Source organism: Cajanus cajan, chromosome 5 (genome assembly GCF_000230855.2).
Source record: "Cajanus cajan strain Asha chromosome 5, NIPB_CcT2T_4, whole genome shotgun sequence".
Taxonomy (NCBI): Eukaryota; Viridiplantae; Streptophyta; class Magnoliopsida; order Fabales; family Fabaceae; genus Cajanus; species Cajanus cajan.
The window spans coordinates 52,672,812-52,744,900 of NC_138521.1; the positions used below are offsets into that span (position 1 = coordinate 52,672,812).

Here is a 72,089-nt window from a genome sequence, read left to right on the forward strand (position 1 = left end):
TGATTTATTTTATAAAAGTACGTTAACTAAAAAAATAATTCTAAATTTTAAAAAGTTTATTTGTAAAGGATTAAAAATAAGCCTTAAAAATGTAATGGTAACTTATAGTTGAAAGTCCTGCTCATAAAGGACTTTGTTTAGGATCACTCAAAATAAATTTTGGACACTTAGAACAAGTTTTAGTTAAGTGTTGGTTCACTGCATATTTTTGGAGTTGATTAGTTATATGTTGTGTGATGAGAAATTAAGGTAGTTTTATTGTATGTAAATTGATGAGCATAAATAAAGTAGATAGATTTATTGTATAGGTTGAGATAAAATTGTTGCTCATGTTATACGTGTTGATATATGAAAATGATGATTAGGTGTATATGATGCTAGATGAAAGTGAAGTTAAATTGTATGAAGTATAATTGTGTAGTTATGTTGAAGATGTACGATGTATGTTGTGAGTTGTGGATTGATTGTGTAGATGTGATGAAATTGCATGATGATGTTATTGTGTTGCTAAAATGATGAATGTTGAGAATGCTTTAAGTATTTAGGCATAATATTGTTGAGCTGTGTTGATCAACCTAAGACTACATGAAAGGTTGTTTTAAAGCTACATATATATCTCATTGTGTGAATATTGTATTGTGATGCTCTTAAAGTCCAACTTTGTTTAAAATCCTTCTTGAAAAGTTGATCCTTGAAAAGGATAGTTGAGTCTTTTTTACATCCTTAGTTGGTACCCTGTGAGGGTTAGGTTAAACCATACATGTATAGATTGACCAATTGAGTAAAGTATGAAGTCAGAAAACTTAGTAAGGCATAGTATTTGGGAGGGAGCCAGTAGAAAAATCTCATAGAAGGCTTAGTTAAGTTATCTAATGTCATGATAAGCTTATACCTAATTTTTCTATCCTAACAACGGTAGTAGACTTTTTTGTTTAAGTGACGGCATCCGAGAAATTAAGTTTCTATATATGTTGTGAATTGATATACAATTTGTTGTTAATCTAACAAGTCAAAAAGATCACCTTGTGTTGTTGGTTTGATAAGGTCAAGCTACTTAAAGTATTTATCCTGTGTTATAGAAGATCTGCTCCTAGTTGAAATGCATGACAAGACAAGTAATTGCTATGTTTTATATACTATGTTGTTATGATGAACAATTTGAGTTGTTGGTATAAGGATGTTCAAGTTGATAATAAGTTGTAATGGACTAAATTATTTATGTTGATTGTGTTATGATGTTATATGATGATAGTGTTGAAGGTGCAGAGAAGATGTGTTGATATGCTAATGTTGTTGATGTTTTGTGTTGTATATATGTTATTTTCTTTAAATTTTAGTTTACTCTTATGTATTTCTATATGGATGAATTACGATGATCATACTTGATATTAGAACAAGTTAAAGATAGATTTTCAATAAAGTTGTTTTGGGAGTCAGTTTGAGATTTGCAATGTTGATGTTTTGTGTTAAGTTTGGAGTAGTTATAGTTGGTAGTAGAAGTTGATTAAATGTTAACTTAGGTTGTACATTTTACTTTTATTAGATTATATTGTATTAATTTCATATATTTTTACATAGTTGTTTCAATTTCATATGTGTGATATATAATACATCTTCAAATATCAGTAGACTTATAATTTTAAGTAATTAATTATTATTTGTTGTTAATAATTATATTACTTAATGTAGAGATCAAAGTGAATTGTTACAAAATAAATATATATATATATATATATATATATATATATATATTATTTTAACCGGTCTAAATGATTTATGTTTAAACTATTGTTTTAAAAATTACACTACACTAGTCAATTTGACAAAAAATTAGTAGTCTTTATCGGTCTTTTAATTTAAAAAAAATATAATTAATTTCAGTCTAATAACAGAGTTGAAATAATATGCGTATAATATTATATTCAATTTATATTATAATTATTATAATTCATACTAATAAAAAAAAATCTATTATCGTTGACAAGAATCAACTTAAATCAATCCTAATTTATTAAAAAAATTTATAGCAAAAAATTGGTTTGAAATGATATTTTTCATTTTTTATAATTTTAAATTTAATCCAAAATGTTTTAAAATAATAAAAAAAATATTTAAATATTATATAAATACAAATTATTTATTTAATAATTATTAACTTTTTTCTTTATAAATATATATTTAGTATACTAATTATTTTGACAACACTAATTTAATATTTTTTGATAGCTAGTATTAATTTAATATTTTTAGACCCTGATTTCTCTTAATTTTAATTATTTTATTACTTAAAATATTATTAATGTTAAAATTTTAAATTTAAATTACTACCAGTTTGAACATACAGTAATCTTTAAGTCAATATTTTTTATCGATAGAATCATCCATATGATGATTTTAAAAACATTTTAAACAACCTACTACATTTTGGGTTAAGATTTTCTATTCAATTCAAAAAAAAAAAATCAAATTCAACTAAACCTATTTTTTTAAAGCACGTTACAATAATTTAACTCATTTTTATATCCATATTAATTTGTTGGTGTTGCAATTTTGGGAAGTATTAGTTTAGTATATGAATGAAAGTTATACTGTATATAAATTGCATCTATATTTATTATTAAGTAATCAATAATAGATTATAAAACTAAAAATATATATATAACTTATGCTTTTGAAAACAAGTTTCTTTGTTTTTTTTTTTTAACTATCATATTAGATATTTTAATTATAACTTTATCACACTCTACCAACAAGTCATTGATTTAAATGAATACTTCATATTAATAATGTAGTTTCAAAACAAAATCACTATATTTTAAAAAAAAAAATACATAATTGCTTCTAATCGATGTCTAGCTAGCATCTATCTCTCCTCAGTCTTCCTCCCATAATTTCTCTCTCTCTCTCTCTTCAAGATACAACGTTTCTATCACTCACTTTATTATGGAAGACAACATATATATATATATATATATATATATATAGTACCAAATTGATGAGCGGGTTAATTAAGTAAAAGGTGCTTCAGGGGTAGCCATGTGAATGATGCAAAGCGCAATACCACACAACTGAAAGAGATTATAATTCTCCTGCGTCAAAGGAGAAACCTCAGCCCTCTCACTAAAACCTTGCTGGCACGTGGACGCTGCTTCCATGACCGAACTCATCCACGTCCTAGTTACTTCATAGTTCCCAGACAAGAAAACCCCTACGGAGTTCACTATCGTCCATGCAGCATCAGAGTATAGTTCCAAGCAATCCGCTAAGCACCCCAAAGCAAAGTTATCCAAGCTCGTACTATCCAACAGCTTCTCTATCGTCGCAAGCGTGCTAGTCACGTTCTCTAGGGCTAGCTCCATTGCAACCAAAGCCAACCCTTCCAGATTGGCCGAGTGGCTCACTGGAATTTCTGGGAGAGAAGTCGAGCATAGGCCGTAGCTCAAGATGATGGATTGGTTGGCACATTTTTGGCAGGTCTCGTTGATTATGTCCTTGGGTGTAGTCAAGGAGGTGGACCTTGTTCCGAGAGGGAGTGAGGTGACAAAGGAGAAAACAAGGTAGAAAGAGAAGCAGGAGAAAGAGGGGTGTAACGTCATTTATTTGGTGTAAAATCTGAGTATGGTGTGAGTTTTGGTGCATGCATGGATGCTTAATATACGTGAAGGAGTTGAAGGAGCGGCAAGTACTACCATGAAGGAAGCTTCGTTAACGGATTTCTCTTTCTTGTTTAATTATCCATAACAAGACAGTACTGTAATAATTGCTTCAATACTAGGCTTCGTTTGTAATTTCGTGGACAAGATTTTAACTGTCGAAGCTTCCTAAGGTCACTACGGACGAAAGGATACGGAGAATGGGCTTGTTTTCCTAATTGGTCTCTACATTATAAATAATTAAGTATATTAATTTTTTTTCTAACAGATTAAAAACTTTAAATTCATATTATTTAGTAATTAATTAAAACAATAAATATTTAGTGACGCTAGATTACTTAATAACATTTCCTAAAATACAAACAAAGTAACTGTGATTTAACCCAATCAATGTTTAGAAGTGTTAGGAGCCCAAATGTAATGGGAGGCTCCAAGTGGGCTTTTATGTTATGACAACAACAGCTACCCAGGCCCAATATGAGTTAGACAGGGCTAAGTGGGAATGAGAGAGAAGGGTAAACCCTAAACTTTAAATCCTAAACTAGTTAGAGTGAGAGACTGATAGGTAGGAGCTGAGAGCATATGTTCTTTGATGAAGGAATTTTGCTCTGTTTAATACAGGGCAGTCTTAATATTTGATAAGTTCGAGGCGAACGATTATGTCTTATATAAAAATTAAAAATATAAATTTTTATAACATAAAAATAAATACATAATTAAATTAAAAATAATATATTTTATTACATTAATTAAATAAAATAATGTTAACAGATTTTTAAAAAAATATTTTTTATTCAATTTACTTATTATATTATCATTTCTTATAAAATATTATATGAATAAATTTAAGAATTAAAAGTGATGCATCTGTAAATAAAAAAAAAATAAAATGTGACAAAAAAATATAAGAAAATAAAATTAAACTTGAAAGTTTTAAAAAGACAGAAAATATATATAATTTTTTTAATGAAAGGCAAAGATATTACGTTGAGTTGAAAGCAGTGACGATTCTCCTTTGTTAAAGGAGACTTTTCACCTTTCTTATCCTTGAACTGATCTTCACATGTGCAGCAGTGTCTAAATCCTTGGACTTGAAAGCAGCCACAGCATCATCTAAATCCTTGTAAAGATCAACACAATCTCTTAGGCAACCCTTTACGTATAGATCAAAAATTTTGCTCTTTAAGAGTTCCAAAATGATGGGAAGCACGTTGGTTGCGTTGGATTTGGTAAGCCCACGACCTCACATTTGGGCTATTCTTGGAGGCCTCCATGCAAGATTGAGGGATAAGATTGGAGCCATTTGAACACTCAAAGACAAAGATAAAGAAAATCATTAGATTGGAAGCGGATTTCATATTCTTGACTTTTTGTTTTCTTATCGTGTATGTTTGTAAGAAATTCTAAAGCCAATGAGTGACAATTGAGCAGTAACTTCGAACCATTTATAGCGAGGTAATAAAATACAGAACTGGTAATATTAATTAAAACAGGTAATAATGTTAATTAAAATAAAATATCAATGTAAATAAAAGTTTATTTGTTTTAAAAATATTATTAATTATATTTTTATATATCTTATAAATTTTAAAAGACTTAAATATGTTAAGTCTTTGTAAATATCACTATGTCTTGTTTTAGTCCTTGTAAATTATTTTTTCTATTATTTTTAGATCCTTGACAATTTGGCCTTGCATAAAACACGATAAAATGTGATCGAATTCGGCTTCCCTTGTTCTTATATCCTTTCACATAAACTTGTGTTGAAAAAGGGGTAGATGATGGATAATTCCATTAAAAATCTATAAAGAGATTGGTAATTGGTTCTCATGAGATCATGTCTTATTCTCATATAAAATTTTGTAACAAAAAAAAAATCCTTGACATTTTTGTAGTACTTTTTTTTAATCTTTATTGGCAACACAAATTAATTTAATGCTAAAACTAGTAACAAAATATATATAAGGCAACAAATAATAATTTAAATTAAGTAATAGATTATTATTTTATATAAATGAGGTTAATTATTATATACAATTTTCTTTTATATATTTTTTCAATATGTAATATTTTATGAATAGTGATTTTATTACATTTAATTTTATTCTAACATTTCAATTTGTTAACTTTTATTATAAAAATGTTATAATTTACTTAAATGTTTATAAAATATTTTGAATATCATACTTTTAATGTTGAATTTATTGATTTTAATTGATTGTAAAATTATATATATATATATATATATATATATATATATATAAATGTAGTCTCAAACAATTTTAGGTTAACATGAATATATATATATATATATATATATATATATATATATATTAATTATGTCAATTTTACATTATGTGGATTTATATATATATATTTATTTAAAATATATTAAAATATAAACAATTTAATTGTATTTAATTTTCACAAAATTTGACACACATATTTAAAGTAATATATAAAATTGTAATTCAACAATTATATTTATAAAATTCATTTTTTATAAAGTTATTGAACGGTATAACTTTTAATCATCATTACACTATTTAATAATTTTATATAAAAATAATAATTTGGTCAATCCATTCGCTGAATTGAACAAGCTTTCTTTATTATATCATACATACAAAATTTTATATTAATCTAAAATTATTTGATACGACATTTATATATATATATATATATAGACATAATTATACACTTAAAAATATATTAAAAAAATGAAAATTTGATTATCTCCTTACATTTGTTCAATTTTAACAAAAGTTAACACACATATTCAAGATAAATAAAATAAAGTTGTAACTCATGAATAGTTGGATCGGTAAAATTTATTTTTATACAAAATTATTAAACAATGTAATAATTGATAAAAGTTAAATATCTAAAAAAAAATGTGAAAACCAAATAGAGATATCTCTTTATTTATACTAGTGGAGTCGAGACATTTCGTGCCTCTATTAAAAATAAAATAAAAATTAAATAATAAAAATATATTGATCTAATTAGTATTATGATTAATCTATTAGTTTCAAGTTCTTAAATTTGATTAAAAAATATTTTTTTAATTTTTTAAAATAAAAGGATATAATGATAAAAAAAAAATAGAGACCAATGTGGTTACTAAAAAAGGTATCCCCTTTATATATTAGTATAGATTATAGATGTATATATAACATTTTTGTTGTATTCTGTCAATTGGCCTTGACATATAAAGGTTTTTGAATATGTAATATTTATTTTATAAGTTTTGCTAATAAGCACTTTTTCTTTTATAATTCTGGTGCATGCCTAATATATTTTCTACGTAAGACTGAGAGATTAATTACTTTTATTTTTCATATATATACACATCAAAAATCAAATTTTGTTCGATATATTTTTAACAAACTTAATTATTTATCAATATACCAGGATTGGTTAAAAATTAATGAATAATCACTTTGAGTATATTTACTTCGAAATAAAAAATATTTTAAATAGAAAAGCACTCATAATATTATAAAAATATATATTTTTTACTCCTCAAATATAACTGTTATGTGATTTGGTCTCATAAAACTTCAATTAAGCAATTTTAATTCTCAAGTATTCTAAAAAAAAAAAATAAGAAAAAAAATGTGAAATTGTTAAAGCAGATATTTAAACCTTTTACCCTCAATTACCTTCAACAACAATATTAAACCACTAACTAATGATTTCTTTTTTATATGTACGTGTGACAGAAAGTTATAATAAATATATGATTGTACAAATATTGTGAGGATTTTCTACCTGCAGAGCATAATTTGACTTGACTTGGACTAATTCCATCAAACACTTGTACAGTGTTAATTAATGCCACGAAGAGACAGAAGTTACCTAATTAGATATGAAGTAATGCAGTTAAGGGTGAAGATAACTGCCAACCCACGTTAGAAATGGGTATGGATCGATCGTGTGGACCTGGGAAAGAGCATGTTCTAAGTCTCAATCATATCCTCCATGTCCCACACATCAGTCAAATCAACCTTAACTGTAATTTAGCCTCACACCTATTCCGTGAGTCACCATCCAAAAACACAAAACCCTTGTTACCAATTGTGATCATCACGCATCAACCTAACCAAAACCAACAAACTAAAAAACAGAAAGAATAAAATAAACTTTTTGTTGTAACCCAAGAACTTCACTAGTTCATTCAAACTGGCCCATTCCACACCATATGAAGGGCTTTTACACTTTATAATTTCAATCTCAATACATCATCATAGCCAATAAAGAATTAATGTTGCAACTAAGCTTCAATTAATATACATGTGTATATATATAAGGCTTTTATAAAGTTCATGATATTGATTTCATGACTTGCACACACATGTATAATTGTATATGATATGGTTTTCCTCAATAATGATGACGAAACATTTGGATGAAAGCCAGAGATATTACATTGAGTTGAAAGTAGACATGATTCTCCTTTGTTAAAGGAGACTTTTCACCTTTCTTATCTTTGAACTGATCTTCACATGTAACCGAGCTATCCAAGGTTGCGCTGAGTTTTATAGCAGCAGTGTCCAAATCCTTGGACTTGAAAGCAGCCACAACATCATCTAAATCTGAAAGGGAATCCTTGTAAAGATCAAAGCAATCTCTTAGGCAACCCTTCGCGTATGGATCATAACCTTTGTTCTTCAAGAGCTCCGAAATGATGGAAACCATGTTGGTTGCATTGGATTTGCTTAGCTGAATTGATATGCCCACAAGATCTTCGAGTTTGGTGGGTGGTGGTTGCCACTTTGAAGAAGCATCTTCAAGGGATGCAACACAAAAATCATACCTCACATTTGGACTAATCTCGGAGGCCTCCATGCAAGATTGAGTTATAACAAGATTGGAGCCATTTGAGCATCGAAAGAAAATGGTAAAGAAAATCACTAGGTATGAGGAGAATTTCATGATCATAGCTTTTTGTTTGAGCATATGTTTGTGATGAGAAATGGGGTTTAATTTGGACCGTACGTATAATAATGTGGTAGACACATTATATATATTTTATTGAGTTTGGTGTTATGGCAGGAATCTGATACTGCACGCTGATTAATGAAGGAAAACCTTGTCAAAGCTAAATCCAAATTAGAATTATGTTGCTTTCTGTTGGCATCTCTGTTCTGATTTGGTTCTTTTTGGTAATCTTTCTATAAACCAAGAAGCCGCTGGAAATTTTATCACGCAACGCATGCACAATTTTGTGGCTCTTATCCGTAGAATATCGAAGACACGTTCAATATTATATTAAAATAATCAGAAGTAACGTAAAAGTTAAAATTACGAGTCTGAAAGCAAAAGACCACGTTCTTTTGAAGAAAAATGAGTTACGCTCCACTTGGTTGTTTTCAGCAAAAGAAGGATAACATTGGGAAATGGGAAGTGATCAGATGGATTCAACTTTCAAGTGTGATGTGACTTGCCCTAGTGTAGTAGTGTGATGTATTATTAAGTATGTAAAAGCATAAAAATTATTAGATAGACTATCATTTCTATGTAACTTCACTCCATCACTATGCCACATACATTTTAAAATTTTTATTTTATAAGAAGAAATGAATAATATTTATTATCCTTAATAAAAAAATTATATAATTTAAGACTATCTAATAATTTTTTTATTAAAATAATAAGATATCAAATGTAAAAATAGAAGTTGACTATATTTATAAAATAGTTTAATTAAATCATAATAAATATATAACTATTTACCTTTTCATTATACATATCTCTCTTCACTCTAAAAAAGTTTATCTGTGATATCATATATATATATATATATATATATATATATATATATATATATATATATATATATATATATATATATATATATATATATATATATGTAATATCCAATGTTGTTATTAAATTTCTCGAATAATTTTGGATTAGAGTAAGTTATGTTATTTTCTTTTATTTTTTATCAGCACCATAATATATAACACGTTCGTATTGTTTTATAGTTTTTTACAAATAAAAAATGCGTTAAAAATTATTTTTTTAATTATTAAAAATGGACGTACGAAAATGTATGTATAAGTAAACTTTCAAAAAAAAAATTAAAATCACACAGGCTGTGGTGGTATACTATATAGTATATATCATAGTGAATATATTAAAATATATATTTTTGTTTTCAATGGAAAGTTGTTTTTGATAGGAAATTTGATTTTAACTGAGTAAAATTAATTTTAAATATATATATATATATATATATTAAAATTTTAAATTAAATTTTATAAAATTAAATATTATCAATTTTAAACATTTAATAATTTGAAAATAATTTTAAATATTTAATAATTATTTTATTAAAATGTTCCATCCAAAAATACTTTTAAAGTGTGTGAGGTACCTATTAGGATGAATTTTCATCCCCATAATATCGATTCAAGGCATTGATCTTCACTCTAATTATAGTCACTACAGAACTCCATGCATTTACTAAAAAGAAATTGGTTGGAGTATTTTTTAATTTTACATTGAAATATTTTTAATTTTAAAATTGAAATGATTTTTCTTATACATTTTTTAAAAATTAATTATGCTTTTAATGTTTTTAAACACTATTTATGCTTATTTAAATTCTACTATAAATTAATTGAATACATTTTTTTATAATTAAGAAAAGCTCTTTAACATAACAGGTTGCATGACTTTGGCAAAATCTGTAATAAATTCTATACCAATCTACTCAATGTAGAATCTTTGGCTCCCTAAGGAATGTGTGAGCAAATCAATAAGTCCGTAAGGGAATTTATTTGAGACTCATCGACCACTTGTTAGGTTAATTGGGACACTATAGTTCACCATAAGTCGCATGAAAGTCTTAGCATTCGACTAGCTTGTGACATGAATGTGGCCATGCTTGGCAAGCATTTATGCACTATTCTAACGAAGCTCAACAAGCTATAGGTTCATTTCCTAATAAATACCTTGAGAGGAGATATCTATTCTCCACCCACAACTTGTATTTGGTAGCTCATATGCTTGGTCCTCCGTTTGCAAAGCCATTGATTTTATCTAACAAGGATTCAAGTTTAATAAAGGTGAGGTAATTTATCTGTCTAGTTTGATAGATGGACCCCTTATGGGACCCTTTGTGATCATATGGCTGACCCATGTTATAAAAGGCCATGAAGTCTTCTTTCATTTGTACTGCTGGATTGTATACTTCATTAAGAAATATAATTCTGTTTCTGCTCCTCCCGTGGACGTAGCCCAATTCCCTGGGTGAACCACGTAAACCATTATATTCTTCCCACTTCCTTTCGCATTTTATTTCTCTGTCACGGTGTATATTACTTTTTGTGTTTGTTTGTCCTCTTTCAAATTTACAACAAACTGGTATCAAGAGCTCAAGTTGCGATCAAGGGAATTCAAGATTCTCGTCTGAATATAAAGATCAAACTCTGTTAGTCTTGTTTTTGTGGTAGCTTGTACTACGAACTTGGGATCAAGAACTCTCAAAAATGACAAACACAATCAGGATCGAGAAATTCAATGGAAAGAACAGTTTCAATCTGTGGCGCATCAAGATGCGTGCTTTGCTGAAGGAACAACGCGTATGGGCTCCGCTAGCAACAACATCTGTGAAGCAAGAAGTGCTTTCTGAACCCAAAGAAAAGGCCTCTGCTTCAAAGATTGAAGAACTTCCTGAACAGGAAGAAAAGGCTCACTCACTAATCCTTCTTTCTCTGTCTGATGAAGTCCTTTATGAGGTTGCTGATGAAGAAACTGCAAGTGGCTTATGGTGCAAATTGGAGAAACTATACATGACCAAATCCATCTGCAACAAACTTCTCCTGAAAAGGCGCCTATTTGGTCTCCACATGAAAGAAGGTACACCTTTAAAGGACCATCTTGATGAATTAAATTCTGTTTTGATGGAATTAAGAGATATCGATGTTAAGATAGAGGATGAAGATGCTGCCATGATTCTGTTAGCTTATCTACCACCATCATATGAAAGTTTTGTGAACTCTCTCAGTGTTGGTAAGGAATGTATCACCATGGAGGAGGTTAAATCCAGTCTACATTCAAGGGAATTTCGGTTGAGGGCATATGGAAATTCTGAAGAATCAAATGGCTCTAGCCTAGTGGTCTCAAATTCTGGCAAGAACATGAAGAAAAAGAAGGACAAAAGTAAAAGGAAGACAAATGTCAATCCAAAAGACATTTGTAACTATTGTAAGGAACCAGGTCATTGGAAGAAAGATTGTCCCAAGAAAAAGGGTAAACCCTCTGCTGCTGTCGCTAAGGAAGAATCCACATCAGAAAATGAGCTAGTACTCTCAATTGCTGATCAACCCCAACATTCTGAAGATCAGTGGATACTAGACTCCGGCTGTTCTTTTCATATGTGTCCCAACAGAACCTGGTTTGACACCTATGAGAAGAAATCTGGCGGAAATGTTTTTATGGGAAATGATGCCCCATGCAAAACAATTGGTATTGGCACTATAAAGATCAAGATGCATGATGGAATTACCAGAACACTCACTAAGGTTAGACATGTTCCATAACTGAAGAAAAATCTAATCTCAGTAGGTGTAATGGATGGTAAGGGTTTCAAGTGCAATGCTGAAAATGGAGTTATGGAATTTCAGAAAGGCTCCACAGTAGTGATGAAGGGTATAAAGAGGGGAAATCTTTATGTACTTCAAGGGAAAACATGTGTGAATGATGTGTCAGTGGCTGTAGCATCAAAATCTGATAAGGACATACCTGACTCAACTCAATTATGGCACATGAGGCTTGGTCATATGAGTGAAAGAGGAATGTTGACACTTCAGAAACAACAACTTCTGGGAAATCAGAAACTGAATGAACTTAAGTTCTGCGAGCATTGTGTATTTGGCAAGCAACATAGGATTAAATTCCCTAAAGCTGTTCACACCACCAAGGGAACCCTTGATTACATTCATGCAGATTGTTGGGGGCCCTCAAGAGTACCCTCACTAGGTGGTGGACGATATTTCCTCTCCATCATTGATGACTACTCAAGAATGACATGGATCTATATAATGAGTCATAAGAATCAAGCTTTCGGGTATTTCAAAGAATGGAAGGCATTGATGGAAAATCAAACAGGTAAGAAGATTAAAAGGTTCAGAACTGATAATGGCCTAGAGTTTTGTTCAGCAGAATTCAACAATTTCTACAAGGATGAAGGGATTGTTAGACAACTTACTGTCAGGAACACTCCTCAGCAAAATGGAGTTGCTGAAAGAATGAAAAGAACTTTATTAGAGAGAACAAGGTGTCTTTTATCAAACGCTGGTCTGAACAGAAGCTTTTGGGGAGAAGCTGTCAACACAGCTTGTTTCTTGATCAATAGAACACCTTCTACAGCTATAGATCTGAAGACTCCTATTGAGATCTGGACTGGGAAACCAGCAAATTACTCTAACCTTAGAGTATTTGGTTGTAATGCCTATTACCATGTGAATGAAGGAAAGTTGCTACCTAGATCAAGGAAAGGCCTGTTCACGGGGTACGGTGATGGAGTGAAGGGCTACAGGATCTGGTCACCATCTGAAAAGAAAGTCATACTCAGCAGAGATGTGATATTTGACGAATCACATTTGTTTCATCCTAAATTGGAGGTTCCAATCACTGCAACACATAACAGTCATTCACCCCAGGTGGGGAAGATTGAATTTACATCAGAAAAGACAGAAGAGAAGGATTTGTTGGATAAATTTTCTGAAGCATCTCAAGAAGAAGAGCAATCAGAAAATTCTAGTGCAAATGAGTCTCACCAAAATGCTGAACCTCATTCTATTCAACTCAATCCTGGAATCAGTCAGAAACCTAAGAGGGTTATCAAGCCTCCTGAGAGATATGGTTTTGAAGACATGGCTACCTATGCTTTACATGCAGCTGAAGAAATAGATTCAGATGAACCTGCCACTTACAAAGAAGCCATCAGTCATCCTGAAGCTGAAAAATGGATCTTAGCCATGAGGGAGGAAATGGAGTCTTTATATAAGAATCAAACCTGGAAACTTGTTGAACTACCTAAAGGAAGGCATGTGGTAGGTTGCAAATGGATCTACAAGAAGAAATCTATTTTTTCAGAAAAGGAAGAAATCAGATATAAAGCTAGGTTAGTTGCAAAAGGATTCAGCCAAAAAGAAGGAGTGGATTTCAATGAAATCTTCTCACCAGTTGTGAGACATACATATATCAGGGTTCTGTTGGCTATTGTGGCAATTCAAGACATGGAACTTGAACAACTCGATGTCAAGACTGCTTTTCTCCATGGAAGATTGGAAGAAAACATGATGAAACAGCCTGAAGGTTTTGAAGTTCAAGGCAAAGAAGGGTATGTATGCCAACTACAAAGGTCCTTGTATGGATTAAAACAATCTCCAAGGCAATGGTATAAGAGATTTAACAGCTTCATCACCAGCCAAGGGTTCAAGAGAAGTATCTATGATTGCTGCGTATATCACAACAAGGTGGAAGATGGAACTATGATTTATCTTCTACTTTATGTAGATGACATGCTTATTGCATCAAAAAGGATGTGTGACATTCAAAATCTCAAGGTTCTCTTGAGTGGCGAGTTTGATATGAAGGACCTAGGGGCTGCCAAGAAGATCTTAGGGATGGAAATCTTCAGAGACAGAACTCAGAAAAGGTTATTCTTGTCTCAGAAGGATTACATACAGAAGATTCTCGTAAGGTTTGGAATGGCTGATTCAAAACCTATCAGTACTCCTCTTTCAGCAAAAGAGAAGCTTTCAGCAACAAAAACCATTCAAACTCAAACTGATCTGGACTATATGTCAAAAGTTCCGTATTCAAGTGTTGTTGGCAGTCTCATGTATGCCATGGTATGCACCAGACCTGACCTTGCTTATGCTGTCAGCATGGTTAGTAGGTTCCTAAATCAACCACATAAGGAACATTGGAAGGCTACCAAAAGGATTTTCAGATATCTTAAAGGGACTGCAGATGTAGGCTTGATCTATGAATCTTCCTCAGATTGTCCTCTCGCAGGCTATTCAGATGCTGACTATTAACAGGATATGCTTACACTCTTGGTAGCTGTTTGGTGAGCTGGAAGGAAACACTTCAACCTTCAGTTGCACTATCAACTACAGAAGCTGAATATATGGCACTCACCGAAGCTGCTAAAGAAGGGATCTGGTTAAGAGGACTTATAAGTGATCTTGGAATCAATCAAGAGCATGCTGACATTTACTGTGATAGCCTCAGTGCTATATGCTTAACCAAGGATCAAGTTCATCATGATAGAACCAAGCAAATAGATGTTAGATATCACTTCATTCGATCTGAAAGGAGAATTAAGGTTCACAAGATCAGCACCTTACACAATCCTGCTGATATGTTCACAAAGCCAGTCCCAAAGCGAAAGTTTGACCATTGCTTGGATTTGCTGAATGTTGACTGTTGGAGATAGTTCCATATGTTTGGAGGATGCAGATTTTGTTTTTGTCTGTATGTGGATTCTAATTCAAGGTGGTGAATTGTTGGTATTTTGACTTAGATCCACAATGCATATGTTTCGGCTGACCCATGTTATAAAAGGCCACGAAGCCTTCTTTCATTTGTACTGCTGGATTGTATACTTCATTAAGAAACATAATTCTGTTTCTGCTCCTCCCGTGGACGTAGCCCAATTCCCTGGGTGAACCACGTAAACCATTGTATTCTTCCCTCTTCCTTTCGCATTTTATTTCTCTGTCACGGTGTATATTACTTTCTGTGTTTGTTTGTCCTCTTTCAAATTTACAACAGAAATCTTTCATAAAGGTCACTGCCAATGGAGCATGTTGGCAACTCCATTTTCCTATATAGCAAGGAGCCTTTTATCTAGTGTATTTCTCAACATTGATCTTCTAGATATGATCGAATGACTCATAAATACAAGGTTTGCCATGGAACCCTCCCCTGAAGCTGACTTGTGGATTTTGTTGTTGCGTTGACTAGTTGGCTAAAAAAGGTGTCTCATTCATTGAAAGTCTAGTTATTTGGCTTGTATGTCCCCATTTATTTGTACTTCTTCATGTGTATTTTGAGAGAATTTTTCTCTCTAGAGATATCTAATTGTTTGTCTTGCCTCTATTTTTTCAACTTTCCCACTAATAAAAAAAATATGTGTTTTGTATAGGCTAAAATATTAATTTTATTTTAATAGAGTAATAACAAATCATAAAGAAAAAACAAAAATATGAATCCATGAGGTACTTTTTCTGGAAAAATATGTATGAATTCCCATAACAAAGAAACAATTTCACAAGACAAAGAGGAAATTAAATCGTTAATGAAATAAACATCCTTGTATATTAGTACAAGTAGTTTCTCTCTTGTTAACAAATCACTCTCAACCTATCTTTTCTTTGCAAATGCACTAATTTTTCTTATTTTTCTCTTCACTACATTCAATTTTAGATTTTTCTTTCTTTTCCTTATTTTCACTCATCTAATATTCTCTCTCTCTCTCTCTCTCTCTCTCTCTCTCTCTCTCTCCTTCTCTTTCTCTCTTTGCCTTAGCTTTATAGAAAGGATTATAGAGAGAAGGTCTCTAGTTCATAAGCCATTTTTTCTCTCAAACTTCTCCTTTCTTCCTTCGGATTCTCATTAGAGTTGTATTGTTGTCGCATTCAGGTGCTTAGGAGCCTTGAATTGAGCTGAAGATTAATTTGAAGTCATGTTGTAGAGTTTACCTTATTCTCCTTCCGTGATTCTTCTGGATTATGAGGTAAGGGAAGTTGGATTCATGTTCTTCTTATTGTATGTTGGAGTTATGGGATGATTTTGGTCTTGAAGAAGAATGTGGGGATTTTAGTTAATTTGTTGTTGCGTGTTGCCTTTCGTGCTAAATTTGAGTTAATTGTGTTGAGTTGAAATGGTATTTATTGTTTCATGTGTTGGAATTTTGATGAGTTTTAAGTTGTGGTCCAAAATTAGGTTCTACATATGCAGAATTCTGATGTCACATTGAGTGCACCTTCAAGACGTCAAACACTATTCTAACTTGAGGCTCTTTGCATTGATCACATTGAGAATAGGATGGGTGGCGTTGGACATGAAGAGAGAGACTCATCTCGAATTGGAATGACATCGAGTGTGGTTGGGCCCAAAGTTGAGTAGCACCCAACATGACCAAGTCAGAGCTCTCTATCTAGATTTTATCAAGCACCAAGGTGGTGACGCTGAGCAAGACTCAAGTAGAGACTCTCTACCTAAGATGGGATCGGGCATGGCAGTTTACCACACCAAGCGCAAGGTCTCAAGGGCCTCTTCCTTAGCCACGTTGGGCGCAGGTTGTGTAACGTTGGGCGTGGGTGAGGTAGAGAGCTCCCTACTTAGATAGCATTGGGCGCTGGATGTGTAGCATTAGGCGTTTGTTGTTGAAGAAGATATGATGTTGTAATTTATGAAGGGTTGAATACTTGTTTTAAGTTGTTAAATGAAAATATGGTGAATGAGTAGCAGTGATGAAGTAGTATGTGATGATTTTGTTATGAGTTGTTAGATGAGGAGTAGATATGAGATGTGAGATTTATGTTGACCAAGTTGTATGTTGTTTGTGTAGTGGTGTTGAATATACAATGTGTTGTTGATTATAAAGTTGAATATGAGTTGCGATGATTAAGTTGTGAGATGCAAAGTTGTGTGTTGATTTTGTTGTCATGTTGTTGAATTGTGTTGACCACTTAAAATGAGGAGAGATTTTCAAAAGTTGCATATCCTATTGTATGGATATTGTGTTGTGATGTTTCGAGAGCCAATTTTTTTGAAAAACTTTCCTGAAAAGTTGACCCTTACAGTGAATGTTGTGTTGTTTCTCCTCTAAGACGTTGTCGATACTATGTATGAGTAAGGTCAAGATACACGTGTATGAAATGATCACAATATAGGGGTTAGGTCGAGTTATACTTATTACAATCGACTAATTGAATAAATTACGAAGTTGAGAAACTAATTCCTAACCAAGTATCAGAAGGGCGTAATATTTGGAGGGTAATTAGTGAGTTAATACGATAGGAGGCTTAATTAAGCTAGCTAATGCTATGGTAGACACATACCCAACTGTTATACCATGACAGTAGCACTATACTTTCTTGTTTAATTGGAGACATGCAAGAAATCGAGTTGTCGTGTTGTAAATTTATATCCAATTTGTTATTGATCTAGTAAGCCCAAAAAGATCATCCTGTGTTATCGATTCGATAGGATCAAACCACTTAAATTGCTCATCTTATGTTGTAGGAGTAGTTGAAATGTGTGACAATACATATAGTTGTTGTGTTGAACATATGATGTGTTGAGTTGACTATGTTGATCATATGTTGTATTGAATTGTGATGAAATTTGTTGTTGTGTTGAATTTGAGTTATTGTGTTGATTTTTGTTGTATACTGTGATGCCCTATCATTGTATTGTTAAAGATTATATAATGATGTGATATTCCTATGTTATATATATGTTGTTTCTTTTTACTCTAGTTTACCCTTGCATGTTTTAATGTGTTGTGGACTGCAATGATCATACAAGATATGAAAGTAGGGTAGAGATAGGATTGAAGTGTTGCTATAGAGGTACTCAATGGTACAAGAGCTGGTGATGTTTTGTTGACTGCCTAATTAGGGTAGATGTATATATGTAGTAGAAGTTACTTGACTTACAACTTATGATGTATATTTTACATTTACAGGATTACTATATTTATATTGCACATATTTCCTTAATTGATTTCCTTTATATGCACGTAGTAGAGTACATGTTCTAATATTTGGATATTTATGGCCTTAAGTTAGGTATTTTTTGTTGCTAGTAATTGTACCGTATACAGTAAGGACCAAATCAAATTGTTATAACTTACAAATAACCAACAAGGTCGGACTAGTAATGAGAGTATAGATAATATAGAAGATTTTAAGTTCAAATTTTATTATCATTATTATAATTTTTATAGATAAAAAAATAATTTAAGAGTCAAAAAAACATCTTACCAAAGTTATTGCTATGTTAATAAATAAAAGGTAAGAAAAGATGTTCAAAATAGAAAGAATTTTTTTATTGAAAATATAGTAAATCAAATAATTTAGTAACATGTATTTTTGTAAAATATGCACAATTATATTAATAAATGTTTTTCTATTCAATTTATTCTTTAATATAAGTTGTTAAATTTTTATAGAAAATTGATAATAAAAAAGTGATGTATTTTCATCTATTAACATGAAAATGGTATAAAAAAAAACTATGATATTTAAATATCTCATGGTAGGGGTGTGTAAAGAACATTTTAGTCCTAGACTCATTTTAATGAAAAGATTAAAATTAATACAGTTTAATATATTTACATCTATTAAGAAATGAAAATTTATTTTAAAGAGAGTGATGTAATATTTACATTTATAAAAGATGTTAGTGCAAATATGTTAATATTGATTTATAAAAGAGAGTGATTATATACTTAAATATGTTAGAGGAGGAGAATGTGTTTTAATATAAAAAGGAGTAATGTAATACTTTTATATCTTTAAAAAAAATATGTTAATATTGATTTAATTTCAACTATTAATTTAATCATTTTTATATTATTATTAATAGTAATATTCATATATCTTAGATTTAAATATATGCAAATATTTTAACATAAAAAGAGTAATAGTAACACATTCTTAACACATTATTTTTTAATACATTCTTTTATGACATACAATATTTTATGTTTTCAATAAAATTTAAATAATAAAAAATGTACTCAAAAGAACGTGTTACAACCCATTTCTAGTGATTTAATCGTATAAAAAGTAGGGAAGTAGAGAGAAAGAAAAGTGGGGAACAAGCATTTTTTTCCTAGAAGTATCTCCATTTTCAAAAATGTCAAGATTAAGAATCAAATTTCATTCATAATAGAAATGAATTATGCTTGTGGCCCATTGTGGGAAACTTTGAGAAGCGACATTAGGACACGAAACACGAAACCCATCCCACTCATGGCAAAAAATAATTAAAAATGGTCATAAGTGGTGGCAAACATGTAACAATCAGAGATTATGTGACGATGTGTTATTTGTCAAGGTACATGGTGCCAACCTTGGTTATAGTTTATTGCTTCACGTATTCACGCTTAACAAATTAAGAGAAACATTACATTAGAGCGAGTAGTACCATGTTGCTAGCATCCAAAACTGCAAGTGCCTTTTTCAAAAGAGTTATCTCGTTAGGGTTCACGTAAACTTATTACGTGATTGAACTTAACATGCATGACAAATTCAAGTAGTCCATGATTGATAAGCGTGTCTTTGGGTGATTGTTTACAAAATTAATTTTGATAAATTATTCGGGTTAAAATTAATTTATGTTTGGGTGGTTTTATTCTAAAAGAATGGGCAAATGTTTTGAGAATACATTTTCGTTTTCAATTTTTGTTACTCTGATAATAATTACAAAAAATCCATCTTATTTCACTTTGAAGGTGGGAAATATGAAAGAAAAAGCCATCAGTTCAGAAGACTGATGAATTGTTAGAACTAATGTATAATATCATTTCAAGTAACATGATCCAAAATTCTTAGATTGACACAAGGTATTTACTTGAGTCTTGAGCTATATACCTGTCATGTCAATGAAGGTATCTTTTTTATTTTTTTGTATTAAGCTTATGAGAATATATTGAACCACTTCAACTTTTAAGGTTTGGTCAGGAGAATCAGTTCTTGCACTTACAAGCAAGGGGAATAAAAAAGAATAATAGAAAACTACATTTTATCTTTTAAAAGCGGAAACAAAAAATCTAGTTTATCACATTTTCTCCTTTTCTATGTTTGTTTGATCAAGTTGGAATCCAAAATAACTCATTTCCTTCTATGAGCATAACTTTGCCTGTTTTCAGTTACATAGAAACATTTAGAGCCTCTAGAATCCAAAGAAATTCATAACTCAAAATGTGTTAGTATGAAGCTCTTTCGAATCAAACGTTGCATGACTATTTGGAGGTTCTCAACTTACATATTTATTTATTTGATAAGAGTGAGCTAACATGTAGATAAAATAATTTCTAAATTAAAAGAAATAAAAATTAATTTCAAGTAAATTAATAGTAATAAAAAAAGACTGAAATCTTATAGCTATAAGTTATTCCTATTAGCTTATGAAAATAAGCTATAAGTTCATGTACCAAACAAGTTGATTTTGATCAAATAACTTTATAAATTGATCAAATAAGTTTATAAGTTCCTTAAATGACTTATCAAACATACTCATAAACCGACCAAAAACTTATAAATTAGTTGAAAGTAAGAAACTAGAAAACCAAGCTAAGTTAAGTGATTTAATTGAATGTGTTTGACAAAATTAATTGATAAGCTAGTTGATTAATATAAAATGATATATTTATTTAATAAGGAGAGTGAGAGACCAACATGTAGATAAAATGATTTCTAAATTAAAAAAGATAACAAAAAATTCAAGTGAATTAATGATCATAAAAAAAGAGGGAAAAAAAGATAAGAGCTTATAAAATAAGCTCATGTACCAAACAGGCTTATTTTAATCAAATAAGCTCATTAGCTGGTCAAATGTCTTACCAAACACTTTAAACCATAGATACGAAAATATGTAAATTACAATGTCAGATATGCACATCACATAGCCTGAACGTTTTATATAAAAAAAATTAATATTATGAGTAAATTTTGTTGATTGTATAATGTTTAACTTTTCAACTTGTAATTTTATAAAATCTGAACGTTTTATATAAAAAAAAATTAATATCATGAGTAAATTTTGTTGATTGTATAATGTTTAACTTTTCAACTTCTAATTTTATAAAATGATTCAATCTTTTATTTCTTATATGATTAATCAATATCGATAGAAAACAAATAATAGGCCCAGGCATTGCATGAATAAGAATAACTACCGAGTTGACAACATATTTTGAAACTTGGCCTTACTAGTTACTAGCCTAAAAAGACCAAAACATAGGGAAAAGGATAAAATGACAGCCATATTAAAAATAGAGGAAGCGCTCTCTTGTTTGGAGAAATGACTAAAATGATCTATGCTCTATTAAAATATATATATATATATATATGTGTGTGTGTGTGTGTGTGTGTGGTGACAGGGTAAATAATTTACAAAAGAGTGAGCCAGAGATGTATGGAGAGCACTTTAAAAGATGCAGTTGCTCACCTTCCACAATAGTTGGTCTCAAGCTAAAGCATTTACATACTAAAATTGTGGAGTGTATTCCCAATGATAAGTGGAAATGTCAGCTCCCATCCAAATTGTTGGTTTCTGGAGTTTTTGCTCAATTACGACCAGTTGAATAGGCCAAGGTACTTGGACTCGGGGCCCAATATCACAATGACAATCACAGATCAGGATGGGACCATATACAAGCCATTAATGATCGGAACACAAAGGTGTACTTAACATGTCCAGCAAATCAATGATGCTGCTATAACTTTGAGTGTTGTCTCCAAGGGCACCCACCGTCAAAAGCATGCTCTAACACATCTTCCATTCGTTTAGCAAGCAGGATCTGTTGGGGAAGTTAAACAAAGAAATTGTGATTTTGTGCTTCATTTCAGTGAAGACAAGAGATGTTAAGGATCTGATTGAGCCCCATAAAAATGTAGAAAATGAAAATAGGCCGATACATGAAATATGATAGATTTGAAAATATATTAGTTAAAAGTGAAATAGAGAGAGAATTTTAATACCAATTACCAAATAATTGTCTAGATAAGTAGGAAATGTGCTCAGCTTATAACTATAAAAAAGGTGAAACCATGCTGCAAAACATTGAAGCAGAATTACCTCCAAATTGGCTAGCACTGACGATGGTACTTCAACCAAGTCCTTCAAGTTCCTTTCAGGCAGGATAACTCTCTTAATACCATAGCGATGTGCAGCTAATATCTGTGAAATATTAAAAAAGTCACTTCATATCACCTTACAGTCTTGATCTTTTTAATCTTTTACTACTGTCTGGAATATTTGTTCAGATACGATCCATACATTTAAAGCCACGCACAAATGGCTAACTAACTCTGCAAAAACATTAATTCCATTTGCAATGGCTAACTGGGTTCGTATACATCTGTTGGATAATTGCTTAATTTCTTTTGATAAAATATATACAGGTCTTCCCTTCATATTATAATTATATTTATCCAGTAGGCATCTCATTCTCTCTAGAACTTTGAAGTTCACAACACCTTAAAGCACAAAAAGACTCCAATTTTCAGTATGTCTGTCCAAACAAGATAAATGTTAGCAACACACTCTTTTAAATACTTCTAATTGGTTGAGATTTATTGGAAAACACAAAATTTGATGGATATCACACCTTATCTAATTACTCTCCTAATTTTGTAGTTTTCAATAAATCCTAATCAATGAGAATGAGTATATTAAGACAAGTGTATTAAATAGTGTGTTACTAACATTTCTCTCCAAACAATCCAGGCAGATAAATATCTTTCAACACTTTCCCCAAAAAGGAATGAGTGTTGACTTAAACAAGTAAACAGAGCATAGAAACTAGGGGTGAACATGGGTTGGGTTGGTCCATCATTGCCCAAACTAGGGATGAACCCGATTTTTTTATTAAATCATTTTCTAAAACCCAAATCCAATCGACCAAGACCCAAAAATACATGAGACAAGGTTGGACCCACCAACTTTTGATACACTATATTAATTTTAAGATTATATATAGTTAAAATTTAAATTAAAAGAAATGCAAATCTTAAATTAAGGTATATTTAGTAATATATATTTTTAAAATAAATAATTTTATTATAAATATAATATCATGTTATAAAAAATATTAATAACTAAATAAATTTATTATTAATACACAATAATTCAATAAAACTTATTCTTTTTAAGAGAATATTATTATATTAAATCCAGTTGGATGACCCGAAATGTTACCTTAACCCATTCTAAAAATACATTGGATTCAATTTCAAAGTCTAATTTCATCCAAATCAACCTTGGACCAGACCAGGTTGGCGAGCCAAGATGGACCATGTTCACCCCTAATAAAAGCATACATTTGATAATGGATAATTATTAATAATTATGCTAGGTTATTCCAACTCCTAACAACAACAACCAAGTTTTAGCTCGCTAGGTGAAATTGGTTTCGTTTATGTGTCAGTGTTGCCAATGACAGCAGGCAAAAGGCAGAATGGAAAAAGAAAGGCACACGTTTTATAAAAATTTAATGGTAAAATTTAACCGACAAACGAAAACAAGTAATAAAAAGATTGAATAGTTTGTACCGAGAACAATAAAAACAAAATTTTCAAGCAAATTAACCCATCAGAGGAGCTTCACTTTTGTTTCTTATTTTTCTTGTTAGACTTCTATCTTATCTTATTTCTTGCCCTTATTGTTAGTATAGAACATAATTTAGACCTAAGCTCTGAATTCATTCTATAAAAGCCAATAGTTCTGTCTCAGAAAGTTCACAAAGGTCAAAAAGACAAGAATTTTACCTTATCCTTGACACCACCAACAGGTAGAACGAGACCCCTCAATGTCATTTCTCCAGTCATAGCTGTGTCTGATCTCACCCTTTGCTGACTGAAAAGTGATACCAATGCCGTGACCAAAGTCACACCTGCTGAGGGCCCATCTTTAGGTACAGCACCGGCAGGAAAATGTATATGTACATCACGGCCCTCCAAAAGATTAAATCCCTCTGTAGCAGGCAGCCTAAGATCAGTTGCCCTCGCCCTTACCTACAAAATAGAAAGTAATGATCCTTGATTTAATCCATGTGTTCAGCGTATATAACAGTTAGACAGCAAGTGTTCAAAACAGACAAACATGAAAGCCTATGTGTAGTGTGATAAGCATACCATGCAGCCTTAAATCTAAATGATCAAATTAAGGCCTAAAAGTAAAATAAAATGTCAAAGGTGCACATTGTAAGATACAATTAAAAGAATTTTTTATTGTCACAGACAAACACACTTGATGGATTTCGATTTAAAAGTTTAGACCTATTCCATCTTCTTGTTCTCAAAGGGAACTGATAAGAACCTTGGGAGAATCACATTGCAAAAGCTAGTCATTGAAGCTAAATAGCCCAAGACCTTATAAATCCCCAACTAGAATATTGTAGTGCTAATGTATAACTCAAGTCTTATACTTTGCAATAGAATCCTAACATCCCACCACATTCCACAGCCTTTGCGCCCATGCAGGCTAACCATGTACTGTCCCTTTGATTAGTCTCGTGCAAACAGCGCAATGTTAGCATCACCACCCATGCCACTTATTTGCAGCTGAGAAACATGGTGTAAAGATCTAACATCAATTGATATAACCATTAGGAGAAAAATGTCATAAAAGCTAACCATTATGGTTGAAGAGCCCAATACCTTATAAACACAACACCTTGTAATTGGATCCATACAGAAACAAAGAAGCCTCAAGATACAATGCTTAGCAAACCAAATCCCTAGATAATCTTATACGCACAAGATGCCATAGATTTTTGAAATACAGAACCCTTATTCTAATGGTCCAATAAAACATGTTGAGATGCAAGTAGGATAAAACCAATCAAGATGGAAGGAGAATTAAGCCACTTAGATTTCATTGCTTACCCATGTTAATGCAATCTGAGCTGATTCTTTTATTACATCACCAAGTTGTCCAGTGAGATGTATTTCACCCTTCCCGACCATTGCTGTAGCCTCTACAAATTGAACTTCTCCACCAAAAGCAGTCCAAACTAGCCCAACGGAGACCCCAGGGGTAGCTGCACGTTCTGCAGCTTCTCTATCATCGAATCTTGGGGGCTTCATTAAATGATATCAACAAATTAGATATTACACATACAAGAGTATATCATCAGATTAATTTTCCTGTAAGATTTGCTTATGAAAAATCTTTCATGGTGACATCATGACAAGCCATTCACATGTAATATATCAAAGAAATGCTGTAAACACACATTATAACTTAGTATTGCATATCAATTACCCCAAGCACTTTTTCAAGCATAGTTTCATCAACAACCAATGGAGAGGCAATCCTGAATGTGTTTGAGATGTCCCGACTATTGACACCCATTGGTATCACTTCCATTTCAGCTTCAGTTCCATCAGCAAGTCTGTTTTCTACAAGTGGTGTAGCAAGTCCCTGCATCCCTTTGTTTAATGGAACTACTTGTTCTTGCTCCAAAACTCTTACTGCAGCAGCTCGAGCCAGGGTAGCAAGATTCCTCTCCAAATTTCGCACACCAGCTTCCCTAGTATATCCCTGAATGACAAGCTTCACCATTGCCTACATCAAAGTAGTTCGTTAATAGAATTCTATACAAAATTGCTTTATAAGATCACAAACGGTATAAAAAAGTAAGACTATTATACTTCCTGTGTTTTCATTAGTTTTATTGCATTCTTTCATGACAATGGACATGTAGAAGGAAAGAATGCAATCACAAGGATTAGTAAAGAAAAACTTTTGATGTCCAATCAATAAAATGTAAGACCCCAACCAAAACATAGAAACCACTAATTTTCCAAGATTGTGAAGACTTAAGAAAAAAGATTTGCAGTTATGAATAATTGTAAAATTTATTGCTCACTCATACATTATCTACACCGTATAAAATTAATTATACATCATATATCTCCTTTCTTTTTCTTTGCATTTCCCCTGAATGAGCAGAAACTTCATGTATTTCCAAAACTATTTTTATATAAAAAGATATTCAGTACCTCTGGAATCTGAAGAAACTCAGAACTCAATCCATGCTGGTCTAAAACTCTTGGAATCAAATGCTGCATGGCTATGTGGAGCTTTTCCTCAGGTGTATATCCAGGAAGCTCAATTACTTCCATCCTATCAAGAAGTGCTGGAGGAATGGGTTGCAACTTATTTGCTGTAGCCACAAAAACTACCTTGGATAGATCAAATGGAACATTCAAATAGCTATCTATCATTAAGGAACAACAACAGAAAATTAATCTTTCTTTTGTTTTACAATAGAAGATAAAATATTAGTGAGAGGAAAGATTTGTTGCGAGTAATAAGGAGGATAAGATACCCTCCCCAGCAATGAACATTAGGAGGGAAAAGGCAAAAAAGAACAATTCTGGTAAAGTAATACATTTATCAGGGTATACATCGACACAATTCCCTAACCAAAAAAAGTCAACTTAAATTAAGATTAAAATTAAAATCATCTAAGGGGCAGATGGTGAAATCATCACAAAAAAAATTTAGTTAACTAGATCAAGATCAAAATAAGAATCTTGTTTACACTAGAAAAAACTCAAATGTCGGCTGACAACAATGCTAGCAGCACAACCTTTATTATTAGCTGAAATTTATTAGAAATCACAAAAAATTCTGAGTCACACTGCTCATTTAATGACTCCTCATGATTATATGGTTTCCAATAAATTTTGAATAATAGCAGTGTGTTGCTAACACTCCTCTAAGAACATGTATTCCCAACCAGGAAATAGCTATTGCATTATTCATTATTTCAACTAAAGGCTTTTGTGGGTTGGGTGGGGTTTCTAAAAAGAAAAATTCTTCATCAAAAAGGATATATATCTACATATGTTATCACAGAGAAAATTGAGGGAACACATCTTAAAGGATACTGATCATTAAATGATTTATTTTGTTCTGGATCAAGAACCTCTAGCAGTGCTGAAGCTGGATCCCCACGAATATCAGAACCTGTCTTGTCAACTTCATCAAGCAACATGACAGGATTGCAAACAGCTACTCTCTGTAGGTTAAATGTGAAAAGCATCTATCAGTCTAAGATTCAATGAGGGCAAAACACAGCAACAACTATATATATATATATATATATGAGGAAGGGTCCATTTACTCCATAAACAAGTCTACCTAAACTTGTTTCGTTCAATAACTCATGTTTTACATCAAATTTCAACGATCCAACCGTTGAATTTAAAATTCTTAATGCATAGATCAAGTTTACAAGTTGGATAATCATAAAATCATTTTATATATTGATTTAAATTAATGAAACGAAGTATCAAATGATTTTCGAATTTTCTAAAAATTTGCAAATTTGATCTATGCATTAAGAACTTTAAATTCAACGGTTGGATCATTGAAATTTGATGTAGAACATGAGTTATTGAACATCTAGGTAGACTTATTCCTAGAATAAATAGATCCCTCTCTCTCTCTCTCTTTCTCTCTCTCTCTCTCTATATATATAATTCTGTTTAGATCCAACTTAATGCTTGCCCTTGCTGATTTCAAGTATGTGTTATATAATGTGTAGAGAAAGAAAAGTGACAAAGGAAATGACAATGTCCCTCGTGTTATTCTCATTGAAACAAAAGTCACCTTTGATAACATTGCTTTTGTATCTCAACCTTTCTTTCATATTCTTACAGCATGTCTAAAACGCCTATTTATTTTAAATGAGAATGCATTGAAAGAAGTGAGAATTATCTGATCTAATGTATGCACAAAATCCTCATAAATGTATTTTTCATTCTGTACAACAGGACCATCCAATGTCCCAATTTAAAAATTATTGAATCTCCTGTTATCTCCTCCCTTCCATTCTAACTGAATCAGCACTCTCTGCACTACGGTTTTGTATTAGCATTTTGGAATCTCAGATTTAGTCTCTATGCATCCTAAAACTGTCTCAGTTCTAGTTGCATTCAGTAGGAAAAAACCAAATGGCACAAAGCAAACAAGAAAATGAAAGCATTCCATTTCCATGTATCAAAATATAAAACTATCAATAACCTGTCACATGTATTTGTAAATGTCATACAAATCAGAAGTTATAACAAGTAATGTTCCAAATTTTCAATGCAGTTGAGCTTGAACCTTTAATCCATCTATAAGCCGCCCAGGCATGCTTCCAACATACGTTCTCCTATGTCCTCTAATATCAGCTTCATCCTTGACTCCACCAAGGGATATGCGCACAAATTTTCTTCCCAAAGCAGCAGCAATAGAAGATGCCAATGATGTTTTCCCAACTCCTGGTGGTCCAACAAAGCACAACACAGGACCCCTTGCATCTGGTTTAAGCTGTAATGTATACATGCACCTAAATTAGTAACACCGACACATTAAATTTCACAAACACGAGAAAGGCATAGTAACAGGTGTTTGACAACCTTGCGAACTGCCAGGTATTCAATTATCCGTTGCTTAACCTTAACTAAACCATAGTGATCACTGTCCAGTCGCTTCTGTGTAGCTCTTAAGTCCAGTTCAATCTCTTCACTGGCCTTCTGCCAGGGCAGATCAGCAAGAAGCTCTAGGTAAACACGTGAACTGTTATACCCCGGTTGCTGAGGTTGCATTTTTTTAAGCCTCCTGAGACAGGAAATAGTAAAATGAACTGTTTGTCCCTCCAAGGCTATAAATTATAAAATCACTTGATTAATGATAATATCATTCTCTTTTTCATTTTACAGAGCATTTATAGTAAGTAAATCCCTCACAAAGATCAATCATAAGTTCATCGCCATATCTAATTATGTTTCCATTGAAAGGTACCTCAACTCTCTGTGTGCATGCTTCCATATATTCTGAGGCATTTCTGCACTTTGCATCTTTCTTTCGAGGGCAGCAAGGTCGTCCTCATCATCATCATTATCGCCAAGTTCCTCTTTTATGGCCCTCATCTAAAATATATTTAACATAAAACAGATAACAGGAACATTTCTTTCAGATTAACACACACAAACATAACAGAAAAAATGCTCCTGTAGCAAGCCGGCTAAGATTTTCTTAATCCTTGACAAAATAGATTGTTTTTTTAACCTACATATCATATATTACCGTTACTTCCATTAAGAAAAGAAGAAACATTCTCTACAAATACATACTGTGCACACAGTTATCGTAGTCATCCTAAATGTCGGAAAAAACCTAGACAAATTCTCTACAAATAATTATTTTTATTTAAATTATTTTAATTTTTAAAAAATATTCCAAGGATTATTAGAACATAACCAAACATGTTTTTAAATATAGCTGGGAATAACATTCCCATTAAAATATTCTTGGGAATGCAATTCCCAAGAATGCAATATGATACCTTGAGACAAATGCTCTCTTAATTTAGTATGGGTCTATTAATGAGTCATCTACTCATTTTCCATAAAAATGGATGCATTTATTAACACTATAAGTCATGCTCATTGATTGAAAAAATTATTCCATAATTTATGAGTAGTGTCATAAAAAATAACTATCACTTCAACATTTAATTCTATGAGTATTTTTGAAATAAGAATTTAAATTATAACATTAATTAAAACTAATTAATTTAACTACTTTTATTGATCTTAATGCATTAGGTATTTGTTTCTTATTAAAACTTAAAAGAATTATCGAAACCTAAAGATTAGAGAGAGAAAGTAGAAAAGTTGTTTCTATTAAATTGTAAAACTGATCTCTCAAATAAGAGACCATGTATATATAATACATAGAAAAGATGACAGAAAGGTATAGTTTGCATAACTAAGATTGAGTTGTGTGGAACTAAAGTACACACACTTAGTTCTTTTCTATTCTACAACCCTCAATACTATTACTTATATATAGAAACAGAAGTAGTATATTATAAAAAGGTGCGACATGCAAGAAAGCTAACCTGCTGGCGCAAAAGAAATTCTTTTTGAGATTTTGACAATTGTCCTTCAACCTTTTGTGTAATTTTCTCAGCTACACGTATTGACTCTTGGCATAGACAGACACAAGTAGAATTAGAGATGATACAATACCAAAACTATATCAAGCATCAATAACTTTTATCACTCACTTGTAAATGTCTGTCAACTAACTCAGTTGCTTTTAAAAGCCTCACTTTGGGGTCATCTGAATCCAGCATAAACAATTGTTCTTCAAAACTTATCTCAAAACTAGCAACAAATATATCAGCCAACTTGTGAACTGGAATGTTGTCCAAAAGGACTTTTGTCCTTCCACCAGTTTTTTGCTTCTATAAAATAGCAAGGAAATGTAAGCTACAAATACGCATACAATGGAAATGATGACATTCCCAAAATCTTAAAAACAATAGTTTATAACTATAAAAAATAAAAATAAATAAAAAATAAATAAATAAATAAATAAGCTATACCAATAACCCAAGATATTTTAGAGCTCAATGCTGAAATAGCCTTTCTGTGTTTTTTAATCCATGTTAGTATAAGTGTAAAGGTAAAATCTTTACCAGCTCCAAAACAGAAATAAGCTCCATGGCAGTTGCTTTAAATTGGCGAGACAACATTATGAAATCTGGATCTTGCTCCACTTGTTCCAGCTCTAAATTAGAGAGAGAAAAAAAAAGGAAGCAACTCAGCATCTTCAAAGATAATGAATTAAATATCTTATCAGTTATCAGTGATCAACTCATCTAGAAACTACTCTAAAATTCCTTTTTTCCTATTTTACTATAATGTTAAAATGAGGCAAAGTTGTTAAATTGAAAATAACGAAAAAAAGGTCTTATGCCACTAGGTGAGATTGGCTACATAGATCACATGATGCCATTGGACTCGATTAAAATTTAAAAACCAAATCATTGGAGATATTATTCACCATGAGATCCCTCTTTAAAACTTCCTCCAATGACCTTCTTGGCTTCTCTCTCTCCCTTTCACAAGACTAAAACCATACTCTCCTCGCTAGTGCTTCCAATGGTCTTCTTAGTATGTGAAAAAACTACTTCAAGACCTTTCAAACTCACATGTTTTTTCCTCGTTAGAAAGTAATACAATAAAAAGTTAAAACATTGAATGCTGTCATTATCTGATCCTTAAACATCATTTTCAACAAGAAAATTACAGCGTCATGTGAATCTTAAAACATATATCAAATCATCATATTAAACATAGTACATTCTCGGACATAATCACAGATTTTGGAATGTCCTAACTACAAACAGTTCACTAATCTATGCATTCATAGTTAGAAAATAAAAACTGCAATATATAGAATTTTCAACAAGCAGAAGGCATAGCCGCCTAGGTCTCCAAATAATAATTTAATTGTTTATACACAAATAAAATATCAATTCCTTGGTGGAGCATATCACTATCAAATACCAGGAAAACCAAGGTATAAAAATATAGACTTCCTATACAAAAGCTAACACCAAAGAAAAAGATTAATGGCTTACCAGTCTTGGTCATTTCAAGGGAAGTTATCCTCGCAGTATGGTATATTCCTCTTGTGCTTAGTTCCTGAACACTAAATCTGCATAAACCTTCAAGAACAACCGTGTATGTGACCCTTCCACTTGGTTTCTCCACTCCCCTTGATAAATGTAACGGTCGGGCAGCTACCCCCCTGAAACCAAAGGTCTATTAAAATTAACCTTAATTTGCTAGTTTTATTTTGCAAAATTTGATCAGATAATTAAGGGTTAGTTGGTTTAAGAAAACATTTTCTTTTTTGCATTTCCTGTTTTCTCTAATAATTACACAAATTCCACCTAGCTTTCAATTTTATTTTATTTTTTTAATGATTTGTATAAGAAATTGTGAAAACACCAAAAAGCTGGTAACACAATTTCACATACAAATCTTTGAAAATAAGAAACAAAGTGAAAATAAAGTGGTACTTTTACAATTATTAGACAAAATGGAAAACATTTTTTCAAACTAAACAGGCCATAAGTTGTTCACTTTATAGAAATAGAAAATTATTAAACTTTTGTAATTACAAAAATCTGAAGGCATATATATATATATATATAAAGCCATCAGTTCAAAGGAAAAAAGACAACAGGTCTATGAATTGTTACAATGTATAACATTATTATCAATGTTTGCCTGATACAACTTAATACAGATTGCAGATGAACTGATGAAACTGTTAGAATGTATAACATTATTATTATCAAGAAACTTTATCTGAGATTCTCAAAATGACGCAAAAGGTATTCACTTGAGCTATACCTGTTGTGCCAATGAACAACATCATTCTGTTTTTTTGTATCAAGCTTATAAGAATCCGATGAACCGCCAAGAACCTTTGAATTTTGGTTTGCAGGATCGGTTCCTGCACATACAAGGAAGCGGAAGAATAAAAATGAATATATCCAAACCAGATTAAATTTTCTTAAGCTGGAAACCAAAAAAAAAATCCAGTTTATCACCTTCAGATACAGTGGGACCCACTGACTTGATTTCAGCAGCATCACGCACAGGCAGGATGCCAATCAGCCCCTTCTCTTCTCGCTGCCAAAGTTCTTGTTCCACCAACTTTACACTTCATTAACCAAGGAAACAGTCACACTCACACGTAATGCTTAAAGACATGCAAAAGTTAAAAATTAAATATATATATATATATATACACACACACACACACATATATATATATATATATATATATATATATATAAATATGCTCAGTTCTATCTTGATAGTTATAAACATAAATAGAAACATAAAATTCTGGAAGATTTGAATGAGTAATATAGATATGACCATGTTCAAAGAAAATAATCATTTTAAAGAAAACTTACAAAATAAGATGATCGCAAGCGGAAGAGTTTGAGAGAAATTTGATAGATTATTTTTCTCGATGATTTACAATGAAGGAGTTAGACTCCTTATATAGAAAACTAGACACACATAATTTACATCTAAGGGTAGTGACTCACTACTCTTTTTAGGGATATTCTAGGAAAGTAGAAAATTAGTACAAAAGTTATTTACACAGTCTTCAGAGGATAAGATTCCTCTAAAGTTATTTGTCTTCTTGCTGGCGTGATAACCGGGTCTTTGTCTTCTTTAGATAGTGTTGTCTTGTCGAGTCTGAACAACTTATCTTCTTGTCTTGATTGTTGTAATACTTGCGAAGTCTGAGCCAGATACTTTTTAATAATAAAACATATCTTCATTACAAAAATAAGGATTTGTTGATTCAGATTTTGATGATCCTGTTTCTTCTTGTGCTTCTTCATCTTGTATTGAACGAACTAATTTAAGTCTTTCTTCAAACTCTTCTTGTGAGGTTGCAGATGCTAATTCTGCCATAATTTTTCTTTTTTGACCGTAGAATATTTTTGTTGAGCTGGGTGCCAGATACCAGAATGATACCTAACAATTTGTTCTGTTGAAGTTGATGAGATTTTTTGTTTTAAAATTCCCCCGTATCCTAAATCTGACGCATCTGTTTCTACTATAAGGAATGCTTCAGGATCTGGGATACCTAAACAAGGCAATCTTTTGACTATTTCTTTAATCTTAATAATAATTTGGGTCATCTCTGGATTCCATGGTTTTGGATTTTTTCTAAGTCTTGTGTATAGTGGTGCACAAATAACTCGAATGTTGGGAATAAAGTCGGCTACATAATTAACACATCCTAAAAATCTTTGAAGTTGAGTTTTGTCTTTTATTTCATTTGGAAATTTATCGGCAAACTCTATTGATCTTTGGATTGGTGTAATAGTTCCTTGATAAATTTCATATCCTAAAAATCTAACTTTTGTTTGAAATATTTTACTCTTTGTTGCTGAAACTACTAATCCATTTTCTTTGACAATATTTATAAAAGTATTTAAATGTTCTATATGTTGATTTATATTGTTAGAAAAAATTAATACATCATCTAAATATACAAGAGCAAATCTCATATGAGGATAAAAAATATCATTCATAATATTTTGATATTCTGATGGTGCATTTTTTAATCCGAAGGGAAGAACATTCCACTCATAATGTCCAAAGGGAACATTAAAAGCAGTTTTGTACTTGTCTTCCTCTTTCACCCCAATTTGATAATAACCTGATTTCATATCAAATTTAGAAAATATTGTTGAATGAGTTAATCGTTTAATTAAATCTTGTTTGTTTGGGATGGGGTACCTAATCCATTTTAAAACTTTATTTAAAGGTTTGTAATTAATAACTAAGCGAGGTGCCCCTCGTTCTAATTCGGCTGCATTTAGTACATAAAAGGCAGAACAACTCCAAGGAGATTTTGAGGACCTTATTAATCCTTTATCTAAATATTCTTGAATTTCTTTTTTACAATATTCTAAATATTGTGGATTCATTGGGATAGGTCTTGCTTTAGTATTGATATTTTTCTCATCAAAATTTTCAATATAAGGTAAGGAAACTTCATGTTTTTTCCTATGCCAAAAAGCTATTGGATTTGTATCACAAATTTCTTTTTCAATTTTTGAATTTAAAGTTTTAATAGTTTCTTGAATATTTTTAGTAAGTAACTGTTCTTCTATTCTTTTATAATGTATTTCTTTTGATAAGTAATTAATGTGTTTTCTTTTATTTTCAATAATACTTTTTTCTTTTAATAAATTTAATTCATAAGTTTTTGGAGGATGTATGAATTCAAATGTAATGGTTCTATCTAATACCTGAGTTTCTAATCCGGTTGGTGTAACTTTGAATGGATATAATAATGATAGAAAGGGTGTTCCTAATATACATGGAGTGTTTATGTTTTTAACTAATACAAATGATGCTTCATAACATATTTTATTTTTACAAATTCTTGCTGAAGATATTTTATAATTAATCTGTAATCTAGAATTATTAGCACTTAATACTTTTTCTGTTGATTTTTCATAATATTTTGATGGTATTATTCCTTCTTGTAAACAATTAATATCTGCTCCTGAATCTATTAAAGCTACTAAGTTAAATTCTTCATTTTTTACTATTAATTTAATATTGCAATACCATTTATGAGTAGTTATTAAATTTAAATAACCAATTTCTTCATTATTAATCTGTGTTGAGCTAGAAGGTCTATTTATGTTATTTTGTTGTTCTCTAAGTTTTTCTTTTCCTTCTAATTTTAATATTCTATATTCTATAGAAATATTATTGTTTCTTAAATTAGTAATTTCTATTTTTAATTGTTTAATTTCTTCTTGTAAATCTTTTATAGTAACAGTCGTAGGTTGTCTAAATCTTGCATATATTTCATTTAAATCTATTTCTTTAACTTCCTGCTCTTTTTCATCTTTTCTTAATAATTCTTCTAATTTATTGATAAATTCTGTTCTAATAGGACCTTGTTCTAATTTGGAAATTAAATCTATTAATTCTTGGGTTTGATCTATTGTGAGCATATTAACTGACTTACTACAATCTTCACAGGTGCAAAGACCTGGACCTAAGCAACTATCTTCATTTTCATCTTGACTAGAGCTAGAACTAGAGTCTCGTTCTATTTGATAAATTATTTCTGTATTACTTTCTTCATCTGAAATTTCTTCTTCTTCTGATTCTGAATTAATCATAATAGTTAATAATGTTTGTTTTAATGACTCATCTATTTCTAAAGCATTAATTTTTTGTTGCATTCTACATTTATTAGCATAATGTCCTGTTTTTCCACATTTCCAACAGGTGATAATCTTTTTTGAATTTTTAGGCTTTATATTTTTATTTGGTTTTTCTGTATTTTTTGTATAATTTTTCTTGAAAGGTTTCCTATACTGTTTTTTATAAGGTTTTTTATAATATTTTTGAGTATGATATTGTCTTTTTTGAGTTTTTCGTTTTACTGCACTAGGTGCTCTAATGGGTGTTACTCCATATTGTTCACAAAAAGTTCCTATTTCTTGTCTATTGGTTGTTGCTTCTTTTCTAAGTTTGTTTTGAAGTTTAAAATCATTACAAACTTGAATTCCTGTTCCAATAATAATACTATGAATTTGGCCATAAGTAATTGTATTAAAAGGTATTGGATTTCCATATTGTTTTTCTAAATTAATTTTTACTTTTTCAGAAAATAATTTTGGTAATCCTGCTACAAATCTTTCTTTCCAAAATCCTTGATAACCATCTTCTCTAAGAGTAATTTTTGACATAAATGTATCTCTATACCAACGATAATCTGACATTGTTGGGCAATAAAGATTTGCTAATTGACTAGCAGCTCTATCTTTAAAAATATTAGGATCTCCTATGAAGTGTTGAACAATAGTATAAATTAGGGTGGCAACTGCATCTTCTTCTTCAGTTTCTGGTTTTATTGCATTAATTATCGCTTCTTTATCAGCTGGTGACCAAAAATTATCCCACCAACCTTTAAGTTGGCCTGTAAATCCTTGGGTTATAATTAAGGCTGTTGCTTTATCTGAATTACCTCTTCTTTTGAAAGCACTAGCAGCCATAGTCATATTACAAATATAATCTAATAAATTTTGTTCACTCATTCCATCTATATTCCATTCTATTACTTCATTTCCTGAATAACTATTTGAAACATGATCTCCTCTTTCTTCATAAAGAACGTCTGCTGGAGAGGGCCTAGGATAATAAGTTTTTAATTTTGGATAATATGTTTGATATTTAGATTTTATTTTATTAATGACTAAATCTTCAGTTTCTATTGTATTTATTGAAGGTTTACCAATGGTTAACTTGGATAATAATTGTTGGATTTCTTCTATTTTCTTGTCACTTTCATTTCCTAACTTTAAAGATTCTATATTGGTATTTAATTGATATATTGGTTTTACTAATGGTTTTGGAATACTTGAAACTATACTATTATCACTTGAAGAAGGTACATCTTTTTCTTCTATCCTAGTTAATTGTTTTGATAAAGTTTCTAACATACTATTTGAGAAATTTAATTGATTATGAATTTTTTTAATATCTTTTTTGTTAACATCTTTTTCTGATTCATTAATAGTTTTGTAAGGACTTGCTTCTATTTCTTGTTTTTCTACTTCTATTTTAACAGTAGTCATAGGTGGATATTCAGAGATTATAATTTTATTGTCTATTGTTTTCCATGTTTTACTAGCTTTTGTTATGGGATTTACTATTTTAATATTATTATTTCTAATATGGGTATTTAACCAGTCAAAGAAATAAATATTAATCTCATTTTCTTCCATATAATCATAATATAATTTTCTAAAATTATCTGTCTCTTGTTTAGTATAGGTTTCAAAATACCATTTTCTTAATTCTTTATTATGTTCTGCTAAAAAATCTTGATTGATCCATTCTTTATCAATTGTAAAAGGTTCTTGTCTAGTAATAGTATTTATAATCGAATTAAAATCTGAAGCAGAAGGATTAAAATCTTCTTCATCTTTTTTAATATTTTCATAAACAGGTTTTGCTATTTTAGAATTAATATCTAACTTTGTTAAATCTATATTTATAGTGGAGCCATCAACTGAATGTCTCGCACTATTTCCTTTATAAATCATTTGAGGTAAAGAATTTCTAAAAGATGTTGATCTATTCATTCTTAACCTAATATCTGTTCCGTCTTGAATTATTTCTCTAACATGAGTATTATAAATTTTTGGTTCTTCTATAATATCTTCTAGTAACCAATCTTCTGGAATTTTTGAAATAACTTCGGCATGACTCAAACGCCTAGGTACTTGTATTGAAGATTTCCTTAGATTAGCTTCTACTAATATTGTTTCATTTTTTGGTGAAGATCTAAGAGCTTTATAATTATAATCAATTTTAGTAACTTTATAATAAATTCTAAAAATAAGTTGTATTGGACCAGAATCTTCATCTAAGATTTCATCTGGAATTTTAACATATAATTTCAAAGCATTACTAGTTTTGTGATTCCTAATATTCATAGAAAAATTTGGATAACAATTAAAGAAAGCAGGGCCATCATGGAGATTACTTTCTAATATAGCAATAATAGAGTCTTGAAATTGTTTCATTCTAATATCTCTTAAAAGTAATAAAATTGGGCTATTAATTCCTAATCGATAATTAGGTTTTGCTGCGACTTGTATTAATCCTAGATGCATATAATTATAACCTTTCTTAATATGTTCATCTAACACGTCTTGTTGAAGTAAATTAATAATTTTATTAGTTTTAGTACCAGGATAACAATATTCAGAAATATGTATTTCATCTTGATTTGTTGAAAAAATATTATGCTGTTTATAAACTTCACATTTTTTTACTATGGGTATTGACCAATTATGTAAAGAGTTTTCTATTTCTGCTATTTGAATTTCTGTTTGAGAATTATCTTGAGAAGTACTAGAGGTGTCTTCAGTTGTTGATGGAGATCTCATAACTATTTGTTTATTCTTGTTTTTGCGTCCTAAACTGCTAACTGTTTCAATAAAGTTTGATAATATTGATGGTTCTTTGATGGTTGTAGAGGTATGGGTGCGGGCTCTATCCATGGTTTACCAATGGCTTTACTACCGGGAACACCTAACACACAGGCTTACCAACGGGTTTACTACCAGGAACACCAAAAGAGTCTACACTTCTACTCTATTCCCCCCAAAGAAGATCAATATTTCAAATTTATTGAGAACAAAGTAACAATTTAAGATGAAAAACTTGAAATAAAACAAATAATTATGAACCCAATATAAACCGAGATCAAGGAAAGGTGGCAGAGCCTCCTAGTTATGATCAATTTATATTGAGGGTACCAGAAGGCTCTGATACCAATTACAGAGTAACGGTATAAATATGCTCAGTTCTATCTTGATAGTTATAAACATAAATAGAAACATAAAATTTATGATCAATTTATATTGCTATATTAGAAAGTAATCTCGATTATAAATACTATTACTAGACAAGAACCTTTTACAATTGATAAAGAATGGATCAATCAAGATTTTTTAGCAGAACATAATAAAGAATTAAGAAAATGGTATTTTGAAACCTATACTAAACAAGAGACAGATAATTTTAGAAAATTATATTATGATTATATGGAAGAAAATGAGATTAATATTTATTTCTTTGACTGGTTAAATACCCATATTAGAAATAATAATATTAAAATAGTAAATCCCATAACAAAAGCTAGTAAAACATGGAAAACAATAGACAATAAAATTATAATCTCTGAATATCCACCTATGACTACTGTTAAAATAGAAGTAGAAAAACAAGAAATAGAAGTAAGTCCTTACAAAACTATTAATGAATCAGAAAAAGATGTTAACAAAAAAGATATTAAAAAAATTCATAATCAATTAAATTTCTCAAATAGTATGTTAGAAACTTTATCAAAACAATTAACTAGGATAGAAGAAAAAGATGTACCTTCTTCAAGTGATAATAGTATAGTTTCAAGTATTCCAAAACCATTAGTAAAACCAATATATCAATTAAATACCAATATAGAATCTTTAAAGTTAGGAAATGAAAGTGACAAGAAAATAGAAGAAATCCAACAATTATTATCCAAGTTAACCATTGGTAAACCTTCAATAAATACAATAGAAACTGAAGATTTAGTCATTAATAAAATAAAATCTAAATATCAAACATATTATCCAAAATTAAAAACTTATTATCCTAGGCCCTCTCCAGCAGACGTTCTTTATGAAGAAAGAGGAGATCATGTTTCAAATAGTTATTCAGGAAATGAAGTAATAGAATGGAATATAGATGGAATGAGTGAACAAAATTTATTAGATTATATTTGTAATATGACTATGGCTGCTAGTGCTTTCAAAAGAAGAGGTAATTCAGATAAAGCAACAGCCTTAATTATAACCCAAGGATTTACAGGCCAACTTAAAGGTTGGTGGGATAATTTTTGGTCACCAGCTGATAAAGAAGCGATAATTAATGCAATAAAACCAGAAACTGAAGAAGAAGATGCAGTTGCCACCCTAATTTATACTATTGTTCAACACTTCATAGGAGATCCTAATATTTTTAAAGATAGAGCTGCTAGTCAATTAGCAAATCTTTATTGCCCAACAATGTCAGATTATCGTTGGTATAGAGATACATTTATGTCAAAAATTACTCTTAGAGAAGATGGTTATCAAGGATTTTGGAAAGAAAGATTTGTAGCAGGATTACCAAAATTATTTTCTGAAAAAGTAAAAATTAATTTAGAAAAACAATATGGAAATCCAATACCTTTTAATGCAATTACTTATGGCCAAATTCATAGTATTATTATTGGAACAGGAATTCAAGTTTGTAATGATTTTAAACTTCAAAACAAACTTAGAAAAGAAGCAACAACCAATAGACAAGAAATAGGAACTTTTTGTGAACAATATGGAGTAACACCCATTAGAGCACCTAGTGCAGTAAAACGAAAAACTCAAAAAAGACAATATCATACACAAAAATATTATAAAAAACCTTATAAAAAACAGTATAGGAAACCTTTCAAGAAAAATTATACAAAAAATACAGAAAAACCAAATAAAAAGCCAAAAAATTCAAAAAAGATTATCACCTGTTGGAAATGTGGAAAAACAGGACATTATGCTAATAAATGTAGAATGCAACAAAAAATTAATGCTTTAGAAATAGATGAGTCATTAAAACAAACATTATTAACTATTATGATTAATTCAGAATCAGAAGAAGAAGAAATTTCAGATGAAGAAAGTAATACAGAAATAATTTATCAAATAGAACGAGACTCTAGTTCTAGCTCTAGTCAAGATGAAAATGAAGATAGTTGCTTAGGTCCAGGTCTTTGCACCTGTGAAGATTGTAGTAAGTCAGTTAATATGCTCACAATAGATCAAACCCAAGAATTAATAGATTTAATTTCCAAATTAGAACAAGGTCCTATTAGAACAGAATTTATCAATAAATTAGAAGAATTATTAAGAAAAGATGAAAAAGAGCAGGAAGTTAAAGAAATAGATTTAAATGAAATATATGCAAGATTTAGACAACCTACGACTGTTACTATAAAAGATTTACAAGAAGAAATTAAACAATTAAAAATAGAAATTACTAATTTAAGAAACAATAATATTTCTATAGAATATAGAATATTAAAATTAGAAGGAAAAGAAAAACTTAGAGAACAACAAAATAACATAAATAGACCTTCTAGCTCAACACAGATTAATAATGAAGAAATTGGTTATTTAAATTTAATAACTACTCATAAATGGTATTGCAATATTAAATTAATAGTAAAAAATGAAGAATTTAACTTAGTAGCTTTAATAGATTCAGGAGCAGATATTAATTGTTTACAAGAAGGAATAATACCATCAAAATATTATGAAAAATCAACAGAAAAAGTATTAAGTGCTAATAATTCTAGATTACAGATTAATTATAAAATATCTTCAGCAAGAATTTGTAAAAATAAAATATGTTATGAAGCATCATTTGTATTAGTTAAAAACATAAACACTCCATGTATATTAGGAACACCCTTTCTATCATTATTATATCCATTCAAAGTTACACCAACCGGATTAGAAACTCAGGTATTAGATAGAACCATTACATTTGAATTCATACATCCTCCAAAAACTTATGAATTAAATTTATTAAAAGAAAAAAGTATTATTGAAAATAAAAGAAAACACATTAATTACTTATCAAAAGAAATACATTATAAAAGAATAGAAGAACAGTTACTTACTAAAAATATTCAAGAAACTATTAAAACTTTAAATTCAAAAATTGAAAAAGAAATTTGTGATACAAATCCAATAGCTTTTTGGCATAGGAAAAAACATGAAGTTTCCTTACCTTATATTGAAAATTTTGATGAGAAAAATATCAATACTAAAGCAAGACCTATCCCAATGAATCCACAATATTTAGAATATTGTAAAAAAGAAATTCAAGAATATTTAGATAAAGGATTAATAAGGTCCTCAAAATCTCCTTAGAGTTGTTCTGCCTTTTATGTACTAAATGCAGCCGAATTAGAACGAGGGGCACCTCGCTTAGTTATTAATTACAAACCTTTAAATAAAGTTTTAAAATGGATTAGGTACCCCATCCCAAACAAACAAGATTTAATTAAACGATTAACTCATTCAACAATATTTTCTAAATTTGATATGAAATCAGGTTATTATCAAATTGGGGTGAAAGAGGAAGACAAGTACAAAACTGCTTTTAATGTTCCCTTTGGACATTATGAGTGGAATGTTCTTCCCTTCGGATTAAAAAATGCACCATCAGAATATCAAAATATTATGAATGATATTTTTTATCCTCATATGAAATTTGCTCTTGTATATTTAGATGATGTATTAATTTTTTCTAACAATATAAATCAACATATAGAACATTTAAATACTTTTATAAATATTGTCAAAGAAAATGGATTAGTAGTTTCAGCAACAAAGAGTAAAATATTTCAAACAAAAGTTAGATTTTTAGGATATGAAATTTATCAAGGAACTATTACACCAATCCAAAGATCAATAGAGTTTGCCGATAAATTTCCAAATGAAATAAAAGACAAAACTCAACTTCAAAGATTTTTAGGATGTGTTAATTATGTAGCCGACTTTATTCCCAACATTCGAGTTATTTGTGCACCACTATACACAAGACTTAGAAAAAATCCAAAACCATGGAATCCAGAGATGACCCAAATTATTATTAAGATTAAAGAAATAGTCAAAAGATTGCCTTGTTTAGGTATCCCAGATCCTGAAGCATTCCTTATAGTAGAAACAGATGCGTCAGATTTAGGATACGGGGGAATTTTAAAACAAAAAATCTCATCAACTTCAACAGAACAAATTGTTAGGTATCATTCTGGTATCTGGCACCCGGCTCAACAAAAATATTCTACGGTCAAAAAAGAAATATTATCCATTGTTTTATGTTTACAAAAATTTCAAGATGATTTATTTTCAAAAAGATTTTTAATAAGAACGGACTGCAAAGCAGCCCCCTCTATTTTACAAAAAGATGTTAAAAATCTAGTTTCTAAACATATTTTTGCAAGATGGCAAGCATTGTTATCATGTTTCGATTTTGAGATTGAGCATATCAAAGGAGAGACAAACACTTTACCAGATTACTTAACAAGAGAATTCTTACAGGCAAATGAGCAAAAGTACTAAAGACCAGTATGGACTGCCTTTCAAGGCACCCAACGACAATACTGTTAAAAAGGAGCAATCCGGAAATCCAATATCGGCTTCGCCGAGTTCTTCAAGAAAGTTACCGCAGACTCTCAATACAAAATTACCTTCCAAAACTTCAACTTTTTTAGAAGCCATTAATTCCTCATCTCCCTTATTATTCCACAATAAGTTTGATCCAATAGCCACTTTACAATATACTCCAGAACCAAGCTCAATACCTTCTCCAAAACAATTATCCAAAAATGTTTCTCATATTTCGCAACCAGTAACTACTCCTTCTGATTCAAGATCCTATGAACTTAATTATATTACCAAGGATAACCACATAGATATTATCCCCATTGAACCTGAATGGGCAAACCTTTCAAAAGAACAAATAATCAATACCATTTTCCCAGAAAATACCCATTACCAAAATTACCTTAAACCAAGACTTTTTTATGAATTTATTCTGGTAGACACAGAATCAATAGATTTATTTCATTCCAGAGACAAAGATAATAATATTATCTACTCAAAAGCCAAAATCCTCAAAATCATTACTCCAGCAGAATGGGGTCAACCCATTTACCAGCCAAAACCCTTCTCAAGACAGTTTCAACCGCAATATTACACTTACTATGATTATACTATGGCATGGACTTACATGTTATTCCTCAAACCCAAGACACATTCATGGTTCTTCTGGTTTCGCAGAGGAATCTCTCTAAAATTTCCAAAATGGTTTCTTCAATGGTTCTACACATGGGGACCAATCAGAGAATTATTTCCAAAAGAAGTATCAGAAAATTTTGATTACTTTAAAGAGATTACCACCTTCCTTCCAAACTACAAAATGATTACTTTCGTAGCTTCTCAAAATATCACTTGGATTGTTACTTGGGATTACATATTTAGATAGCCTTATGATAATGTTCCTTTGAAGGTTTTATCAAGATGTATTAAGGTTAAATGGTGGAATAAATTTGATATGACCCTCATTAGCAAGCAAAGAATCAAAGAATGGGTAAACAACACTGCACCCAAACAAGAAAGTAAAACTCAAATTTCAAAAGAAACTCAGTTTTTAGCTGACAAAAGAAAAATTATGGCAGAATTAGCATCTGCAACCTCACAAGAAGAGTTTGAAGAAAGACTTAAATTAGTTCGTTCAATACAAGATGAAGAAGCACAAGAAGAAACAGGATCATCAAAATCTGAATCAACAAATCCTTATTTTTGTAATGAAGATATGTTTTATTATTAAAAAGTATCTGGCTCAGACTTCGCAAGTATTACAACAATCAAGACAAGAAGATAAGTTGTTCAGACTCGACAAGACAACACTATCTAAAGAAGACAAAGACCCGGTTATCACGCCAGCAAGAAGACAAATAACTTTAGAGGAATCTTATCCTTTGAAGACTGTGTAAATAACTTTTGTACTAATTTTCTACTTTCCTAGAATATCCCTAAAAAGAGTAGTGAGTCACTACCCTTAGATGTAAATTATGTGTGTCTAGTTTTCTATATAAGGAGTCTAACTCCTTCATTGTAAATCATCGAGAAAAATAATCTATCAAATTTCTCTCAAACTCTTCCGCTTGCAATCATCTTATTTTGTAAGTTTTCTTTAAAATGATTATTTTCTTTGAACATGGTCATATCTATATTACTCATTCAAATCTTCCAGAATTTTATGTTTCTATTTATGTTTATAACTATCAAGATAGAACTGAGCATATTTATACCATTACTCTGTAATTGGTATCAGAGCCATCTGGTACCCATAACCCACAGGTCCCAGGATCGAAACCTGGCTCTGATACCAATTACAGAGTAACGGTATAAATATGCTCAGTTCTATCTTGATAGTTATAAACATAAATAGAAACATAAAATTCTGGAAGATTTGAATGAGTAATATAGATATGACCATGTTCAAAGAAAATAATCATTTTAAAGAAAACTTACAAAATAAGATGATCGCAAGCGGAAGAGTTTGAGAGAAATTTGATAGATTATTTTTCTCGATGATTTACAATGAAGGAGTTAGACTCCTTATATAGAAAACTAGACACACATAATTTACATCTAAGGGTAGTGACTCACTACTCTTTTTAGGGATATTCTAGGAAAGTAGAAAATTAGTACAAAAGTTATTTACACAGTCTTCAGAGGATAAGATTCCTCTAAAGTTATTTGTCTTCTTGCTGGCGTGATAACCGGGTCTTTGTCTTCTTTAGATAGTGTTGTCTTGTCGAGTCTGAACAACTTATCTTCTTGTCTTGATTGTTGTAATACTTGCGAAGTCTGAGCCAGATACTTTTTAATAATAAAACATATCTTCATTACAAAAATAAGGATTTGTTGATTCAGATTTTGATGATCCTGTTTCTTCTTGTGCTTCTTCATCTTGTATTGAACGAACTAATTTAAGTCTTTCTTCAAACTCTTCTTGTGAGGTTGCAGATGCTAATTCTGCCATAATTTTTCTTTTGTCAGCTAAAAACTGAGTTTCTTTTGAAATTTGAGTTTTACTTTCTTGTTTGGGTGCAGTGTTGTTTACCCATTCTTTGATTCTTTGCTTGCTAATGAGGGTCATATCAAATTTATTCCACCATTTAACCTTAATACATCTTGATAAAACCTTCAAAGGAACATTATCATAAGGCTGTCTAAATATGTAATCCCAAGTAACAATCCAAGTGATATTTTGAGAAGCTACGAAAGTAATCATTTTGTAGTTTGGAAGGAAGGTGGTAATCTCTTTAAAGTAATCAAAATTTTCTGATACTTCTTTTGGAAATAATTCTCTGATTGGTCCCCATGTGTAGAACCATTGAAGAAACCATTTTGGAAATTTTAGAGAGATTCCTCTGCGAAACCAGAAGAACCATGAATGTGTCTTGGGTTTGAGGAATAACATGTAAGTCCATGCCATAGTATAATCATAGTAAGTGTAATATTGCGGTTGAAACTGTCTTGAGAAGGGTTTTGGCTGGTAAATGGGTTGACCCCATTCTGCTGGAGTAATGATTTTGAGGATTTTGGCTTTTGAGTAGATAATATTATTATCTTTGTCTCTGGAATGAAATAAATCTATTGATTCTGTGTCTACCAGAATAAATTCATAAAAAAGTCTTGGTTTAAGGTAATTTTGGTAATGGGTATTTTCTGGGAAAATGGTATTGATTATTTGTTCTTTTGAAAGGTTTGCCCATTCAGGTTCAATGGGGATAATATCTATGTGGTTATCCTTGGTAATATAATTAAGTTCATAGGATCTTGAATCAGAAGGAGTAGTTACTGGTTGCGAAATATGAGAAACATTTTTGGATAATTGTTTTGGAGAAGGTATTGAGCTTGGTTCTGGAGTATATTGTAAAGCGGCTATTGGATCAAACTTATTGTGGAATAATAAGGGAGATGAGGAATTAATGGCTTCTAAAAAAGTTGAAGTTTTGGAAGGTAATTTTGTATTGAGAGTCTGCGGTAACTTTCTTGAAGAACTCGGCGAAGCCGATATTGGATTTCCGGATTGCTCCTTTTTAACAGTATTGTCGTTGGGTGCCTTGAAAGGCAGTCCATACTGGTCTTTAGTACTTTTGCTCATTTGCCTGTAAGAATTCTCTTGTTAAGTAATCTGGTAAAGTGTTTGTCTCTCCTTCGATATGCTCAATCTCAAAATCGAAACATGATAACAATGCTTGCCATCTTGCAAAAATATGTTTAGAAACTAGATTTTTAACATCTTTTTGTAAAATAGAGGGGGCTGCTTTGCAGTCCGTTCTTATTAAAAATCTTTTTGAAAATAAATCATCTTGAAATTTTTGTAAACATAAAACAATGGATAATATTTCTTTTTTGACCGTAGAATATTTTTGTTGAGCCGGGTGCCAGATACCAGAATGATACCTAACAATTTGTTCTGTTGAAGTTGATGAGATTTTTTGTTTTAAAATTCCCCCGTATCCTAAATCTGACGCATCTGTTTCTACTATAAGGAATGCTTCAGGATCTGGGATACCTAAACAAGGCAATCTTTTGACTATTTCTTTAATCTTAATAATAATTTGGGTCATCTCTGGATTCCATGGTTTTGGATTTTTTCTAAGTCTTGTGTATAGTGGTGCACAAATAACTCGAATGTTGGGAATAAAGTCGGCTACATAATTAACGCATCCTAAAAATCTTTGAAGTTGAGTTTTGTCTTTTATTTCATTTGGAAATTTATCGGCAAACTCTATTGATCTTTGGATTGGTGTAATAGTTCCTTGATAAATTTCATATCCTAAAAATCTGACTTTTGTTTGAAATATTTTACTCTTTGTTGCTGAAACTACTAATCCATTTTCTTTGACAATATTTATAAAAGTATTTAAATGTTCTATATGTTGATTTATATTGTTAGAAAAAATTAATACATCATCTAAATATACAAGAGCAAATTTCATATGAGGATAAAAAATATCATTCATAATATTTTGATATTCTGATGGTGCATTTTTTAATCCGAAGGGAAGAACATTCCACTCATAATGTCCAAAGGGAACATTAAAAACAGTTTTGTACTTGTCTTCCTCTTTCACCCCAATTTGATAATAACCTGATTTCATATCAAATTTAGAAAATATTGTTGAATGAGTTAATCGTTTAATTAAATCTTGTTTGTTTGGTATGGGGTACCTAATCCATTTTAAAACTTTATTTAAAGGTTTGTAATTAATAACTAAGCGAGGTGCCCCTCGTTCTAATTCGGCTGCATTTAGTACATAAAAGGCAGAACAACTCCAAGGAGATTTTGAGGACCTTATTAATCCTTTATCTAAATATTCTTGAATTTCTTTTTTACAATATTCTAAATATTGTGGATTCATTGGGATAGGTCTTGCTTTAGTATTGATATTTTTCTCATCAAAATTTTCAATATAAGGTAAGGAAACTTCATGTTTTTTCCTATGCCAAAAAGCTATTGGATTTGTATCACAAATTTCTTTTTCAATTTTTGAATTTAAAGTTTTAATAGTTTCTTGAATATTTTTAGTAAGTAACTGTTCTTCTATTCTTTTATAATGTATTTCTTTTGATAAGTAATTAATGTGTTTTCTTTTATTTTCAATAATACTTTTTTCTTTTAATAAATTTAATTCATAAGTTTTTGGAGGATGTATGAATTCAAATGTAATGGTTCTATCTAATACCTGAGTTTCTAATCCGGTTGGTGTAACTTTGAATGGATATAATAATGATAGAAAGGGTGTTCCTAATATACATGGAGTGTTTATGTTTTTAACTAATACAAATGATGCTTCATAACATATTTTATTTTTACAAATTTTTGCTGAAGATATTTTATAATTAATCTGTAATCTAGAATTATTAGCACTTAATACTTTTTCTGTTGATTTTTCATAATATTTTGATGGTATTATTCCTTCTTGTAAACAATTAATATCTGCTCCTGAATCTATTAAAGCTACTAAGTTAAATTCTTCATTTTTTACTATTAATTTAATATTGCAATACCATTTATGAGTAGTTATTAAATTTAAATAACCAATTTCTTCATTATTAATCTGTGTTGAGCTAGAAGGTCTATTTATGTTATTTTGTTGTTCTCTAAGTTTTTCTTTTCCTTCTAATTCTAATATTCTATATTCTATAGAAATATTATTGTTTCTTAAATTAGTAATTTCTATTTTTAATTGTTTAATTTCTTCTTGTAAATCTTTTATAGTAACAGTCGTAGGTTGTCTAAATCTTGCATATATTTCATTTAAATCTATTTCTTTAACTTCCTGCTCTTTTTCATCTTTTCTTAATAATTCTTCTAATTTATTGATAAATTCTGTTCTAATAGGACCTTGTTCTAATTTGGAAATTAAATCTATTAATTCTTGGGTTTGATCTATTGTGAGCATATTAACTGACTTACTACAATCTTCACAGGTGCAAAGACCTGGACCTAAGCAACTATCTTCATTTTCATCTTGACTAGAGCTAGAACTAGAGTCTCGTTCTATTTGATAAATTATTTCTGTATTACTTTCTTCATCTGAAATTTCTTCTTCTTCTGATTCTGAATTAATCATAATAGTTAATAATGTTTGTTTTAATGACTCATCTATTTCTAAAGCATTAATTTTTTGTTGCATTCTACATTTATTAGCATAATGTCCTGTTTTTCCACATTTCCAACAGGTGATAATCTTTTTTGAATTTTTTGGCTTTTTATTTGGTTTTTCTGTATTTTTTGTATAATTTTTCTTGAAAGGTTTCCTATACTGTTTTTTATAAGGTTTTTTATAATATTTTTGTGTATGATATTGTCTTTTTTGAGTTTTTCGTTTTACTGCACTAGGTGCTCTAATGGGTGTTACTCCATATTGTTCACAAAAAGTTCCTATTTCTTGTCTATTGGTTGTTGCTTCTTTTCTAAGTTTGTTTTGAAGTTTAAAATCATTACAAACTTGAATTCCTGTTCCAATAATAATACTATGAATTTGGCCATAAGTAATTGCATTAAAAGGTATTGGATTTCCATATTGTTTTTCTAAATTAATTTTTACTTTTTCAGAAAATAATTTTGGTAATCCTGCTACAAATCTTTCTTTCCAAAATCCTTGATAACCATCTTCTCTAAGAGTAATTTTTGACATAAATGTATCTCTATACCAACGATAATCTGACATTGTTGGGCAATAAAGATTTGCTAATTGACTAGCAGCTCTATCTTTAAAAATATTAGGATCTCCTATGAAGTGTTGAACAATAGTATAAATTAGGGTGGCAACTGCATCTTCTTCTTCAGTTTCTGGTTTTATTGCATTAATTATCGCTTCTTTATCAGCTGGTGACCAAAAATTATCCCACCAACCTTTAAGTTGGCCTGTAAATCCTTGGGTTATCATTAAGGCTGTTGCTTTATCTGAATTACCTCTTCTTTTGAAAGCACTAGCAGCCATAGTCATATTACAAATATAATCTAATAAATTTTGTTCACTCATTCCATCTATATTCCATTTTATTACTTTATTTCCTGAATAACTATTTGAAACATGATCTCCTCTTTCTTCATAAAGAACGTCTGCTGGAGAGGGCCTAGGATAATAAGTTTTTAATTTTGGATAATATGTTTGATATTTAGATTTTATTTTATTAATGACTAAATCTTCAGTTTCTATTGTATTTATTGAAGGTTTACCAATGGTTAACTTGGATAATAATTGTTGGATTTCTTCTATTTTCTTGTCACTTTCATTTCCTAACTTTAAAGATTCTATATTGGTATTTAATTGATATATTGGTTTTACTAATGGTTTTGGAATACTTGAAACTATACTATTATCACTTGAAGAAGGTACATCTTTTTCTTCTATCCTAGTTAATTGTTTTGATAAAGTTTCTAACATACTATTTGAGAAATTTAATTGATTATGAATTTTTTTAATATCTTTTTTGTTAACATCTTTTTCTGATTCATTAATAGTTTTGTAAGGACTTGCTTCTATTTCTTGTTTTTCTACTTCTATTTTAACAGTAGTCATAGGTGGATATTCAGAGATTATAATTTTATTGTCTATTGTTTTCCATGTTTTACTAGCTTTTGTTATGGGATTTACTATTTTAATATTATTATTTCTAATATGGGTATTTAACCAGTCAAAGAAATAAATATTAATCTCATTTTCTTCCATATAATCATAATATAATTTTCTAAAATTATCTGTCTCTTGTTTAGTATAGGTTTCAAAATACCATTTTCTTAATTCTTTATTATGTTCTGCTAAAAAATCTTGATTGATCCATTCTTTATCAATTGTAAAAGGTTCTTGTCTAGTAATAGTATTTATAATCGAATTAAAATCTGAAGCAGAAGGATTAAAATCTTCTTCATCTTTTTTAATATTTTCATAAACAGGTTTTGCTATTTTAGAATTAATATCTAACTTTGTTAAATCTATATTTATAGTGGAGCCATCAACTGAATGTCTCGCACTGTTTCCTTTATAAATCATTTGAGGTAAAGAATTTCTAAAAGATGTTGATCTATTCATTCTTAACCTAATATCTGTTCCGTCTTGAATTATTTCTCTAACATGAGTATTATAAATTTTTGGTTCTTCTATAATATCTTCTAATAACCAATCTTCTGGAATTTTTGAAATAACTTCGGCATGACTCAAACGCCTAGGTACTTGTATTGAAGATTTCCTTAGATTAGCTTCTACTAATATTGTTTCATTTTTTGGTGAAGATCTAAGAGCTTTATAATTATAATCAATTTTAGTAACTTTATAATAAATTCTAAAAATAAGTTGTATTGGACCAGAATCTTCATCTAAGATTTCATCTGGAATTTTAACATATAATTTCAAAGCATTACTAGTTTTGTGATTCCTAATATTCATAGAAAAATTTGGATAACAATTAAAGAAAGCAGGGCCATCATGGAGATTACTTTCTAATATAGCAATAATAGAGTCTTGAAATTGTTTCATTCTAATATCTCTTAAAAGTAATAAAATTGGGCTATTAATTCCTAATCGATAATTAGGTTTTGCTGCGACTTGTATTAATCCTAGATGCATATAATTATAACCTTTCTTAATATGTTCATCTAACACGTCTTGTTGAAGTAAGTTAATAATTTTATTAGTTTTAGTACCAGGATAACAATATTCAGAAATATGTATTTCATCTTGATTTGTTGAAAAAATATTATGCTGTTTATAAACTTCACATTTTTTTACTATGGGTATTGACCAATTATGTAAAGAGTTTTCTATTTCTGCTATTTGAATTTCTGTTTGAGAATTATCTTGAGAAGTACTAGAGGTGTCTTCAGTTGTTGATGGAGATCTCATAACTATTTGTTTATTCTTGTTTTTGCGTCCTAAACTGCTAACTGTTTCAATAAAGTTTGATAATATTGATGGTTCTTTGATGGTTGTAGAGGTATGGGTGCGGGCTCTATCCATGGTTTACCAATGGCTTTACTACCGGGAACACCTAACACACAGGCTTACCAACGGGTTTACTACCAGGAACACCAAAAGAGTCTACACTTCTACTCTATTCCCCCCAAAGAAGATCAATATTTCAAATTTATTGAGAACAAAGTAACAATTTAAGATGAAAAACTTGAAATAAAACAAATAATTATGAACCCAATATAAACCGAGATCAAGGAAAGGTGGCAGAGCCTCCTAGTTATGATCAATTTTAGAGAGATTCCTCTGCGAAACCAGAAGAACCATGAATGTGTCTTGGGTTTGAGGAATAACATGTAAGTCCATGCCATAGTATAATCATAGTAAGTGTAATATTGCGGTTGAAACTGTCTTGAGAAGGGTTTTGGCTGGTAAATGGGTTGACCCCATTCTGCTGGAGTAATGATTTTGAGGATTTTGGCTTTTGAGTAGATAATATTATTATCTTTGTCTCTGGAATGAAATAAATCTATTGATTCTGTGTCTACCAGAATAAATTCATAAAAAAGTCTTGGTTTAAGGTAATTTTGGTAATGGGTATTTTCTGGGAAAATGGTATTGATTATTTGTTCTTTTGAAAGGTTTGCCCATTCAGGTTCAATGGGGATAATATCTATGTGGTTATCCTTGGTAATATAATTAAGTTCATAGGATCTTGAATCAGAAGGAGTAGTTACTGGTTGCGAAATATGAGAAACATTTTTGGATAATTGTTTTGGAGGAGGTATTGAGCTTGGTTCTGGAGTATATTGTAAAGCGGCTATTGGATCAAACTTATTGTGGAATAATAAGGGAGATGAGGAATTAATGGCTTCTAAAAAAGTTGAAGTTTTGGAAGGTAATTTTGTATTGAGAGTCTGCGGTAACTTTCTTGAAGGACTCGGCGAAGCCGATATTGGATTTCCGGATTGCTCCTTTTTAACAGTATTGTCGTTGGGTGCCTTGAAAGGCAGTCCATACTGGTCTTTAGTACTTTTGCTCATTTGCCTGTAAGAATTCTCTTGTTAAGTAATCTGGTAAAGTGTTTGTCTCTCCTTTGATATGCTCAATCTCAAAATCGAAACATGATAACAATGCTTGCCATCTTGCAAAAATATGTTTAGAAACTAGATTTTTAACATCTTTTTGTAAAATAGAAGGGGCTGCTTTGCAGTCCGTTCTTATTAAAAATCTTTTAGAAAATAAATCATCTTGAAATTTTTGTAAACATAAAACAATGGATAATATTTCTTTTTTGACCGTAGAATATTTTTGTTGAGCTGGGTGCCAGATACCAGAATGATACCTAACAATTTGTTCTGTTGAAGTTGATGAGATTTTTTGTTTTAAAATTCCCCCGTATCCTAAATCTGACGCATCTGTTTCTACTATAAGGAATGCTTCAGGATCTGGGATACCTAAACAAGGCAATCTTTTGACTATTTCTTTAATCTTAATAATAATTTGGGTCATCTCTGGATTCCATGGTTTTGGATTTTTTCTAAGTCTTGTGTATAGTGGTGCACAAATAACTCGAATGTTGGGAATAAAGTCGGCTACATAATTAACGCATCCTAAAAATCTTTGAAGTTGAGTTTTGTCTTTTATTTCATTTGGAAATTTATCGGCAAACTCTATTGATCTTTGGATTGGTGTAATAGTTCCTTGATAAATTTCATATCCTAAAAATCTGACTTTTGTTTGAAATATTTTACTCTTTGTTGCTGAAACTACTAATCCATTTTCTTTGACAATATTTATAAAAGTATTTAAATGTTCTATATGTTGATTTATATTGTTAGAAAAAATTAATACATCATCTAAATATACAAGAGCAAATTTCATATGAGGATAAAAAATATCATTCATAATATTTTGATATTCTGATGGTGCATTTTTTAATCCGAAGGGAAGAACATTCCACTCATAATGTCCAAAGGGAACATTAAAAGCAGTTTTGTACTTGTCTTCCTCTTTCACCCCAATTTGATAATAACCTGATTTCATATCAAATTTAGAAAATATTGTTGAATGAGTTAATCGTTTAATTAAATCTTGTTTGTTTGGTATGGGGTACCTAATCCATTTTAAAACTTTATTTAAAGGTTTGTAATTAATAACTAAGCGAGGTGCCCCTCGTTCTAATTCGGCTGCATTTAGTACATAAAAGGCAGAACAACTCCAAGGAGATTTTGAGGACCTTATTAATCCTTTATCTAAATATTCTTAAATTTCTTTTTTAAAATATTCTAAATATTGTGGATTCATTGGGATAGGTCTTGCTTTAGTATTGATATTTTTCTCATCAAAATTTTCAATATAAGGTAAGGAAACTTCATGTTTTTTCCTATGCCAAAAAGCTATTGGATTTGTATCACAAATTTCTTTTTCAATTTTTGAATTTAAAGTTTTAATAGTTTCTTGAATATTTTTAGTAAGTAATTGTTCTTCTATTTTTTTATAATGTATTTCTTTTGATAAGTAATTAATGTGTTTTCTTTTATTTTCAATAATACTTTTTTCTTTTAATAAATTTAATTCATAAGTTTTTGGAGGATGTATGAATTCAAATGTAATGGTTCTGTCTAATACCTGAGTTTCTAATCCGGTTGGTGTAACTTTGAATGGATATAATAACGATAGAAAGGGTGTTCCTAATATACATGGAGTGTTTATGTTTTTAACTAATACAAATGATGCTTCATAACATATTTTATTTTTACAAATTCTTGCTGAAGATATTTTATAATTAATCTGTAATCTAGAATTATTAGCACTTAATACTTTTTCTGTTGATTTTTCATAATATTTTGACGGTATTATTCCTTCTTGTAAACAATTAATATCTGCTCCTGAATCTATTAAAGCTACTAAGTTAAATTCTTCATTTTTTACTATTAATTTAATATTGCAATACCATTTATGAGTAGTTATTAAATTTAAATAACCAATTTCTTCATTATTAATCTGTGTTGAGCTAGAAGGTCTATTTATGTTGTTTTGTTGTTCTCTAAGTTTTTCTTTTCCTTCTAATTCTAATATTCTATATTCTATAGAAATATTATTGTTTCTTAAATTAGTAATTTCTATTTTTAATTGTTTAATTTCTTCTTGTAAATCTTTTATAGTAACAGTCGTAGGTTGTCTAAATCTTGCATATATTTCATTTAAATCTATTTCTTTAACTTCCTGCTCTTTTTCATCTTTTCTTAATAATTCTTCTAATTTATTGATAAATTCTGTTCTAATAGGACCTTGTTCTAATTTGGAAATTAAATCTATTAATTCTTGGGTTTGATCTATTGTGAGCATATTAACTGACTTACTACAATCTTCACAGGTGCAAAGACCTGGACCTAAGCAACTATCTTCATTTTCATCTTGACTAGAGCTAGAACTAGAGTCTCGTTCTATTTGATAAATTATTTCTGTATTACTTTCTTCATCTGAAATTTCTTCTTCTTCTGATTCTGAATTAATCATAATAGTTAATAATGTTTGTTTTAATGACTCATCTATTTCTAAAGCATTAATTTTTTGTTGCATTCTACATTTATTAGCATAATGTCCTGTTTTTCCACATTTCCAACAGGTGATAATCTTTTTTGAATTTTTAGGCTTTATATTTTTATTTGGTTTTTCTGTATTTTTTGTATAATTTTTCTTGAAAGGTTTCCTATACTGTTTTTTATAAGGTTTTTTATAATATTTTTGAGTATGATATTGTCTTTTTTGAGTTTTTCGTTTTACTGCACTAGGTGCTCTAATGGGTGTTACTCCATATTGTTCACAAAAAGTTCCTATTTCTTGTCTATTGGTTGTTGCTTCTTTTCTAAGTTTGTTTTGAAGTTTAAAATCATTACAAACTTGAATTCCTGTTCCAATAATAATACTATGAATTTGGCCATAAGTAATTGCATTAAAAGGTATTGGATTTCCATATTGTTTTTCTAAATTAATTTTTACTTTTTCAGAAAATAATTTTGGTAATCCTGCTACAAATCTTTCTTTCCAAAATCCTTGATAACCATCTTCTCTAAGAGTAATTTTTGACATAAATGTATCTCTATACCAACGATAATCTGACATTGTTGGGCAATAAAGATTTGCTAATTGACTAGCAGCTCTATCTTTAAAAATATTAGGATCTCCTATGAAGTGTTGAATAATAGTATAAATTAGGGTGGCAACTGCATCTTCTTCTTCAGTTTCTGGTTTTATTGCATTAATTATCGCTTCTTTATCAGCTGGTGACCAAAAATTATCCCACCAACCTTTAAGTTGGCCTGTAAATCCTTGGGTTATAATTAAGGCTGTTGCTTTATCTGAATTACCTCTTCTTTTGAAAGCACTAGCAGCCATAGTCATATTACAAATATAATCTAATAAATTTTGTTCGCTCATTCCATCTATATTCCATTCTATTACTTCATTTCCTGAATAACTATTTGAAACATGATCCACTCTTTCTTCATAAAGAACGTCTGCTGGAGAGGGCCTAGGATAATAAGTTTTTAATTTTGGATAATATGTTTGATATTTAGATTTTATTTTATTAATGACTAAATCTTCAGTTTCTATTGTATTTATTGAAGGTTTACCAATGGCTAACTTGGATAATAATTGTTGGATTTCTTCTATTTTCTTGTCACTTTCATTTCCTAACTTTAAAGATTCTATATTGGTATTTAATTGATATATTGGTTTTACTAATGGTTTTGGAATACTTGAAACTATACTATTATCACTTGAAGAAGGTACATCTTTTTCTTCTATCCTAGTTAATTGTTTTGATAAAGTTTCTAACATACTATTTGAGAAATTTAACTGATTATGAATTTTTTTAATATCTTTTTTGTTAACATCTTTTTCTGATTCATTAATAGTTTTGTAAGGACTTGCTTCTATTTCTTGTTTTTCTACTTCTATTTTAACAGTAGTCATAGGTGGATATTCAGAGATTATAATTTTATTGTCTATTGTTTTCCATGTTTTACTAGCTTTTGTTATGGGATTTACTATTTTAATATTATTATTTCTAATATGGGTATTTAACCAGTCAAAGAAATAAATATTAATCTCATTTTCTTCCATATAATCATAATATAATTTTCTAAAATTATCTGTCTCTTGTTTAGTATAGGTTTCAAAATACCATTTTCTTAATTCTTTATTATGTTCTGCTAAAAAATCTTGATTAATCCATTCTTTATCAATTGTAAAAGGTTCTTGTCTAGTAATAGTATTTATAATCGAATTAAAATCTGAAGCAGAAGGATTAAAATCTTCTTCATCTTTTTTAATATTTTCATAAACAGGTTTTGCTATTTTAGAATTAATATCTAGCTTCGTTAAATCTATATTTATAGTGGAGCCATCAACTGAATGTCTCGCACTATTTCCTTTATAAATCATTTGAGGTAAAGAATTTCTAAAAGATGTTGATCTATTCATTCTTAACCTAATATCTGTTCCGTCTTGAATTATTTCTCTAACATGAGTATTATAAATTTTTGGTTCTTCTATAATATCTTCTAGTAACCAATCTTCTGGAATTTTTGAAATAACTTCGGCATGACTCAAACGCCTAGGTACTTGTATTGAAGATTTCCTTAGATTAGCTTCTACTAATATTGTTTCATTTTTTGGTGAAGATCTAAGAGCTTTATAATTATAATCAATTTTAGTAACTTTATAATAAATTCTAAAAATAAGTTGTATTGGACCAGAATCTTCATCTAAGATTTCATCTGGAATTTTAACATATAATTTCAAAGCATTACTAGTTTTGTGATTCCTAATATTCATAGAAAAATTTGGATAACAATTAAAGAAAGCAGGGCCATCATGGAGATTACTTTCTAATATAGCAATAATAGAGTCTTGAAATTGTTTCATTCTAATATCTCTTAAAAGTAATAAAATTGGGCTATTAATTCCTAATCGATAATTAGGTTTTGCTGCGACTTGTATTAATCCTAGATGCATATAATTATAACCTTTCTTAATATGTTCATCTAACACGTCTTGTTGAAGTAAGTTAATAATTTTATTAGTTTTAGTACCAGGATAACAATATTCAGAAATATGTATTTCATCTTGATTTGTTGAAAAAATATTATACTGTTTATAAACTTCACATTTTTTTACTATGGGTATTGACCAATTATGTAAAGAGTTTTCTATTTCTGCTATTTGAATTTCTGTTTGAGAATTATCTTGAGAAGTACTAGAGGTGTCTTCAGTTGTTGATGGAGATCTCATAACTATTTGTTTATTCTTGTTTTTGCGTCCTAAACTGCTAACTGTTTCAATAAAGTTTGATAATATTGATGGTTCTTTGATAGTTGTAGAGGTATGGGTGCGGGCTCTATCCATGGTTTACCAATGGCTTTACTACCGGGAACACCTAACACACAGGCTTACCAACGGGTTTACTACCAGGAACACCAAAAGAGTCTACACTTCTACTCTATTCCCCCCAAAGAAGATCAATATATCAAATTTATTGAGAACAAAGTAACAATTTAAGATGAAAAACTTGAAATAAAACAAATAATTATGAACCCAATATAAACCGAGATCAAGGAAAGGTGGCAGAGCCTCCTAGTTATGATCAATTTATATTGAGGGTACCAGAAGGCTCTGATACCAATTACAGAGTAACGGTATAAATATGCTCAGTTCTATCTGGATAGTTATAAACATAAATAGAAACATAAAATTCTGGAAGATTTGAATGAGTAATATAGATATGACCATGTTCAAAGAAAATAATCATTTTAAAGAAAACTTACAAAATAAGATGATCGCAAGCGGAAGAGTTTGAGAGAAATAATTCAAGGAAAGGTGGCAGAGCCTCCTAGTTATGATCAATTTATATTGAGGGTACCAGATGGCTCTGAATGAGTAAAAAATACCTATTTTTTTTTAATATATATATATATATATATATATATATATATTTTTTTTTTTTTTTTTTTTTTTTTTTTTTTTTGGGTACATGTCAATGCGTGGTACCTTTTGAGTAAACTACTCTGTAGCCCCAAAAAAAAAGTTAAAAGTGAAATACCAAACACTACCAAATAGTCAAAGTAATCCTTAGAAGCTATAATATGATATCAATGTCAGTAACTTACTGTTGCATGAAAATTACTTAAACTCACAAAATTACATGTGACACATTGATTATGAGTGGGAGTGGGACCCATAACTTTGAGCATGCCAACAAATTTGAAGACAATAACAACACGTTGAAGACTTGAAAAGATTGGTATTAGAAAATATCTTGCTAATAGTAATATTTCTCTGATCCTAAAAATGGAAATTACTTACATCAACCGCCCCTAAATACAAATTAATTGGTCAAATTAAAGTTTGCAGTCTAATTTGACTAAAAACTTACTCATTCAGAGGCCCTCACCGTAACTAAAGTAGATATCTCTATAACTAGTAGAGACTGTAATTGAACTCATTGGGGCAAATTAAGCAGCAAATACGAAAGGAAAGAAATAGAGACAAAATAGAGTTAAAAGAAGAATTGGAGGTGTGAAAGTTGATATGATGGGTGAATTAAGGAGAAATTTGAAGGGGAATGAAAGGTGTGGTACCTGGTTGGGGAAGTGCAGCGGATTCTGATGATGGCGCCGGGTAAGAGGACCTTGTTTCTGAAAGGGAGAATCGCCAAGCGACTCGGGAGCTCCACCGATTCGGCCATGGTCGCAACTCGGTGTGAAATGTCCTTGATTGATTTTATGGAAGTAGGATGAAAAGACGACACCAACCATGGGAATAAATATAGAATCCAATTCCAAACAAGACAAACCACTAGACCTAACTTCTGTTTTTTTTCCACTTTTTTTTTTTTTAAAGCATGTATGGGGTAAGACTAACATATAAAATTCTTCATCTAATTATATTTATTAAGGTATTTCATATTTTTAATAGTTATATATAAATTAAAAATATATAAAAAATATATATATATATAACAAATATAATCATCTATTAAAAAAAATAATTAATAAAATATATCCCCTTATAATACATATAGATATTATCATTCAACTCTTATTAAATATTTATGTAAAATTATTTTAGTTTATGAGTTTGTAAAACGACAATCACGTTAGTTTCAAATTAAGAAAATGTGACAAAAGTTATATTCTTGATATTATTGATATACTAACATTGAAAAGGACATCACCTGTCTCATGAAAAAAAAATGAATAGTTATTTTTATTAAAGTAGACGATTATTATTTTTTTTAAAATATATATATATATTTCTTTTTAAATATAAAATAGGAGTATAAGTATTTTTTGAAAAGGTAGACACCGAATAAATATATTTCTTTTACATATTTTATAGGTATATATTAAAAATCAAAATGATAATAAGTAGATAATTTGGGAAGTTGTTTAATGATCTATAAATTTATCTGACACTTTTTAAATTTTAGGAACTAATATGATACTCATAATTTTTAGAGACTAAAATAATTATTTAATCAATATTTCTATCTTTTTTATAATGCTTTTTTCTTCATTATTTTAATTTATTTTACTGATAAAAAAATTGCACATTTGTTTTCTGTATTCGTCTAATTCTCTTTTATATATATATAGTATTAAATTTAAAGTGCAACTCTAAGTGGCCCTCCTTTGATACTGGTCCTTTTGCAGGCTTTGGCTTTCCCATTCTCATTGCATATCTTGCATTCCTACTTTTCTGAGGAAAGTTCACACATTTTTCTTACGTGATTGTCTGTCACTGTCACAGGGGTCACTAATACTTTTGCTTCCACTTGTGATGGCCGATAAAGTTATTTACGTAAATGAGCTGTGTACACTTTTAGGGTAGTTTTTAATGGTGTCATTATAGTTTATAACGACACCGTTGACACGTGAAATTTTTGAACTTCAAGAAAGCTATGAAAAGTCATATTTATAATGTCACTATAATTTATGGCGACACAAAACAACTTCAATAAAGTCGCTATAGCCTACAGCGTCACCTTTTTAATATAAAAAAAAATTTAAAAAAAGAAATTAAAAATGGTGGCACTATAGCCTATAGCGACACAATGTCGCTATAGGTCATAGCGCCACTTTCATAAATATTTAAATACTTAAAAAGAAAAAAAACATATATATATATAAAATAAAGAAATTATAAAAAAGAATTTTATATAAATATAGATTTATATTAAATTCATAATATAAACTAAAATGTGGAAAAAATAAATTAAGTAAATAATTAAAAAAAAAAGGTTAAAATTAGTGATGTCGCTGCCTATAACGACACCAGTTTTTTTTTCTTCTAAATTACGTATTTTTGAATTACTAAAAATATATATTTAATTATATTAAACAAAATATTGAAAATTTAAATTTAATTCAATTTGTTTATTTCTGTACTTATGTAATTAAAAATATATAAATTAAGTTTTTAAAATGAAATATAAATATTTATAAAATAAAATAGCGAGACCATTTTTTTTTTTAAATTACGTATTTTTAAATTACTGAAAATATATATTTAATTATATTAAACAAAAACTAAAAATTTAAATTTAATTCAATTTATTTATTTTTATACTTATTTAATTAAAAATATATAAATTAAGTTTTTAAAATGAAATATAAATATTTATAAAATAAAAATAAAACAAACATGGTGTCGCTTATAGTGACACCAGTTTTTTTTTTTTTAAATTACGTATTTTTAAATTATTGAAAATATATATTTAATTATATTAAACAAAATACTGAAAATTTAAATTTAATTTAATTTGTTTATTTCTGTACTTATCTAATTAAAAATATATAAATTAAGTTTTTAAAATGAAATATAAATATTTATAAAATAAAAATACACCAGTTTTTTTTTCTTTTTTTTTAAATTACGTATTTTGAATTATTCAAAATATATATTTAATTATATTAAACAAATTACTTAAAATTTAAATTTAATTCAATTTTATTTATTTTTGAAATTATTTAATTTAAAATATATAAATTAAGTTTTTAAAATAAAATGTTAATATTTTAAAAAAATAATATACAAAAATGGTGTCGCTGCCCATAACGACATCTATTTTTCCAATTTTTTTGTTTTTATTTTATTTACTTATTTTTTCCCAATTTTTTTTTTAATTTAACATATTATAATAGAATTTTATTTAAATTATTTAGTTTGTTTACTTTTAATTAAAAATATAAAAACAAAAATTTAAAAATAAAACATGATTATTTGTATTAAAAAAATTATACAAAATGTTTGGCGTTATGTCCCATAGCGACACCAAGTCGCTATGGCCCATAGCGCCTCTTTAAAAAAATTCATATAATTTAATTTAAAATTATATTTTTAAAAAACTTAATTTTATTTTTATAAATATATAATAAATAACACAGTTTATTATTTTTATTTTACATTTCTATTATTTTCATTTTTTTTATTTTTTTCTTACACAGTGTCACTATGGGCTACATTATTTTTGTTAGTCCATTAAGTGTGCTGGCTCAGCCTATAGCGACACTGATGTGGCTCATTCCAGCCCAACCTAAACCAAAGAAAAAAAATGCCACATATCATGAATATCGCTATGGTCCATAGCGACACCGTTGTAAACAGTCCCAAAAGTATAATTAGTTACAAAACAATTCCATTTGCGTAAAATATTTTTAAAACAGCTCCACTATGTTAAAAAGCCACTTGTGAAAGATAGGATAGAATTGTTTCATAGACTCTCCTTTTTTTAAGAGCCTCTCCTAAAATTTATAGGGATCGAATTTCACATAATTTATTATTTGTTTGTTTGTTTTTATAATCTATAATATTTAAATTATTTATTCTACCTACATGAAAATACATAGATAACTTTATTGTTTCACTTTTTCATCCTTGTTCTCTTAGTCCTCTTTTATAACTTTCTTCTCATATTAAGTTACATTTATTCAGAGTTAAAATATATCATTTTTATCTTTGATAATAAGAGTAGTTCTTGATCATATTGTCTGAGAAGGAAAAAAAGAAGGATATCTACAAAATGTATCGTTGAAGTCAATATTTAGATCCAAACAATAATTAATGTTGTAATAAATAAAAAAAATATAATTTTTCTCTTTCTATTCATCATTATTTATCTTAAGTTGATGGAAAAGGCTCATTAATGAATACTATACCTTTAATTCTTTAAATCTTATTAATTATCAAAGAGTTTTCGATTTTATCCTACTGTTTATCTTCTTTGATATATATACTCCCAAACTTTCAAAATTTTACTAATTAATTAAAAAAATAGAATATATCCTAAAAGTCACTTCATTTCTTTTTTAACTTTCAAATTATACTAATTTTATTATACTTACGCGAATAAGATAGACTTATTAATGATTATTATAATTTTAATAATTTCTTAGACCTTATTAATTATTGATATAGATAGAAACATTCTGAATTTTACCCTGAGCCAATTCCATCATATATTCATCATTCTATTTGATATGTAAGGTTTTTTATACTAATTAATTTAACTTGTAATACGTACAGTTGGTTTTAATTTTAAATAAAACTAAGTGATTTTTATCTTGGAAATTTTGTTTCAGCAGTAACAATTAATACATAGGGACAAGTATAGTAATAATACTTTGTTTTATAATACATAATAATACTAATAATAATAATAATAATAAATAACATATCTATCAAGACAAGTATAAAAATATACAATGAAAAGTGAGTTTAGAGAAACAACTATTATCACTAACATGTCGTGTTAATTCGGTAAAGAAAAAACAACTCGATTGTAAGTGTGAAAAGTAATTTGGAGGATAATAGAGTTGTAACTTGTTTGATTTGTTGGATCCTTTGCATTGAAAGGTAACATTTGTTGAATGGTTTCATACTTAATTTTTATAATATAATATTTACACGTAATTTAAAAGGGGAAAATATATTTGTATCCCGTTCAAAATTCATCATTATTTTATTAAATGTCCTTTTGTCACCGGTCTTGGACGATAGAGCCTCCAACTCCATGATAATTGATACACATGGCATGTGACTAGGGATGGCAAATATACCCGTACCCGCGGGTAATACCCGAACCCGTCCCGACTTTGACGGGGAATACCCGGTTTGACCGGGTACGGGTACGGGTACGGGTAAAACCCGATATATTAAATCGGGTACGGGTACGGGTACGGGTATGTACTTACCCGCCCCGTACCCGTACCCGTACTCGTTCCCGTTTCTATGTTTAATTTAATACTCACTTTTAATTTAATTATATTAAAAAAAATTTAATATTTTTTATGTGTGATTATTTATTATAATATGAGATAGAAAAATAACTTAATTATAATTATAATATAATAAAAAAAATAATTTAAAAATATTATTTTTTTACAAAAAATAAAAAATAAAAAAATTGACTGGTACGGGTACGGGTACGGGTATACCCGATACCCGACGGGGACGGGGATGGGGATGAAAACCACATACCCGGCGGGTACGGGGACGGGGATGGGGATGGATTTGACTCGCGGGGACGGGGACGGGTATCATAAAACCCGTACCCGCCCCGCCCCGTTGCCATCCCTACATGTGACTTTCACCAGCTATTTGGTGCTGACGTCACCTCATTGGCGTCACCAGTGACATGTCAATCAACACAAAAGATCGCAACTCACAAAACCAATTAACAAAGAAATTTGGTCAGGACCTTTTTTTACCTCGTAGGGATAATCTTTTTAAATAATAAATAAATAAATTCATATTAGGGCCTTTTTTACTTTGTAGGGATAATCTTTTAAAAAATTAAATGAGTAAATTTAAATTAAATAAATTCAAAATGAGGAACTCATATAAAAAAAAATATGTGTGTGAAACTTCACTTCCAGACTGTTAGTGTATTTCAAAAGGACTTTTTTTAAAAAAAATTTGACTTAAATAACATTTTAGTCATATGATATATTTTTTTGTTTATAATTTTTTATTTTATTTTCATTTTTATCATCAAATTTGTACCGGAGAGACCGTATCGGTCACGTGGGCCAACACGTGCCATTTCGTCAGACACCCATGCATAGCCACGTACAAGCATCACCATCAACGTCGGCTCGGCATGAGGCCGAGAACCGACATCAGTCTGGTTAATGCAAATATGGACCATCATCACTCATCGATTCGGCTCGGTCAGGTACCGTTCCGACATAGAACATACCGGAAGTATACAGGCTGCCATATACGGACTAGACGGCTCGGTCATTTGTCGTTCCGACTAGTATTCATTAGTCGGCTCGGCCTCTTGCCGAAGGGTTAAGCAAGTCATAACAAGTAATCACAATCAAGAAAGGTAAGTACATGATTAAAGCCTAAACGACCAATTAGTACCGTATTACCTAATTTGGTAAATATCTGAGAGGGCCCATCACGCTCAGGCCCATGTCAGATGCTATAAATAGGTCACACGTAACAAGGTATGTCACTGTTCATTCATTACCCTAGAAAATCGTGCCCACACTGACTTAAGCATCGGAGTATCTTTTGCAGGTACCTCCCCCTCCGAAGAATCCACCTAAAGCTCTCGTTCGGTCCTCATATTCCCCTGAAGATTACGAGTATACCCTCAGGCAGGTACATTTTGGCGCCCACCGTGGGGCCGAACCGATAGCTCTCGAGAAAGACGTATCCAACACTGTTTCGACGTCATGGTGAAGACAAGGAAGACTAACGCTGAACACCAGTCCGAGGAGGAGCATCAGTCCGGGGCCGAAACGGTAGAGGAGACAAACTTGACCGATGTGGTACGACAAATGAAAGAGGAAATGATTGCCATGAAACAGCAGCGAGAGAGAGATGCCGCCGAAATGGCTGCATTGAGAGAAGAGAATGCTGCCCTGAAAAACCAATACCGAGATCCCACATGGAAACCATCCGAGACGACCCATACTCAGGGGTCGTTTCATTCACACGGACACCACACCCCTGCCAACCACACCTCTATTGCCACCCCAGCCGCTCATGCTTCAGCTAGTAGGCCGATACTGCCGATGCCGGCCGGAGCACATCGGCATCCCTTTACATCAAATATCATGCAGACCGCGCTTCTTGATCATTGGAAGTCGTTGCCTCTCGACAAGTACGATGGGACCACTGATCCCGATGAACACGTAGATGTGTTCTTGACTCAAGTCACTTTAAGCACAACCGATGATGCCGTCCTTTGTCGAATTTTCCCAACATCGCTAAAAGGACGAGCTCTGAGTTGGTTCACTCGGCTTCCGGCCAACTCAATTGATTCGTTTAGTACATTGGCCTCCCAATTCACAATTCAGTTTGCTACCAGTAGGCCTCACCAACTGACCTCGTTGGCTCTGGTAAGCATTCGTCAGGAGAAAAAGGAATCCCTTCGGACATTCATGAGCCGATTCAACAAGGCGGCATTGGAAATCCGAGACCTAAACCCGGCCGTCGCCCTGCATCATCTGACTACCGCCTTGAAGCCAGGTCCCTTCGCCAACAGTATTTGCAAGAAGCCACCATCCGACATGGATGACCTTCGGCGACGAGCCGATAAGTATATGCAAATGGAGGAGCTAGCTGAGTTCCGCAACCAAGCTAGAGCAGAAGTCGCGGCAAAGCCTGAAAGGCCAGTCGAGAATAATTTCCGAGGTCGCCCGAAAGAATTGGTACCTCGGGAGAGACCCCCTCGTGGCCCAAGGTATTCCCAGTACACACCACTTAACACTAACAGAGCAGCCATACTCGAGCAAGCGCTGGCCTCGGATGTGTTGGCCGTTCCAAAACGAGCTTCTACCCCCCCCAGGGCCGACACAACAAAATCTTGCCGCTACCACCGCAATCGGGGGCATTCGACAGAAGAATGCGCGGCTTTAAAAGACAAGATCGAAGACCTAATCAAACAAGGCCAGCTACAGGGTTTCATCGACCGACCGCACACAACTCGGCACGCCGACCGGTCAAGACGGCATGACCCTGAGCAAAGGAGAATGGAACCACGTCAGTATAGAGAACGGAGCCGGTCCAGAGAAAGACGAGATGTCGAACCCTCGTCACAGCCTCGGCGAGTCATCAATACCATAGCAGGTGGATTTGCTGGTGGTGGCTCATCTTCCTCATCGCAACGGAGGCATCTACGGGCCGTTCGGCATGTTCACGCCGTTGAAACAGTCCGTCGGCAATTACCCACTATCACCTTTACCGAAGCCGATTTCAAAGGCATTGATCCGGAGCAAGACGACCCAATGGTAATCAGTGTAGAAATCCATAACTGCATTGTGCGTAAAACATTGGTAGATCAGGGAAGCTCGGCAGATATCTTGTACTGGAACACGTTCAAACAGTTGGGTATTCCAGAATCCGAATTGGTCCCCTACAACGAGCCACTGGTGGGGTTCTCTGGTGAGCGAGTGAAGACAAAGGGGTATATCAAGCTGTCCACACGGTTCGGATTTGATGAAGCTGATCACCGCGATATCCCAGTCAAGTACGTAGTGGTGCACGCCAACACATCTTATAATATTCTGCTAGGACGACCGTCCTTGAATCGGCTCGGAGCCATTGTCTCCACTCCTCATCTGGCCATGAAGTTCCCGGCTGAGTCCGGACGAATCGTCACCATACACGCTGACCAGAAAACGGCGCGCGAATGTTATTTTAGTAGCTTAAGGTTGCCGAGAATGGAGGAGCCAACCGAACCGAGAAGGGTGCACTCGGTTTCGCAGCAGTCGGCCATCGACCTCGATCCACGAATCGATCAGGAGGAGAGGGTAGAGCCCATTGAAGACAAACAACCCTTCCAAGTAGGAACGACAAAATCCCAAGTTACTTACTTGGGAACCTATTTAACCGAAGGGGAGCGCCTAGCCATTCAGCGTGTGGTCCTCGAGAATAGAGACTTGTTCGCTTGGCACCCATCTGATATGCCTGGCATTGACCCCAATTTCATGTGCCACAAGCTCTCCGTTAGCAAAGAGGCTAGGCCGATTGCTCAACGGCGCCGGAAAACGGGGGAAGAAAGAAAAACCGCCATCGAAGCAGAGGTGACCAAGTTGCTAGACGCTCAGTTTATCCGAGAGGTGCACTACACGACTTGGCTGGCTAACGTGGTCATGGTTAGAAAGTCAAATGGGAAATGGCGTATGTGCACCGATTATACCAATTTAAATAAAGCTTGCCCAAAAGACGCCTACCCACTCCCGAACATCGATCGGCTCGTCGATGGGGCATCCGGCCACAAATTCTTGTCTTTTCTGGATGCTTACTCGGGATACAACCAGATCCGGATGCACCCCCAAGACGAAGAAAAAACTGCATTCATCACCGAAACAGCCAATTACTGTTACCGGGTGATGCCGTTCGGATTAAAAAATGCCGGGGCCACATATCAACGTTTGATGAATAAAATCTTCCACAACCAGATCGGCCGAAGCATGGAAGTTTATGTTGATGATATGGTGGTAAAATCAAGTGATGTATCGGCACATACGCATAACTTGGCCGAAGTGTTTCACGCGCTTCGGCAACATCAGATGAGCCTCAACCCCGAGAAATGTGTGTTTGGAGTTTCGGGCGGCAAGTTCTTGGGATTCATGCTATCCAACCGAGGTATTGAGGCGAATCCGGATAAATGCCAAGCCATCTTGGACATGAAAAGCCCGACAACGTTGAAAGAGGTTCAAAAGTTAGCCGGACGGCTCACTTCGTTGTCTCGCTTCCTTCCCTGTTTAGCCGAGATTGCCGGGCCGATCCTACTCTTGCTGAAGAAAACGCAACGATTCAAATGGACCCAAGAGTGTGAAGAAGCTTTTCAGCAGTTTAAAAACCGGCTCGGCATGCCCCCAGTATTATGTAAACCGGTCGTCGATGCAGATATGATTATCTATTTGTCGGTTTCGGACAGCTCCATCAGTGCCGTTATGATGCAAGAAAACCAAGGTCAACAACTCATCTATTTTATTAGTCGGACGTTGCAGGACGCCGAGCGACGTTATCAATTGCTCGAGAAGGTTGCCCTAGGACTCGTCTACGCCGCCCGACGGTTGAGACAGTACTTCCAAAGCCACAAGGTTGTCGTCCGAACCGACTGTCCGATCGCAAAGGTCCTTCGAAAGCCAGAAATTGCCGGCCGAATGATGGCGTGGTCGGTTGAGTTATCTGAATTTGACATATCCTTCGAGCCAAGGGGCCCTATTAAATCACAACACTTGGCAGATTTCGTCAACGAGCTCACTCCTCCAGGATCTTTCGAAGACCAACCTTGGATCCTTCATGTGGATGGATCATCTAACGCCCAAGGTAGTGGTGCAGGCATAATCCTCGCTAATCCTTCAGGCATCACAATTGAGCAATCCCTTCGGTTCGGCTTCCGCGCGTCCAATAACCAGGCCGAGTATGAAGCTTTAATAGCCGGACTTAGATTAGCCACAGAGATGAATGTTAAGAAGGTCATATGCTGGACCGACTCGAAAGTAGTTGCCGAACAAGTCAACGACAACTTTCAAGTCAAAGATGCTAATTTGTTGCAGTATTACCACCTCTTCCGAAAACTCAAAGATGATTTCACCGAGGTTCAAATTCGGCATATCCCAAGAAGTAACAACGAACGAGCCGATCAGTTAGCTCGGCTCGCCAGCACCAGAAAGCCAGGACAGCTAAGAACAACAATTCACCTCGAAGTCCCCTCTCCAAGTGTGGCCGTCGAGTGCATGGCTGCCGAGGTCGAAGTTCCAAGCTGGCTGACTCCTATTCGGAACTTCATCCTCCAGGGAGAATTGCCAACTGATTCGGTGGAAGCCAGAAAATTGCGAACCCAAGCAGCTCGGTACTCCATCATAGCCGGCGAACTCTACAGGCGCGGATTCTCCACCCCGTTGCTTAAGTGTATTGACAATCTCCAGGCCGACTATGTGATGAGGGAAATTCACGAAGGCATCTGCGGATCCCATTCCGGAGGCCGAACTCTTGCGGCAAAGGTATCACGAGCCGGATATTATTGGCCAACTCTAAAAGGAGATTGTGCTGAGTTTGTTAAGAGGTGCATACAGTGTCAACGGCATGGGAATCTAATCCACGCCTCGGCCGCCGAACTACACAGTATCAGCTCTCCATGGCCGTTTGCGTTATGGGGAATTGACGTACTTGGCCCATTCCCCATGGCGAGAGGACAAGTTAAGTTCCTTCTCGTGGCAGTAGATTACTTCACAAAATGGATTGAGGCCGAACCACTTGCTTGCATCTCTGCTGCTAACGTCCAAAAGTTTGTATGGAAGAACATCATCACCCGTTTCGGCATCCCATACGCCATCATTTCAGATAACGGTCTCCAATTCACGGACAAAAGGTTTAACTCATTCCTCGAAAACCTTGGCATTCGGCACAGGTTCACATCGGTTGAGCACCCTCAGTCGAATGGCCAGGCCGAAGCGGCCAACAAGGTTATCCTTACCGAACTGAAAAGAAGACTCGGCTCAGCAAAAGGAGTATGGGCTGATGAATTACCAGAAGTCCTCTGGGCATACCGATGCACACCACAGTCCACCACTAAAGAAACCCCCTTTCGCCTAACATATGGTGCCGACGCAATGATACCGGTTGAAGTAGGGGAGCCATCATTCAGACGACAACATTTTCAAGAGGACTCCAATGACACATCTCTTCGGGCCGAACTAGATGTTCTTGAGGAAGTACGGGACAATTCGCAGGTAGTAGCCGAAGCATGCAAGCAACGCATGAGTCGGCGCTTCAATTCTAACCTCAAACCAAGAACATTTCACGACGGAGATCTTGTATGGAGGGCAACCGGCTCGGCAAGGCGCAACCCGTCTGAGGGCAAACTGGCAGCCAATTGGGACGGCCCGTTTCGAGTGCGCCACGCTCTTCATAACGGGGCATACAAGTTGAAGGAGTTATCCGGCAAAGTCCTCCCACGAACATGGAACTCTACGCACTTGAAGACTTACTATAGCTAGTTGTCTATTTCACAAACTTGTAAGCGTTGTAAGGGTGCACTCTTTTCCTTGAACCGGTCTTTTTCCCTCTTAAAAAATAGTGAAAAGAGGTTTTGGCCGGCAAGGTTTTTAACGAGGCATCCATTTATCAATAACAACACGATTCAATCACTCATGCTTTAATTAAATTATTCAAGTCTTCCCTCCCGAGATGTCTCTCGGCCAAGGATGTGGCTTTAATTAAATTATTCAAGTCTTCCCTCCCGAGATGTCTCTCGGCCAAGGATGTGGCTTTAATTAAATTATTCAAGTCTTCCCTCCCGAGATGTCTCTCGGCCAAGGATGTGGCTTTAATTAAATTATTCAAGTCTTCCCTCCCGAGATGTCTCTCGGCCAAGGATGTGGCTTTAATTAAATTATTCAAGTCTTCCCTCCCGAGATGTCTCTCGGCCAAGGATGTGGCTTTAATTAAATAATTCAAGTCTTCCCTCCCGAGATGTCTCTCGGCCAAGGATGTGGCTTTAATTAAATTATTCAAGTCTTCCCTCCCGAGATGTCTCTCGGCCAAGGATGTGGCTTTAATTAAATTATTCAAGTCTTCCCTCCCGAGATGTCTCTCGGCCAA

General features: G+C 31.6%; 3 protein-coding genes across 3 annotated transcripts; all 3 read right to left on the reverse strand.

The window, feature by feature from the left end:
- Positions 1-2,757: 2,757 nt before the first annotated feature.
- On the reverse strand, positions 2,758-3,636 carry LOC109790416 (putative invertase inhibitor). Its single transcript, XM_020349561.3, has one exon. The coding sequence runs from the start codon at positions 3,594-3,596 to the stop codon at positions 3,009-3,011; it is 588 nt and encodes a 195-aa protein (XP_020205150.1). The 5' UTR covers positions 3,597-3,636; the 3' UTR covers positions 2,758-3,008.
- A 4,163-nt stretch (positions 3,637-7,799) lies between these two features.
- On the reverse strand, positions 7,800-8,840 carry LOC109790415 (putative invertase inhibitor). The gene has a single exon (XM_020349559.3). It carries the CDS (start codon positions 8,613-8,615, stop codon positions 8,040-8,042), a length of 576 nt encoding a protein of 191 aa, XP_020205148.1. The 5' UTR covers positions 8,616-8,840; the 3' UTR covers positions 7,800-8,039.
- Positions 8,841-21,710: 12,870 nt separating this feature from the next.
- LOC109790412 (lon protease homolog 2, peroxisomal) lies at positions 21,711-60,304 on the reverse strand. Its single transcript, XM_083075352.1, has 17 exons — positions 60,095-60,304; positions 32,839-32,951; positions 32,639-32,741; positions 31,858-32,027; positions 30,910-31,001; positions 30,496-30,675; positions 30,328-30,411; positions 29,226-29,353; positions 28,841-29,042; positions 28,545-28,751; positions 27,323-27,453; positions 26,429-26,642; positions 25,689-25,991; positions 25,310-25,504; positions 24,191-24,436; positions 22,500-22,601; positions 21,711-22,221 (listed from the first exon to the last, which is right to left on the reverse strand). The coding sequence occupies exons 1-17, from the start codon at positions 60,199-60,201 to the stop codon at positions 22,138-22,140; spliced, it is 2,661 nt and encodes an 886-aa protein (XP_082931478.1). The 5' UTR covers positions 60,202-60,304; the 3' UTR covers positions 21,711-22,137.
- Between the last annotated feature and the right edge of the window lie 11,785 nt (positions 60,305-72,089).

Bases quoted from the DNA above. Each gene is read 5' to 3' on its own strand.
- LOC109790416 (XM_020349561.3), bottom strand. From the start codon at position 3,596: ATGACGTTACACCCCTCTTTCTCCTGCTTCTCTTTCTACCTTGTTTTC.
- LOC109790415 (XM_020349559.3), bottom strand. From the start codon at position 8,615: ATGCTCAAACAAAAAGCTATGATCATGAAATTCTCCTCATACCTAGTG.
- LOC109790412 (XM_083075352.1), bottom strand. From the start codon at position 60,201: ATGGCCGAATCGGTGGAGCTCCCGAGTCGCTTGGCGATTCTCCCTTTC. The intron at 32,952-60,094 runs GTACCACACCTT...TGGTTAATGAAG, and splicing joins CGCTGCACTTCCCCAACCAG to TGTAAAGTTGGTGGAACAAG. The intron at 29,043-29,225 runs GTACCTTTCAAT...TTCCTGTCTCAG, and splicing joins CATGCACACAGAGAGTTGAG to GAGGCTTAAAAAAATGCAAC.